This window comes from Molothrus ater, chromosome 15 (assembly GCF_012460135.2).
Source record: "Molothrus ater isolate BHLD 08-10-18 breed brown headed cowbird chromosome 15, BPBGC_Mater_1.1, whole genome shotgun sequence".
Taxonomy (NCBI): domain Eukaryota; kingdom Metazoa; phylum Chordata; class Aves; order Passeriformes; family Icteridae; genus Molothrus; species Molothrus ater.
In genome coordinates, this window is record NC_050492.2 from 10,994,661 (window position 1) to 11,066,339 (window position 71,679).

General features: G+C 41.0%; 3 protein-coding genes across 6 annotated transcripts; 1 reads left to right on the top strand and 2 right to left on the bottom strand.

Moving 5' to 3' along the window:
- Positions 1-9,161: 9,161 nt before the first annotated feature.
- MAPK9 (mitogen-activated protein kinase 9) lies at positions 9,162-35,126 on the bottom strand. 4 transcript variants are annotated; one of them, XM_036391424.1, is made up of 12 exons: positions 35,044-35,126; positions 31,166-31,340; positions 27,186-27,315; positions 26,011-26,069; positions 24,966-25,104; positions 24,582-24,747; positions 23,283-23,354; positions 19,296-19,478; positions 18,663-18,787; positions 18,072-18,135; positions 16,686-16,757; positions 9,162-15,968 (listed from the first exon to the last, which is right to left on the bottom strand). In XM_036391424.1, exons 2-12 carry the CDS (start codon positions 31,285-31,287, stop codon positions 15,826-15,828), a joined length of 1,275 nt encoding a protein of 424 aa, XP_036247317.1. In that variant the 5' UTR covers positions 31,288-31,340; positions 35,044-35,126; the 3' UTR covers positions 9,162-15,825. The 4 variants fall into 4 exon arrangements, with proteins under 4 accessions (XP_036247317.1, XP_036247315.1, XP_036247316.1 ...); XM_036391422.1 differs by lacking the exon at positions 23,283-23,354 and adding an exon at positions 23,573-23,644; XM_036391423.2 differs by lacking the exons at positions 23,283-23,354; positions 35,044-35,126 and adding exons at positions 23,573-23,644; positions 34,628-34,699.
- Positions 34,611-35,249, top strand: LOC118692206 (spidroin-2-like). The gene has a single exon (XM_036391876.1). The coding sequence runs from the start codon at positions 34,611-34,613 to the stop codon at positions 35,247-35,249; it is 639 nt and encodes a 212-aa protein (XP_036247769.1).
- A 1,374-nt stretch (positions 35,250-36,623) lies between these two features.
- GFPT2 (glutamine-fructose-6-phosphate transaminase 2) lies at positions 36,624-54,121 on the bottom strand. Its single transcript, XM_036391352.1, has 19 exons — positions 54,066-54,121; positions 49,462-49,569; positions 48,718-48,816; positions 47,930-48,055; positions 47,295-47,353; positions 46,655-46,789; positions 45,212-45,273; positions 43,917-43,996; positions 43,519-43,636; positions 42,646-42,809; positions 42,052-42,147; positions 41,856-41,953; positions 41,393-41,513; positions 41,066-41,223; positions 40,815-40,929; positions 40,090-40,217; positions 39,269-39,436; positions 38,675-38,836; positions 36,624-37,478 (listed from the first exon to the last, which is right to left on the bottom strand). Exons 1-19 carry the CDS (start codon positions 54,070-54,072, stop codon positions 37,434-37,436), a joined length of 2,049 nt encoding a protein of 682 aa, XP_036247245.1. The 5' UTR covers positions 54,073-54,121; the 3' UTR covers positions 36,624-37,433.
- Positions 54,122-71,679: the final 17,558 nt, after the last annotated feature.

Here is a 71,679-nt window from a genome sequence, read left to right on the forward strand (position 1 = left end):
GCCCAGGCAGGAGAGGAAGCAGGTGAGGGGTGGGACAGGGCACAGCAGGAGGACAGCAGGACAGCTCCCTGAGGAAAGCTCCCTCTGCCCAGCTGTCCCCAAGGCACGCAGAGCTGGGAATGCCTCACACACACCACATTGCTCTGATGGCTCTCTGAGATGTCTAGACTGCTGCTGGAGCTGATAGCAAGCTGGCATCCTCTGAGCTCTTTGAGCCTTTCTTGCTTTTTCTTTTTTTTTTTTTTAACTGGTAATAAGATTCTTTTCATATTATGCAGTGCTGGAAAGTCCCGTTTGCATGCAGACAGCTGCTGTGTTTACAGACACCATCCAAAATGCAGCTAAACACCAGAGCTCGCCTCAAGCCCAGCATTTGTTACACTGATCATTTCCAGAGGGATCCCAGGAGCTCTCATTTTCCCTAGTTTAAAGTCAAAGCCTCGTCCTTAATGCAAAGACAAAAGCCCCACATGGAAACATGCCTTGGGAAGAACCTGAAAGGGAAATAAAATCCTTAAAACTGAATGACAGCCTGAACACCAGCAGCTCTCATTAGTGTTTATCAGAAATATAAATGCTGATCCCTGTGAGGGTTTAGGGTCATTCTGAGAGCACAAGAAAGTCTTGAGCTTGTCTTTAGTGCTGAATAAACCCAATACTTGAAATTCTTCCTTGCAGATCTGTAGAGCTAAAATAAAACTAAAGTAGGGAATTGCATCAAAACTGCCTCCATTAAAGCCAAGTCCATGAGACAGGCTGTTCGGGAGGGTTTCTTCAAAGCAATTTTTCCCAATTATAACACAACAGGAGTAATTTTACAGAAGAAAACAAAGCATTAGAGTTAATCTGAGCGCACATTTCCAGTGAAACTCCATTTCCCCCAGATGGAAACCCTACATTGAAGCAAACAGGTAAATTATGGCTATGGTACTGTTGCTGAGGGAGAAAAGCATCTCAAATGAAGGGTATTTGCTTATATTTGGTGAGGATGCTTTTGCTGCAGAGTGATGCAGATGCTGCCTATGATGAAGCCTTATTTCCCACCTCTCCATGCTGGCTTTGCCTTCATCCCAGCCCACCCCTGTAACTCAGCATCAGGTGCAAAGCAGGTTTTAGCCCAAACCATGGTGTGGGAAGGAGGAGCAGGAGCAGCTCCCGAGCTCCGTCCACGGCACGGGGCTGTTCCCACCTCGGGGCAGTGCGCGCCTCCTCTGCCTTTCCCCCCCAAATTCCCTCATCCCAACCGCGCTCTGCCTCGGAATAGCCAAGTACACAGTGCCCTCTCCTGCCAGGAGCCTGTGTTTCTCAAATCTTCCCCCACACCTGTCTTTTTGCCCCTATTTAAGGAACGTAAATAATTTACGGCTTGTTTTTATAAGGTGTTGGCTAAAAACTGTCACAGAGCCTGAAAAAGGCGGAGGGGGGGATTTTTCCTCTCCGGGCGTTTTGGCTCCGGCAGCGCCAGCCCAGCCCCAGCCGTGGCATCTTGCGGGAGATGGGCTGAGCACAGCTGAGAGCAGAGAGGGGAGGGAAAAGCTCACTCCCCCTTCCCACACAGGCCCGTCCATCTCTCAGCTGTGCCCGGGGAAGGGCTCCGGAGCCCCCGGCAGCCCCGCACCCAGCCCGGGATGGGATGAGGAGGGTGCCACGTTCGGCTCCAGCCCGCAACAAGCCAGAGACGCCAAAACGCGCTCACGGCTCTTCGCTGGGGTCACTGCAAGGAGACTCCAGCTCTGCTTTTCAAGCAGCTGCCAGCTGCCCAAAGGCAACCACCTTCATTGTCGGTGATGCTGCCTGGCTGCAGCTCCAGACCTTTATTTATGCACAAAAGCATTATGTTATGCAGACAGGCAATATCCGCTATTCCTGACAAGCCCCAAAGCTTAAAAAGCTCAGGTCCTTATGGCATTGAGCCAGACACCCCTGTTCCTCCTCTACTGGAATGGGGCAGCACCTTTGTATAAGAGCATGCATCATAAAAAGGCAAATCAAAAGTGTAATCAGATTTCAAAAATCAAGTTTTGAACTTATGCTTTTTATTACTTTGTTTCCATTTCTTTTTGTAAAAAGATTGCTATCACACAATACAAGATTGCTGCCAGGAGTTTAACAGAGGTCAGACCCAGGACATGGGCAGGTGCCTGGTCCAGAGCCTGTCCCAGCCAGTCCATCCTGATTCTCTTTCTGAAGGTGCACAGAGAACATTTTCTTTGTTTCCCTTTATTCACCATATTTAGTACAATAAATAGTTCGTTCAGAATTAAAATCCAAGTGGGATTTGAAAAAAAAAAAACAACAACACAGGAAACCATTTTTAATTCAGCTGCAAGAGGAAAACAAGAGATGAAGCTACGACATTCATTATTCCAACATCGTGGAAGTCCAGGCTGAAAAGAAACCCAGCAAGAACAAAACTTTCAATTCATCAATGGCAAACCAAGAGAGCATCAAATTCCACACACAGCTCTGACTGCATCCTGCAGAAGAGGGCAGCAGTGTTTCCCCATTCCAGGACATGTTCTCCAGCCCAGCTGCACAAGGGGCTCATGGAGAACAGGGTGGTTTGGGAGCACAGTGGTGGCTCCAGGTCATTCCAAGCCATTCCAGTGCACACCTGGAAGTGCATTTTGAGAAGCTCTTGGCTACCTGCACAAACCACGTGGCTGCTTTACCAAACTGGAAGAGCTGAGTCTGGCACAAGGAGGTGCCCTGCCAGGCTGTGCAGCTCCCTCTGCTTTCTCCCTTGCTGGCAGCTGAGCTCAGCTCCAGCCCCAGGCTGAAGGTGAGAAAGAGCTGATTAACCCAGGTTACAACAACACTCCAGTGGTGTAGCTGAGAGGGACTTGGACAACAGCAGCTGGTGACCAGACAAGAGGGAATGGTTTCAAATTGGCAAAGGGTGGGTAGATTTTACATATTAGGGAGAAATTCTTCCCTGTGAGGCCTGGCAAAGGCTGGCCCATCCCTGGAAACATTTAAAGCCAGGTTGAACCAAGCTTGGACCAACCTGTGATAGTGGAAGGTGTCCCTGCCCATGGCAGCAGTTGAAACTGGAATATCTTTGAAGTATTTTCCAATCCCAACCATTCTATGACTCTGTCATCAGTTTTTCTGTGCAGGAAGTTGTGAGCTCTTATCTGGACAGTGACCCCAAACATGCACAGTCCCAGGGCTGATCAATGTCCCTTTTGGAACAGTCACATCTCATCTGTCTGCAGAGCAAATGACACCCCACAAAAGGCACAGTGAGGGGACTCTGGTCTCTGTTCTAGAGCTCAGAGGGAGTTCCAGGGGAACAGGCAGCTGACACAGGACCAGAGCTGAGGGAGGCTGAGTCCCACAGCTCGTCTGGAAGAACTATTTCAAGCATGTTAAATTTTAACCACACATGGCAGCATCTCTGCACTCCAGGGAGAGGTCACAGCAGAGAATCACAAGCTCCATCCCAAGTCAGTCCAAAATAAGAAACAATTTTTCAAAACATCCCAGCTCTCTGCAAGCTGAGAGTCTGGGACAGAGCTCTTCCTCTGCCTGAGGGCAAAAAAACCCAAAACCACAGCTCCTTTCATTGCTGACCTTTACCTTGTCAGGAAACTAATACAAGCAATCTTCTTGGAGAAGCCATAGGGAAGGTAAAAGAAAAACATGGCAGACAAATAAATGTAAATCCAGAGGGGTGTGGGGGAGGAAATCAATGTTATATGGTGCTATGCCTCACCAAGATCACAACTGGGAGAAGAAGGACAGAGCAGATGAGGTTCCAGCTGTGACACCCCATTGATGCTGCTCTGGAGTACTTTGAGCTCCCAACCTGGAGCTTGGCAGCCACTGTGTAAAAGAGGCACAGGACTAAGGGCTGCTTGTCCCCAAGTCCCAGCCCCATGTGCTGCAAACCTGCTGCCTCCAATGGCCCTGCCCACATGAATCAGTTCCAGCAATACACAGGCTTGGGGACCAAGAGCAGAGGTCAGCTCTCTGAATTTCCCACTGAACTCCCTGATTTCACCCACACTGTGTTAATGGTGTCACTGTAATGGGGATCACAAGGCTGGACTGCTCCCAGTGCCTCAGCTCTCAAATGGTGATCCCTTGGCTGCCCTGCTGCTCCACCCTGCCTCAGCAGAGACACCAGGCCAGCTCCCTCCCTGCCTCCCCACGGGATCCCCTCCTGGCCAGGCAGGCAGATGTGCCTGTGGAAATCAGGTCTGTGCAGGAGCAGCTGCTGCCCACACAGCTGTGCCTGTCCTTTGGGGCAGGGAGAAAACAGATTCATCAATGAAACCAAATCTGCTGCATCAGAAACTACAGCCATCTGTCAGCTTATTAATAGGCACAGAACTCCTGTAAAGCACTGCCATGAATACTCCAGGAAGATCTTTGTTTGGAGGAAAAGTTTAGCTTGCAGCTGTTGTCATCTTACTGTAAAAGTTCCATACCTTTTTGGTGATTTCTCATGGGCAGCTCCTTGCAGTACAAACTCCTTCACAGCACAGCCAACAAACTCCAACTCTCCCCTCACCCAGCTCACCCATTCTTTTGTAGCATTCATCCTTACTGGACACAGCTATGGCTTGTTAAGGGCAGGCCTGTTCCTAATCTTTGGTAATCAGTGCAGCTGCAACTCCTCAGGGGTGAGATTACCCTCTGCACTATCTTTATTTTCTTACATTCTATCCCTCCACATGCAGCAACTGCAGCATTGGGTGGGGAAGGGTGGTTGATGGTGGAATTTAAACCAGTTCATTATTTCACTTCTGAAAAATCAAATTAGTGGATTCCTCCCCATCTTCCTCCAGTACAGCATCTTCCCCCTCAGACAGCTAAAGCCTTACTTACTTGGCTTTTACTTATTACACCCCAGGCCTTCTTTAGATTCCCAAAACACTCACATGCCTGCTCATTTCTAAGGACTCTTCCTACTGAAGGGAGTGCAGGTTAAGGTGGGAAAGCATCTCAATAACCTCCCAAACCCAATTTCTGCCAGGAACACATCCCAGCTTTGTCAGGAGGGCAGAGGGAACCCTGAAGAGGTTTTTAGAGAGAGGCCTGTAAAACATTCACAAAAACACAGCAGCACTTCAAACAGCTCATTTTCATTTCTTATATCCTGAGACTGAAGATGTGGGGAGGAGGGAGAGGAAACATGTTTCCAGATTATTTTAAAACCATCTCCATTATTTCTGAGACACGCATTCAAACTGCAAGAGTTGCTCTTCCTTTAGTAATAACCGAGTTATTTTTGTGCTGTGCTTGATTCTCTTGTGAGAACAGGCAGCTAAAATAAACACTCTGTATCTATTCACATCAAAGTTTCTGCAAGAGGGATTGAAATATCGCTGATGTGGCCTATTTTTCCTTAACCTCCAGCTCCTTGTCCTTGAAGCAGCGTGGCCGGGGGAGCCGCCTCCCTCACTGCGCTGCTGCCGTTTGCTCGCAGTGGATGCTCCAGGGATGAGCAGCCTGAGCCATTTCACATCCCTGCAATTTTTCTCATGCCTCACCAGCTGCATACAGTGCAGCCAGAACACACCTTACAGGTCTCTCTCCTGAAGTGTGGAAGGGGGAATGCAAGGAGTTGTGTCCCTTATGCTGTAAAGGGGGCTCCCTGCTCCCCCTGTGCAGCCCAGGGACTGGGACAGGGTTCCCCTCCCAGCCAGGGCATTGAACCATTTAAAGTGCTCAGCTCTCAAATGAGCCACCTGCAGCTATCAGACAATCTACAGCCAACAGAGCTGGGGTAGGAAAGCAGCAATAGCTCCTGGAGATGATAATGGGATGGGGCAGCAGATGTACAGCAGCTGAAGACCTCAACCAAAAAGCAAAGCTGGAGGCTGAAATTAGATCCCAGCTTATTGTATTTGCTGGGAATGCCCTGACAAAGACAAGAATTGATGCATCAGACTACATGTTCTCAGAAGGCTAATTTATTATTTTATAATACTATATTCTATTAAAGAATACTATACTAAAGAATACAGAAAGGATACTTACTTAATGCTAAAAAGATAATAATGAAAAGTCATGACTCTTTCCAGAGTCTCAGCACAGCTTGGCCCTGATTGGCCAATGAGTCAAAACAACTCACACCCAAATCCAATGAAACAATCACCTGTGGGTAAACAATCTCCAAACACATTCCACATGAACAAAACAGAGGAGAAGCAAATCAGATAAGAATTGTTTTCCTTTTCTCTGAGGCTTCTCAGATTCCCAGGAGAAAATCCTGGGCGAAGGAATTTTTTCAGAGAATGTGAATGCCATACCAGCTCACCCCAGCAAAATGGGCCCTTTCCAAGTACTTGAAAAGCTCCAAACAGCTGTGAGGAGGAAGAAAACTCTCAGGACCTGTGGCAAGGGAGAGCAAGGCACACACACAAACAGGGTCCTCTCTTGAGCAGAAGAGGCACTGAGCTGGTGACAGCAGCTGGGCAGCTCACAGGCTCCTCCTGAGGAACCACAACTGAGGAAAACTCTGAAGATACCTGACACAACTTCCCTGGTCAGAAGATTCCCAAGAAACTAAGTTAGCTCTAAGTCATGTTTTGTGGGATCAGAAGAAGACAGGACAGGTCCCAGGGAATGGCAGTGACAGGTTTGCTTGCCCTGGGGACTTGCCAGCAAACCCTCCCAGCACCACCTGGCAGCTCTGAGGATGCTGATGGGCACACAAAAGGCTGAGAACAAATCTGTAATTACAAGGTAAAGGATTTTAAACACTCTGAGGCTTCAGGGAAGGCATCCCTTCCCACTGTGTGCAACCAGGAGCAGGGTCTGTGGATGCTGCTGCAGCCAATGCCTCCCTGTACCAGGATCCAGCATTACAGGATTAGGCAGGCAATTATTCAGTCATCCAAACTCATTTTCATGTAAGGTGCTTGAGGAACTCCAGAGCATCTAAAGATTTTTTGCAGGGCTGCACAGAGCTCTTGAAAAGCCTCTGGTCTATTGTGTATTCTCCCTTTTTGCCTTAATCCAATATCAAGCATTTCTCCAGGGAATAATGTGCAGGCTGCTCAGCAGCATTAGCAGTAAGTCATTATTCTTTACAAATTGCAAGTCATGAATTTTAACAACTCTGAGGAAAGTGTTCATTAGTATTTTCCCAATTTCTAAGATTAGAAATTGAATGGAGATTTACCCATAGCCTGTTATCAAAGCCAAAAGGCAGCAACATTTCCAGGCTTCACTTTCCAAAGAGTGCTGCTCTGCTATTGTGTAGTTAAAAGGAGTGAATGTTTTAAATATAACATTGTTAATTAGTTAAAAGTTACAAGTATGTCATGCAAATTGACAAACCAGAAAATACCTCAACGTGCTGCATTTCAACAGATGGCAAGTGGGTAATGTCAAATTACACTTTGCCTCATGTAAAGAAAAAGATCCATTTAATTTCTTGAAGTATTCCTCAATTTATTCTTAGTAAAGTAACTGTAGGATTTTAGTGTCTTTTTTTTTAAATATCTTTGCTGTAGTCTTCTTCTATTTTCCCCTGCAGTACAAGGGAACTGCAATTTATGCAGAATCACCAGTGTCTCCTAAAATACGTTGCATTGCCATTTGCTGTTACGCTACTGGAGTATTCTGCTACAAAAACAAAACCCTAAAAAAACCAATCAACCCACAAACTGACTCCTTTGGCCATATGGTTATTTATACTTATTATAAATTAGGGTAGCTAAAAATTGCAGCTTTTAATACATAACACTGAAGATTGGAAACGTATTGGGGGTGCCAATACTTGTATTTATGGGAACATATGTTTAAAAAGGCTAACTTTAAAAGACTAGAGCTTTTCTAAGAGGGAAATTAATCTTGTGCTCTACAGTATTTATGCTTCTACCAGCCTGGGGCAGAACAGTGTGCTGCAGTTGGGAGTTTCAGGGGATGCTTTGGAAACTGGGACAGCAGCCCAAGTGGTACAGGCTGGGGGAGATGGGGATGGGAAATGCAGAGAGCAAAGAAGATGCAGAGGGTTTTGCATCTTCCCCTTCCATGCACTCATGTGTGTGCATCACTGAACAAGAGCCTGTTTCATTGACACCTTCACACCAAGCAGTCACAAATGAGCAGGTTTTTCATTTGAATTCCAGTATTTGCATTCTTTTTTTAGACCTTATTACTATGAGAAAAATCAGCTTCTGAAGTCCCACTTTCCTCAAAAAATATTTGAGTCTTGTTTAATCACATCACTCCTTCCTTACTTTTTAAAAACTGTCCTGCCAGCATCAAGAACTTGCAGGAAATGTAAAATAAGGTAATGCATAAGTGAGGAATGTTCTTGGGTAATGCTTTGCAAAGCACTTCCCTGCTCACACATCAGCATCCTGCTTGATTTTTTTTGTTGCTGTTGGTGTGTATTTAATGGATTAGATCCTCCTTGTAGCTCAAACAGCAACCTGACAAACATCCCATAATCTAATCCAGGGGTGTTTTGGGATGTACTGGGCATCCCTGCTTTATCCAGATGCTCTGTTGCAAAGCCTTGTAGAGAAGAGGTAAAACTTCCGTGTTCTCCATACAAGAAAGAAACATTAAACTGTAAAAGTAATTTCAGACTGTCCCAGGTGAAGCTTTCACAACACCAAAAGCTGGCTGAGAACCCTTGCCCTGGATCTGGGAAGGCAGCTGTTAATCCTCCCTTTAATATCAGAAACCCTTCATTAAATCCAGTAGATCAAAGCAGCAGTTCAGTTTTAGTCCCATTCCCTGGAGTCAGAGCAGACAGCTCTGCAAGGTGGAAACCTCATCACTGTCTTTGCAAAAATACTCACATCGTCCTCAAAAGAAGCACAGTGGAACTATTTTTTTCAAGCTTCTGCTATTTAAACAACAACAACAAAACCCCCCAAATATGTTTCAAAACACACTTGGTAGTAAAACCAAGTGCTGTTTATGTGTCCAAACGTTCCAGTTGTTCAGGAAAATCCATTCCACTCCAATCAATTTCAAGTTTTTTTCATTCATTTTTCATGCCAACACCTACATTTCCATTAACTGGAAGCCATGGTGGTAACTGAAACTTTATGTTTTGAAAGAAGTAATCTATACATCAAATATACATCATTGGTTACAGAAAACATTCTGCTTCAACCTAGGAAGAACCAAGTAAGTAAGTAAAACATAAGTAAGAAAAATACAGTAAATAAGACAGACTGCTCAAATCTTTTATGTATACATATTTATTTGTAATTTTACAGTGGCTTTAGTACTGTTTTACAATAACGTTTTTGGAAAGGAAAAAAAAACAAACCAAAAAGCTTCAGAACAAGGTTTTAACTAGAACTACAGAACTAGTTATTGACAGTTTTCCTTATGAAATTCTAGTTTCCTAAAGAGTAACAGTCCAAAAAACCAATGAAGCATGACTGCTGTCCATAAAAACAAAACCAAAACAAACAAACCCAAAAAAACTTTCTAGTCATCCTGAAACCAAAGTCCAGCATCAGACAAAATAGCCACTGCATTGAGAGGAATATGTTCCTATTGCACAAGCACTGAGAATGAGATATGACAATCAAAGCCTAATTCCATAGGCAGAAGAGGCCACATGTATCTATAGTTAGACTTCAAAGCACATCTTTCTTCTGAAATGATATACCAGACTAGAACTAATGTTAAGGCCATAAAACCAGAACACTGTAACAATGATAGGGCTTGATGCTACTTTTGGTGACATTTGGTAAACAGAAGGTGGGGAAGAGGACACCAAACCAACAGCTGATTCTGAGGGGAGGTAAAACTTGAAGGCATTCAAAAGAAATTCTCAAAGAACTACATTTTGTTTTGAGTCATTGGATAAAACTGGATTTCATAACTAATCACTTAATGAGCCTATTACACTCTTTAATAGCTTGTGTTCTGTAATACATTAAATAATATATTTTCTGGAATTTACATTTAATTTGTATGAAAACAGTTAATTATTTCTTCTTGTTATTCCCTCTTTAAAATAGATGAAGATTTGTATAATCTCTATAAATTATCTTAACAACCAGGTAAGGCTTCAATGTACTGAGTTAACTGCACACAGGTATCTCTAATTTGCTCTTAATTAGACATCTTAAACTGCTAAAACCACCTGGGGAACCACGTTGTGATTTAAGAAAGGGATAGTCAGGTATTGCTGTCTGTTCTAATTGTGTTCATTTGATTAGTGTATAAAACACCTGAAAGCAATGGCTCCAAAGAAGCAGTAGCTACCATGGAAGTTTAAACATTTTACTTTAGGAAAATCTGGGAATCTGATGGAGCTGAAAATGCACATTAGTCATTTTATAAAGTTTGGCTTGCTACCAGTTAAGAAAATATAGGTATCAAAAACAGACAAATACAGTGCTAACCATCTGTTACATTTTCTTTTAAAAAATTAGCACCAATTTAAGCATCTGAATTCATAGAAAATGTGACACACTTGGGTTTTCAAAAAAAGGTTTTCCCCATTAGAAGACAAGACAACAGCACACGCTCAGGGGTACAAGGAGCTCTCTGATCAGCCACAAACACAATCTCTGCTTCAGGCAGCCAGCACCAAATGCTCTTTGCACCTGACTCCTTCCTCCCCTGCTTCTGTTATTTCCTAAGGAGTCTGAGGGGTGCTGAGCCACTGCCCAGCAGGGGAAGAAACACAGGACAGGCTCAAGCACACCCCATACATCCCAGGGCTTTGGTGTCTGAGCACTGCAGAGCAGGGACAGAGATCTGCTGGCCTGGCCTCAGCACAGCACATACAACTTCATGATGCATAGCCAAGAGTTAAGAAAAGGGTTTTTTTTTTGTTTAAAAAAAGAATCCCAGTGCTCACAGCGAGCTGCCCTTGCTGCAGGAACAGACATTGCTGTGTCTTTATTTAATAGATGGCCAGGTAGTCACATTGCCAATCAAGTCACCCACTCAGAAGGTATTTCTCAAATGATCTCTTACCATGTGTTGAATTTCAGCCCCCAAAAGGTTTCTGATTTCTAATCTCTGAAAACAGGTTTAAAGAAACATGCTGATCAAATCTGTCAGAATAGCAAAGGCTACAACCAAAATTTGAACACATTAAGCATGTTATGTCATTCCTTTTCACACCATATATGGTTGTATTTAGAAGAATCCTAAAGTGCTTCAAACCCAGCAATTAATAAAATTGATTTCTTTTGTGCAAAACTGCAAGCACCTTTTAAAAAAATAAGCAGCATCATCACTGAATAAACTTAACTATTTAAATGTATTTTCTCTATTTTGCTTTGAATTCTTGGACCAAAATGATTTGCCATGTTTTCAACAACAAATTGTAGAAGAGTGCATTTTATTAGTTTAATTTTATACTGGACATCTTATACACATGTGAAATAGAGGACCCAGGAAATTTATATCCACAAAGCAACACTGTGGGATTGAAATCCAACAACTGAAATTTTAGCTGCAAAAATAATCATTTTATAAAACACAAACAAAAGAAGAATGGTTATCTCTCCAATTTCCTCCAAAGCTAAGATGAGAAAAGATGGTTTACTTAAAACATTATTTTAGCCCCAGACATTATTTTAGCATGCAGAGTGGGCAAAAACCACACTGATTTGACAACTTGTGTAAGAAGCTTTTAGAACACCACTCATGTAAAAGACCATAAAATATGTAAAATAATGAACCAGAATACACTTTTTTATCATATTTCAACATGTTAAAAAAAATAATTCAAGAAACTCTGAAAAAGCAAAGAAATTACTATATTCATTATAGAACTCAAGTCCAAATTCTGCATCTGGATGCAGGTGTCCCTGGATCAAAACCAGTTTTGAGCAGGAATGACACAACACACATCCCAGGAAAGAATCTGCTTCCCAGAATATGGTCTCACTAAGGTTTAGCATCAAGCCCTGCTAGAATCCATGTGACACATGTAGAACATGCAGACAAATGCAGTTCAGCACTTAGCCCAAACACTCTGTGCTGCTGCAAGGCTGAACCCATGCTCCTCAAGGACCACAAAGGTCTGTCTGTCTGTCTGCACCTGGAGCTGTGACCTCCCAGCTGGAGGGTGGCCCTTGTGACAACACAAGGCTCACCCACCCTGTCCTTGGAGACTCCATGTCAGCTGTGTTTGGAATAGCTAAATCCTACTTCATTCATAAAATTATAATTTTAAGCAAAGTGATTTAGCATTTAAGGTCCTTCCTTTAAGAAAGAAAAATTAAACATATGGAATAATTTTTTTTCTTTTAATTAATTTGGAATAAACACATATGCTCTGTTAGGATGTAAAAAAGACAAAACCTCTTTCAAGAGCCCTCTGGTTCCTAACAGCTTTTGAAACTCTCCAACCAACTAGTTAATTTCTAGTCAAGGTTGAGTTTTTCATTATTTTGACAAGAAAATGCAAGCCCTTGCTGGAAACATTACAAAACTTCAAAGGCTGTTTGCAAACTGTAGTTTCCAGTCCTAAGACTAGTTTAGTTTGTATGATCCATGCAGACAAAGCCTTACTTTTGACATTCATTTCTTGTCTTTTTCCATAAAGACCTAGACTTGTCATATCACAGGATTTCCTCAAAGTACAGGCTGCTTACCCAGATTGCAAAATGCCAAGCTTCTCTTTCTAAAGGCTTTTTTTGAGGAAAAATGATATGAGCACAGATGAAATGAACTGTTTAAAACATACTCCATTTCTGCAATGCCATTCAGCTACTCAGTGTTCAGATGTTTAACAAGTTTCTGGTAAAGTATCTATTGACAGCCAAAGATCCCTTTCTTTTTCAGGTGAGCAGTTAAGATTACAGATTGTATCTATGCTGACCAACATTTATTTTAGTCATAGTTCATAAATTGTCTATGTATGCTGCAGTAGTGTTAACACTATACAAAGTCTCTCAAAGGAAAGTAACATTCATGTTTACAAAACTGAGCTGTTTTCTTAATATATATGTATACACACACATATTCTTAATTTTTAAATACATATAAATATTTATAAATGCCAAAGTGCAAAAACACGGTCAATTGCATCACTTTACATACATAATTTTAGTACTAGGAGTAAAAGTGATTATATTGCACACCAAACTCTCCTATTTTTTAAACCCCTGTCAAGTTACACCGGATTTTGTTTTCCATCAGTGAGGAGGTTCTCGTGGCATTGACCACCATGTCACCAACCTGGCACTAATGTCCCCTGCAGTGAGGAGCAGTGACAGGGGAGGAGCTGCATGCAGTGCACATGAGCACACTGGGACAGCCTGGGAACTGCAGCATGCACCTGCCTGGCTTTGCTGGGGATTGTCTGCATTGGTGTCCTCTGGAGATCCATGTGCATTTGCACTATGGTTTCGGATTAAACTGGAGTCAAAATCCACAATATTCACAGATAGTTCATGCATGCTCTGAAGGAATTCTGTAATTAAGCTTCAATGTATGCCATAGCAAGAAGACATAAAAAAAAATTAGGTATGAGACAGCTTTTCCTACAAGATTTACAAATAAACTCATTTAATCTCAAGGTTGGGCTTTCTTTTCTTGTTCCAAGAGTATATTATCAAGCTCACAGTATGTACTAGGAGAAGGACAGATACCCGTTCAAGTCATGAAGACAGAACAGTATTGTTAAAAACATTTAAAGACAATTTGAATCACAGAATAATTTAGGTTGGAATAGACCTGGAAGTCATCTGGTCCAACCCTCTGTTGTGCTGAGCAGCCCAAGTCCAACAGGAAAAATTCAACTCTGTGAGTATTTAAATCACATGTGGAAAAAGCAACATATCTTTAAGTCTTCTAAAGTAGAAACTGTTAAAATGAACATAGTACAGTGCAATTTCAGCTAAAAAATTTAAGTCTTGAAAAATGAAATTCAGCAGATGAATCACTAATTGTTCATTGTTAATAGGTGTCTTCAGCTATTTTAACTTACACAAATAACATGGACTAAAAAAAGCAAAAGAACAGCCAAGTGTACTGCTCTGCTATATGGTAAATAGGTATTTTAAAATGTTTTTCCAGTGACAAGAATGCACTAAAAATATTTCACATATACTGTCAGTATCCAAAGATATAATTATCCATAGGCTGAAAACCAAACAAGCAACAAATATCTCGCAATTCAATTTAAGAGAACTTTAAAAATCAGATGTGCCAGAATACAATTCTGAAGCTAACATTAACTACCTTGTTAATTTTTTTTATCTTCTGGGATACTAAAATCTTGGTATTTTTACTACAGCAAATTAAGCTATTAAAAAGGGGCAAAATTTTAATAAAAAATCAACATTTGCATAAGGAGAAAGTGCTGCTTTTCGAGTCATAAGGCTTGGAACAGTGGACAATTGTGTTTTACATGAGAAGTATGTCAGTAATGCAGTGCCTCTCTGGGCCAGTGTATTTTACAGGTTCTATTTATATATTCAAGGCAAGAGTATCTGATCAACAGCTAAATATAGTGCCTCTATGAAAGTGGTGTTTTACCTCAACTTGTCCACGTCTATTACAGTTCTATAGCTCAGTCACACACATGCACACAGAGATCCTTTAGCAAATTTCACACCTGTGCACCCCAACGTGACCGTGCACAAGTCACAAGTGTGTGTTACAAAGCAATTTAAGCCCTACCCTACTGCAAATGCATTTTTGAATTCAACAGATTGTGCAATGTAACAGGCAATTTTGTATTATCTGATCCTGAAAACTGTATTGACAAATCTGTATGGAAACAGCAAATAACCTCCTCATCTTGTCTGACACTGCATTTAGAAAATTTGTATTAAATATGTCTTTCTTCTCACTACAAATAGACTTTCCTAAGGTGAGAATGGAGCTAAGCTCTGTTACCTAAATGCTTAATTTACAAGTGACTCAGAACTACTGTACTTTTATTTCTTTAATTACTCACTAGATAGAATGGACCCATTAAAAAAATGGAAAACATTTATGCAGCTTTTTGAGGCTGCAAGTATCTCCAAGTCATCTCTCCTTTTATCAGAACTTGCAGTGAATGAAGAGCATCACAGATAAAACTTCTTTTCTGTTTATCTTTGTTAAAGGATGAATATCACAAGCTACAAAATACAGAACATTTTAGCACACTCTCCTCTTCTAAACAGGCACTGCTGCACAGAAAAGTCATTCATCCTTCCTCAAGATTTATTTAAGCCACTGTATCTTCTGTCCACATTTAAAAGACTGAAAAAGACACTCAGGTGAAATACAAAGTAATGGCTTTATGCTTTAAATTTCATGTTTATCTCTTCTACAAGAAGAGAGAATTACTGAAAAGTGAAGATAGAAAGGGTTTGATTAAAAGAAAAAAAAAGTGCAATGTGGAAGAAAAACTGCCCTTTAAACATAGTACTGAGAGCATTCCACATGTGAGCTCACACTTACACACAACACTCTGGTCGTTAAATAAAGCAAACTGCCACAGTCACACAGTAAAAGAAACTTCATAGGGACTATACATTCAAAAACCCACTGATGAGCAATACTGCACTAAATGTAAACAACCATGTGTCACAGAAGCCTGCCAGCTGGGACTGGTGATTGATGAAGCCACTTAAGAGGAGTTATTGGCTAAAAGTCTATTATAACTGCTCACCTGAAATAGGCTGAAACAAAGAAAAGCCTGTAATAGTGTCTAAATTTAATTTTTTTTGTTCTTTAGACATTGATTTGCTTCCATTCTACAACATTAAGCAGGCAATTTCATAACAACTGAGTAAAAAAAACAACAGGCATTACTTTAGCAGAACATGCAGAACATGGAGTTTTTCTACTTGGTTCCATTAACTTACAAGCAATTCAGGCCCAATGGAAATTAGAGTTCTTTTCCAGAGTCAGGTCTGCAATCACAGCTGATCATCGACATCCTTCCAGGGGTCCTGTCAAGGCATCCAGGCTGCTGTCTGTGTCTGAGGCCAATGTTTGCTCTGTTGACATGGATGAAATGTCATTGATAGATGATGACTGGGAAGGACTGGTGTTGCTATTCACTGCTGCATCTGTGCTAAGAAAACCAAACATAATAAAATCTGAGGCAAGACAATATTACAGTCACAAATAACCATGCTTCTGGGCTGTGAGCAGCACTTTCCCCACAGAAATCCTTAGAAAATCAAGGAATTAATAAAAAAGGAGAAAAGCAAGCAGTAAGGGCCCTAGCACTCAAAAGCCAAGGTGACCTTTTAAGAGATTTTTATTTTTCTCCCTCTCTCTGGAGGGAAGGAAGAAAAGACTAACAATGCATAGTGTGAATAGTGACCTGAGTGTCAAGAAATCTAACAGATACAGTTAATAAGAGACAGTACAATATTCTGATTACTGAGCTGTGAGAACAGCAGCAAACACAAGGATTCAATCATGGGCACGAACCCAGCACTGTTAAGTATCCTGAGGGAGCCCTAAAGCTGTTTAACCCTGAGGAAAGGGGTTCATGCTGAGCCTGGGAGCAGCACTCAGCACAGTTACCTGAGCTCGAGGGGAGCTCACTGCTGCTGATCATTTCATTTGATGACTGAGCCCTCTGGGGACAAGGCAGCTCAGTGAAGTTTTTCTACAAGTTCAGACCAATTAAAAAGCAGAGTACAGGGATCTCCAAAGGCAGATCAGTCTCAAGAGCCCCCAACAACAAAAGCTTTGCCTACCTGGATTACTGAGCAGATTTCCTCATTCACAGGGCTATGTGTGACAGTTACAGAACTAATGAAACAATGACTAACCTGAGGGCTGATCTTTTACCACACCATTCTTGCTCCTTTCTTCCCAATCCATAACTTCTTTGTATATTAATTCTTGCAAGAGAACAGTGGACAAAAGCAAAAATAGACAGGAAAAAGCACTGTAAGATCACAGAGGATTTGTGAACAAGCCTCATTTGTATCAAGGTACAAGGAAATGGTTCAGGGTCAGTCTGAAAGTAGAACTACAGAGGTATTTATTTGCCATTTGGATTCAAAATCTGATTTTATGTAAACCTCTCTGGAAATTTGACTTTGATAACAAAAAATTATACACAAATACTTATTCTTGAAGAACCATCTCCAAGGGTGAACTGAGGAAAGTCTGGATATTTTGAAGAAGGTTAAACAGTTAAAATGTTGTATGAAGACCCCCATTTACTAGTCAAGGACAACTTAGGATGCAGTCACCTGAACAACACCCAGGAAAATCCAGAGCTATAACTTAAATCACAGAAGCTTGTGTGTGCACCCACAGTCTTAATGCAATTTAGATAACAATATCTAAGTAGGTTAAGGACTCTTCAATTCTGAGTAACAATGTTTACAAATGCATTCAATTACATTTAGTGGATTCATTTTACTTTTCCACCTTGCAGTAATCAAAGATGATTTGAAGCATACTTACCTGTGTAGGCATGCCCTAAGGATAACAAATGTATAGATCAGCCAGAATCAATATCTGAAATTTATAATGCTGTTTTACAAAAGCAAGCAGCTTTCAAAGTAGTCATAAAAGATGTCTATTACCCTTGGTCTTGTGATGGCAGATGTTAAAATTTTAACTGCCTCACCATTTAATGGTTTTGACTCAAACTGTAAGGTGAAATTGATCTTAATACTACAGTGCTGTTTATTCTTTTGTTTAAGTCAACAGTTTAATCTATTTGGTCAATAAATAAGCAATGAGATTGGAGAAAAAAACTACACCAAAGGACTCTCCTGCTATTTAGATTTCTAAAACAAATGAACTAGTAAATATTGTCAAGAGATATGGCTTAAACAATGCACACTGAGAAGAGGCATGTTTCTTTTTCAGAGAACTCTCTGTCAAGGAAAAAGCTCTATAGATTACAAGCACTTAAGAACAAAAAGGGAAGAAAAAAAAGACAACTGCAGCATTTTGTTGAACAGACTTCAGAATGTTCCATGTGTATATGAGCATTCACACACCTAGGTATGTATTCACTCCACACACAACCTGTTTCCATCACTGATTTCTTTTCCTGTTGCCACAGGCATTACTGCTTCTCTGGAATAGTGGGAATTATTTGGAATAGTCTGTTACACAATCCAGCACATGCTGCAGCCACTCACTAATAACACAAGATACTACAATAAATGTAATTTGTCAAGCTCACTCCTCACCTTTCCATTCTTCAATTGCATGTTCTCTTTCTTCCAATTGTGCATCATAGATTTGAGGTGGAGGCTACAAAGAAAAGAAAAGAAAAGTCTATAGTGCCTACTAAATCAGGTTAACACACCCAATCTTAATGAAAAAAATCTAAAAATGACGATTTTTTATCATTTTTTACCTTCACTTTTGGCAGGTTATTCCCTATACATCAAAGACATGTTCATTTTACAACTCCAGAATCTGCTTTTAAGTCCTGCCTCACACTGAAAGGCTGTTTGAAATTATCAACCAAAATTAAATGAATTGTAAAGCTTTACAGGGCCTTAGAGCAAGGCCCTGTTTCAAAAAGCCCAGGATTGCCACCAAATAGGCACCTCTTTCTGTAAGTAAAACGAAATATTAACAACCACTTTCAGAATTGTATCAGCTCCCCACCAGCAGCTGTCCTTCAGGTGATTCTGCCCCTCATGCTCATCTGAAGGCTTCCTGTGTGACTCCTGCTATCCAATGAGTTCAAGCATGCTCCTGACTAAAATTAAAGTTATTTTTAAAGTTATTGAATTGCGATCTTAGAAAATTTATTTTAATTGCAAACTTACAGCTTCTGCTTCAGCTGGATCATACCAGACAGTAATATAAGGATGACGTAAGGCTTCATCTACAGAAATTCTCTTGTCTGGATCTACTACAAGCATTTTTGACAATAAATCTCTAGCTTGGCTGGCTAGAAAGTAAAGGTGAAAAGAACACAAATGTAAAAGAGCTGTAGAATTTAATGTCTCACACAGGAAATAAATACTGGAAACACAGGACATGCACTGCAAAATTTCATTTCTGTTCTACAGAATATAGGAAGGTGGATTGTTGGTTTTGGTTTTTTTTAAATTTTCTCAGTAATTATCTAAAGATAAAATATAACCCACATGAGCTTTATGTACTTAGAACAAGATGATCAGTAATAAAAAGTATTACTTTTGGAGAACACTAAATTACAGACATTATTCAATGGATTAAAATTAAGAGAATTAAAGAGAATCCTGGGACAAAGAAAGAATATTTAGTAACTACTACTAAGATCTGAAAACTTGTCATAAATGAAAGAAACAGAAAGTATGCAGCTTTTAATGTTGACACCTACTGCAATAAGTATTTTAATTAGGCTTTAAATTAAGGGTGCTGCAGACATTTTAAATTAACTTCATAGGAAAACGGAGAGAAAAAACTCGCCTTACTTTTTAACTTGTCCCGATCAGATTCTGATGGAAATATCCAGTCTGGGAAGAGCTCTTCAAACTTAATACCAGGATATTTTGGCCTGTTTTCTACATAATTCCTCACTGTAGGCTGCAGTTTCTTCATGAAGTCTGCTGATGGTGTTCCTAATTGTTCAATAACTTTATTCCATTGATCAATATCTGCACCATATCTTTAGGAAAATCAGCTGAAGAATTTGAAGTCTGCACTCTAAAAAAATACCACTTAAAAATCTGAGAAGTTAACAGGAACTTGAACAGAGGACACAAAGAAGAACTTGACTGCAGCATCAGCAGTATTCTGAGCTGCCATGCAAAAAGCTACAAAATCTGAGCCTTATTTTTGTGTCAGTGTATTCTGAAGGACAGGCTGGAAGTGCTGCACAATGCATTATGCTTAAGTATCTTTTTCTAATTATAATATTTTTCTAGAATCCAAAAGAAGCTTTATTTGGCAGTTGTAGCCATAGCAAAACAACTCTAAGGTCAGAAAAGAAAGGCTGCCATGGAATCTTCTGAAGTGCAATGAAACATCAGGAACACTGAAAATTCTTGAAGCTAGAGAAAAACATAGAGAAAACCCTAAAGCACAAATGCATCCCACCCAAAGTAAGGAGTTTTGTACCTGTCTCCTAAGGAAATAAAACTTTGAGTTGGAGCATTTTGCAGGGCTGTAGTTGGATGGTTGGGGGCTTTTTTTGGTTGGTGTTTGGGTGGGGTTGATTTCTTTTTCTTTTTCAACTTCAGAAAAGGTCCAGAGGAGTTCTGAACAGGAAATCCATATTCCAGAATGTTCTATAGCAGGTTCTTTTGTTTATCAACCAACATACTCACAGATAACTCTGTTCTTATAATTCAAAATTTAAATATTTTGTAAGAATAGCATTTACAAGCCACAAATTGAAATTGGGCCTCATGTTTCTTCAGGACTGTTCCTTCTCCCCATCTCAAGTGAAGGCATTTTCCCCAGCCATGGTGACACTTGTTACAGAGATACCAGAGCCTGCTCTGAACCAGCCCAGCTGGACAAACAAAGCTCATTTATCACACTCAGGAGACACTGCATTAATATTCCTAACATTTAAGTCAACTCAGATCTATACTTGCCAGTTTTTCCTGATAAAAAGAATGTGCAATTCCAGCAGAGCCTGTCCATTGGCCTTGCAAAAAATTCATAGCTAAATTCACCATCTAGCACTTCAACCTATCCATTCTCATAGACAGACTATGCAACTAAACAATAAATATGCTGTACTTTGAATTAAGATGTATTTAAAAAACACTGAGGTGCTTCTATTTCAGTTAGTGTGTCGAGAACACAATATGAATATATGTATAGTCACTGCTCCATGCTAAGACTTTAGACTTCTGATACAAAGATTGAAAATTTTATTTGTTTATTGAATGCATTCCAATGGAAAAGCTATATTAAAATCAAAATTCAGAACTGATATTGTTAACTGTCATGCTAAAACAAAGCACAAAGAGAAAATTAACATACATTAGGAAATTTTGTTCCTAGCTGAGAAACTGATTTGTGTGAGAGCTCCACCAATCTAGATTCAAGAAGATGCTTTTCCTTTGAGTAACAGCAGCCTAGTTAAACAGATAATCAAATTAGAGTCCAGTTTATTGAGGCCTCAGAAGACTGCAGGGAAGGGCAGAAAACTTAGTGACCCATCCCACTTTAGAGGTAAAAACAAGCAAAAAACAATATTTCACTTTCAAAGTGCTTTACAGATGGTGAAAGTTGAAAAAATACTCCATGTAGGATGGACTTAAAATAAGCCTCTTAGCAGAAATGCAAGTGGGATTTCAGTATAAAGCAGGCAGAGTAAGCTCTGTGACTGACCTGGCAGCCTTCACACAAAGCCACTCTCCCCACTCCTGAGACTTCAGGGTCAGAAGGGACCAGGCATTTAATCCATGCCAAGTCTATTTGCCTTGAGGGACTCTGGAAGAAAAGCTGAAAACAGAGTCCTTCCTACAATCACAACAAAGCATGATTTTTCCCAAGAAAGCACAAATACCCCTCGTGCTTTTTGCATTGGTCAGGCCATCAGCTTCCTTCTCCATATGGGCAGAAAGAACACCAAAACCACATGGCTGCTGCCAGGCTTTTCCACCATGTCACCTTAGGTGCCTGCATTCCCTGGTTTCTCTCCATTTCTATTTCCAACAGCAGCTGGCAGTAACTCAGGCCTCCCCAGCAGAGCCTGGAGCAGGGTCTGTGCATCCATCACCCTGGCAACACAGAGCACTTCACTCCACCCAGAGCACTGCTGCAGCATCCCAGAAATTCCCATCCACCATCTGGGAAAGTACAAATTATTGAATCTAAGAGCAGATTTTCCTGAAGAGAGTCAAGGGCAAGCATTGGGCAATATGCTGAGCTTGGCTCCCTCCTCTAAATGCCCAAATACTAAGACATTTTAAAATTTAACTTAAAGAAAGCAACCAAAGAAAAGAAACCCCAAACACAATCAACAAAAGGAATGTTTCATGGCCATGCACAGCAGCACTGCCCAGAAATCATCCTGCCAAGACAATCCTGCAGCTGAAGGTGACAACCTGACCCACCCAGGAAAGGCCTCCACAACACAAACAGTTGCCAGTATCTCACATGAAAGAGAACTGAAACTCTTCCAAGAAGGAAAAATCCCTGTAAGCACAGCTATGCACTTCCCTATCAGGGAGGAGACTCCTTGAAACATAGACTGGTAGAGCTCCAGTGGCCCTGACAGAACCACAAATGATAACCTGAATATTCAACAAGCACGAACAAAATTTCCTTCATTTATTCATGAACAAATCAAAACAGCCCATGCTAACAACATGCAGGTGAAACACACATAACATCCATGAAGAATTGTGTTAGGTTGGTCTGAAGGCTTCAAAAGGTAAAATAATAAATATAGAAAGGAAGAAAGGTAGAAAATAAAGAGACTTATTTAATGTTTAATCATTTTACTACCAAATAATGTATGATCAACTGTTGAAGATTAGTGTCATGAAAGTTAGCATTAAAATTGGAAATCCTCCTCTATAAGATACACAAGTATCTGTGAACAGGCACCTGATGTTTTAGTGGTGGTTGCTCCTTGCTGATGAGCAAAAATATTATGTTGGCTTCAAAACCTTGGAGCACAATTCTGAAGACAGAGTGCCCCATCCCTGGAGGGGTTCAAGGCCAGGCTGGATGGGGTTTGAAGCAACCTGGGATAGTGAAAGGTGTAGGGGGGTTGGAATGAGATGGTTTTTAAGGCCCCTTCCAACCCAAATGGTTCTCAGATTAAGGTTCTATGAAATCTTGGTTAAAAATATTGGAAGGAGAAATGAAAGAACAACTGTCTTATAGAAGAAGTCAGTCCAAAATTAAATTTTCATAAAATGGGAAAAAAAAGAACTTCCAGAAAGTTTTTCTTTTTATGCTAAATAATAATAAAAAAAGATCTCATGCAGTGTGCTGGCCATTAGGTCACCTTTGCCCAGCAAGCCCTATAATAAACAAGAAAAAAATCTGATTAAAACTCAAAAAATTGTGCAAAAAAAAAAAAAAATTAGTCTACTGTTCAAACAAATAATCAGCAAAATCCATGCATAGTTAAGAAGTAACTTTGTAGGCTTTTGCTTAAAACACTTATCTACAAAGAACAAGAGTAAAAAATAAGTTATTTTCTATTTTCCAAACCTAGCAGTATCTGTCTTTTAAACTACAAAAGCTGGAGCTCATAACACATTGGATTCAACCACTATAAATTACATGAAATATACTCTACTACGAAAATAAAATGGAAAGCTCAACAACTTGGTTAATGACACTAATTTCAAAGAGTACAGTGGATCTAGTAAAACATAATTAAATGTTTTGCTAACATTATTAATTGTTTATGCTTTTATACAGTTCTAAAGAATTGTGTTTCTGTTGAAGTGGAATGGGACTCAAGGATGACTAGGGAAGGATACGATCAGTGCCTTGGAATATCACACAACCTTTCACCAATTCTCCCATGATGCACCCAACTGACCAGATATCAACTGAAAATAAAAGTGAAATGATCAAATTATGGAGTATCATGAACAAATGTGAGGAAAACAAACAAAACCATCTGCATCTACAGTAAAACACAACAATGTGGAAAACCAAACTGTTCACATGAATTTTCAATCATATCAACACCGAGTGTTCCTGAAGTTTATATTTTGTAAAACATAGTCAGTGTTTACACTCTGGAAACCACCATGAAGAAGGATACAATCTCTTCCTGGGAACAGGACTTTATGGAGGACCATTTCTGCCATAATGCACCCAACAGACCAGATATCCACTATCATATGTTAGGTGCAACAAGGACAAAAGATTAAAGAGATTTTTTTTTTTAATACCACAATTATTTATTTGAAAGCTCACACTGTATTCCTACAGTCCTGCAGATAATTTATTTTTGTCCCAACCAGAACAAGCTTTGCTGAAGTTCTGATTCACATCAGCACTTGCTGTACAACAAGCTGCCTTCTGCACTAAATAAAATGTTTTTATCATTATCAAGGGCCCAGCAAGGTCCCACAAGTCCCTTGTTTTACACACCCAAAATTACAGACACTCAAAACCATCCACAAGCCCTTGTGATGAAGAGCATACAAGTCCAGTGGTAGTAAAAATCAGCAGGTAAATCCCTCAATAATGGAAGGAAATTCCTTGGGAGCAATTTTGTTGGCTGAATGTTCAGTATATTACAGCTGTGCTAGTTTTCATAATGTAACACCCAGCCTCTCTGAGCATCAAGCAGACTTAAGAGAATATTAGACATGGTTTATGGTAGGGATCTGCAATGTATTTTAATAATCAGAGAGGCATAAGGGGACACATTGTTAAAAGAAGATGTTTCAGAATAAAATTACATTGATTAAAGGGTTTATTATTCATATATTGACTTTTGGGTTCAGATTTTTTTAATACCAGCCTCAATAGTTTTTCTTAGAGTAAAAAACATGGCAAAAAGATAATGGTGAATATATGACAAGATATAACTAGAGCAGGGGAGAGGGAGCAGTTAATGTTAAATGAGGAAAAGCATACAGAAAACTATCATACTTTCAATAAAAAAATTACACTGTAATAATTTTCATTTCCAGTACCATGATTAGAATACTTTAACAAACTTGAAAGGGGGAAAGCAGCCCTCCCTCCTCTTTTTACAGTAGTTATGTTCCAAGAGAGACATACTTTAGACAGGAGATTTAAACATTACTCCAGCAGCTTACCATTCTCTTTGTAGCCCATTCCCAGGATAACCTCTGGTGCTCTGTAATATCGAGTTACCACATATGGAGTCATCATGAAGTTAGTACATGCTGTTCTTGCCAGTCCAAAATCAAGGATTTTTAGTGTGCAATCTGATTTTACTACTATGTTGCTGGGTTTCAAATCCTAACAAGAAATTACTTCAGTTAAGGAAGGATTAACATACAGAATAATACCCACACACCTCCCCCTCCACAATCAGGATAAGCCAAAAAGTAACTTTAATAACAACTGCATTTCCCTGCCCTGGTGTATGTGCTTATTTATACAACCCCCTCCCTTCCTCCCTGTTTCATAAAAACTGTGTTCACAAAGAGTATTGTGAATGATCTACTACTACCTACTCTGTGGATGATACCAGCTGAGTGGAGATGCTTGATCCCACATAACATTTGGTAAAGAAGATAAGACATTCTTTCATGATCCAATTCCATATGAATAACCTGGCACAAATTCGCATCCATCAGCTCCATAACCAAATATCTAAAGCACAAAAAAGAAAGTATTAAAAGAACTCAAGTCTTATTTTTTATAGGTTTAAGTTTAGCATACGAGATATTTAAGAAAAATCAGCTCTGCTAACCTAAGTGTCAAAAAACCAATGATAAAAAAACCCATGCATGATCATAGTCACAAAGTAAAATTATCTATTCAAAAAGTCCTACCATTACAAATTAACTGTTCAATTAATTAATTGAATTATTCCATCACAAAAATTAAAATTCTACTAGTTTTATAAACAGTAATACAGAGAATAATTCTATATTTATGCATCATGAAAAACTAAGACTGAGTGAAGTTGATGTAGAGATTGCAGATAATGCAACATAAATGCTCTCTTTCACTGTATTTTACTCTAAAAAATAAGAAAATTAGGATAACCACAGAGAAAACTAAGAATGATAAAATAATTTGCAGTTGTCAATTACTTACCCTCTTCAGACACAAACACTCCCTCATTAGCCCAAGCAGCCTATCCACCAACCACAACAGCACATTCACTGGAACCTAGGATATCCCACCAAATGGCCATGAATCCTTTCTAGACCAATTGATAATGCTTGAATAAAAAAGAAATATTTTCAGTTCTGAATTGAGGCCAAAATACTGTTGTGCTGATGTGGCTGGTACAGTAAAAAATTGCTCTCATGTTATCCAGACCAAGTTACTATCCTGAGGTGATCCATGGAGCTGCTGAAGGACCAGAGCAATGGGCAAGCAAAGTGTGGTAGACTGATGATAAAAGGTAAATATCTCTTTTTCCCTGCCCACTTCAGCTTTTAGCTACTCTTGATTTTCAAAGCATGAAGTCTGTAGGATACTGGAAATCCAACTCTAAAGCTTAGACCAGTATTTGTCAGAGAAAATGAAAAAACATTTAGTACTTACACATCCTGAAATTCTTCTAGTGACTTCTGTGGTGTAAATACATTTAATAAACTAATAATCTACAAAACAAAAAACAAAACATTAGGAGAAACTTCTGCTTTAATTCACAAAACTCCACTACTGCAGAAGTTACTATGCAAAATAAAGTGCACACTGTCACTATATACACAATTTGAATGTTACTTGGCTGCACTTAATTCACATATGCTGAAAAACTGCCAGTTCAGAAATAGTTCCAAACTGCAGCATGTGTGCCAAGGGAACCAAGACAGAACAAAATCTTTTTTTTTAAAGTTATATGACACTCTCTAGCTCCCTCCCCAGTGTCTGAAATATATCCCACTTTCCCCCATAAATAATAATCTCTTATTTTAAATCACATGCTGTGCAAGGAATTTTAACCAAGGCTATCCAACACCACGTGCACAGAGGTGTCCCACACCATCCCATTAAACTTAGATTATGATGTACTATTTCCAGAACTGCTAAAATTGCTCTACTGCCATCTTTAATAACCACCTTGCTTTTATTCTGCTACATCTGGGCCTCACCAAAAGCTTACTTAAAAAGCAGCCCTGAAAGGCTAATTGACAGCAGGAAGTTTGAGATTTGACTGCACAACTTCAATGAGCAGCAATGTTTCAGTTCATGTTAGTACCAGCACACAGCAGTCACATAAACCTGATATTCTTGTATTTGAACAATGAAGTATTGACATCATGGCTCACTTTAGAGAGTTGGTATGTTCCATAGCATTTCAATTTTGTAGACAGTGCTGTACCCCTGAAAACTTGAGCACTTAAACACTGTATTTAATAAAAATCTTGCCTAAGCTCAGAAGACTTAAATACAGTGAAGTTACAATGGTCAAATCCACAAACAACCCCAGTGCCAACAAGCTGTGCTGCACATGGCTGAAAAAGGGCAAATGCAACAGAGCAAGGCCTGGTCCCTGACACTGATGGCAGCAGAAACCTCCTCCCCTTGGTACTTCAGACCCCAAGGAGCTCACCCAAAAACTGAGCCATACATTGTGGAGAACTGCAGTGCCCACAGCAAATCTTTCCAGCCCTTCACTATTTCCATTCCTATGGTTACTAACAGCAAGTGAGAGAGCAAATGCTGAGCTTTTGAGATAAGGCAGAGTAAGGAGAGCAACACAAAGGCCGACTCACATTTTTGTGATTGACGCACTTTAAAAGAACGAGCTCTCTGTAGGCCCTCTTGGCGTGGGTTTGGTTCTGAAAAGGACGACTCAGCTTCTTCACAGCAACATTGATTCCAAGCACTGTATCAAATGCAGCACTAGAAGTGTTCAAAGACAAACAAGTTGAAGTCTGTTTGAGGGAGAGGGGGGGCAAAGGGAGGCAGAAGTGAGGAAGGAAAAGAAATTAAGATTTAAGACAAAGTGTATCTGCTAGCCTGTTGGTACTACACCTAATTTTAATTCAGAAAAGAAACATCCTTTAAAAACTACACAACCTTTAATAAATACAAGTAAGTCAAACAGAAGCACTGACATTCATCAGAGGTCTTCCCGCTCTCCTTTTTGTCTTTACACTTGAAACTGCTGACTCAAGACTCACGCCCAAAATTGCAAGATCTAAAAATATTTTAGGCTTGTTTAAAATCAAGAAGCATTGCAGCTGCCTAATCTGTATATTTGGAATACTTTTTGGATACTTTTGCTGACTGACAATCATTTACTATTTGCAGCAGAAATTTCTCTCAGCTAAAGGAGAGACAAAACTTGTCTCCATGATCCCTTCTGCAGGGATCAATATTCTCCTGCACATGAATAGTTTGCAAAGATAAAAAATTGTAGTGCCTAGCAGAAAATTACATTCATAATTGCTTCTGGATGGAAAAAAATGCATTGAATTGAGAAATAAGGAAAACTCAGACTGAAGGGAGGAATACAAGAATTTAAAAGTGATCATCACCATTAAATTTACCCTGGTTTTCACTTGCCTTTCTTCCTTCCCTCTGCAGTTTGAGGTCAAATTTACACTTGCTTTAATAGCTGAAAGAATCTAAAGCTAAAGTATCTGTATAAATGAAACAAGACTAAAGTGGGAATAGTCTTCATTAGTAACACAGACTACTTGGCAAAATAGATGTGAATTCCCAGCACATGCTACTCAGGAGTTCCAGTCTTTAAACAGTTTCAATTTTAAAAAAGGATTCCCACATTACCCTATTTCTATTTGATGTTACTTTCATAGGGTAGGAAAGAATTCTCATTCACATTTTTTCCAAGCACATTTAAGCTCTTTGTGAGCTCCTTTTCTATCTCATCAAGTTCTATGTGACATCAGACTTAAAAGGGCCATCACACTACAGTACTCTAACAAAAAGTACAGCTTCCCTGTAAGTACAACAATACTCAAATTCTATCAAGTTTCCCAGCATAAAGTCACTGCTTTCCCTCCTGGAAAAAGGCCACAAAGCAGGGTTCACCCAGGAGATGTGTTTTCTTGGGACATGCTTCCTAATTTGAACCAATGTGCCACTTAACTAAAGACTTGCTAGCATTTGTTTCAGCTGACTTCTGTGAAGTGCACAAGTCATTGCTGAATGTTACAGTAAGTCTCTGATTTAAACCCTGTATGCCTGTGCAAAAGGAAACAGAGTGGGAGGAAAGCAACTGGCCAGGCAGTTGGAGAAATTATTTTCCTCCTAAACATAAACATGAAAGCACTGATATTTCAGTATTCACCCAAAAGATGTTACATATAAATTAATTTTTATATGTTAATGCCTTTAATGTTTAATGACTTCCATATGTTGATGATTATACCTGTGAATTAGTATCAAATCAGTAACCAAGAGGGTCTGCATGAATTAGCTGTAAATCACAGGGCAGCAGCAGACAGAGGAATAATTTTAGGGGAAGTGTCCCTGTGTGATGTGAGAAATCAGATGTATGACAAGCCTTAGTTTAAGCACATATGAAGAACTCCACCTGAACCTCTTATTTTGGAGATTGACTAGAAAATTTAGGAAATCAAGGACAAGAAAGGAAAAAAAAAGATGCCAGGAAGTTAAAGACAAAAGTTATTTTGATTCAGTCCAAAATAGATTACCAGACTTCAGATGCATTAATACTGAGGAACAAAGAAGTGCAGTAAGTTAAATATGTTTACTTTGTACATAAATTACAAATTATATATCCAGTTTCTCTCCTGGCCTTGTGAGATAGAAATATCCTGTACATAAAAACTGACTTACTTTTTCATCTTCCTCGAGCTCTCATTTACTATTTTTCCTAAGTATATATTTTTAAAACTACTTATTATCCTATATTTTAATATCAAAGTTAATACTACATGGAGCAATACCAATGGAGTTTCCCATTAACATAATGAGAAAAAAAGCACAAATTTAGACCTCTCCTAGCTAAAGTGACACAGGTGGTATTAAAAATTCCTCATAGAATAAATTAAATCCAGACAGAAAACTCCAGAAAAACTTCTCCTATTTTTTATATTAAACACAGGATGATAAAAAAGCCATTATATCTGTGTGTCACCCTAATGTCCTGACAATTTTTTCAGCCAAACATAGCGGGATAGCACTCATCTTACACTGAGTTTTCTACAAAAAACTAGGAAGTAAAATGTATCTTTCCCTTGCATAAAGATTTTAGGAGAAACTAAGATGTTGCACCTTGTTCAACTTGAGGTATTTCACAGTGAAATGAAAATTCATGCAATGTTTCACTCTGTTGTTCCATAAATCAAGTAGTTTCAAAACAAGTGAATAAATGGAATAATTTCCTCTTCCTCCCAACACGATGACCTTAACACTATCTGCATTTCATTCTGAAGCAGAGATCCAAAGTAATTTGGCTTAAAAATGCTCTGTTTCTAATGAAAGGAGAAACACTTCCAAGCACCCCCAATTCCTGCATGCCATCTCAACCAAGCATAACACTGAGAACACAGACACCTGGAAAATGTCAGTACTATGCTAAATCATTCCCAAATCCTAATGACCAAGACCTAGGACCCCCCTCATCACTCAACCCACCAAAGAAGAATGAAATATGGTGTTTTCATTTTGTTTGTCACCTATCAGCAAGGCAAGGGGGTAGCTAAAAATTTTAAAATTAGGGCCTGGTCTCACAGAAATGCACTGTTTTTCTACTTATATAACTTATTATGGTTATGGAAAGGCCAAGAAGACATGGGCAGGTGCTGTTAAGGAGTTATTCACAGTACATGAGTCATCAATCACACTTATTCTGCAGATTTTATAGATGAAGATAAGCTGCAGGCTGGATTCAGAGCACAAACAGCCCACCATGTGTTGTGATGAAGTCAATATCACTGAGTTCCTGGGTACATCTGTTTGATCCCCTGTTTATGGAATGAAAACCCACATCAATAAACATTTCTGCTGTTACCAAGTAAGTTTTGCCCAACAAAATATGGGCTGGCACTAAATTGTGCAGAATGGATTGCTGCAGTCTAAAAAACATTTGAAAGTGTTTACCTTTAGCTGGCCCAGAGGTGTGGTGCCATACAAGAGACTAAGGTTCAGGATCAGCCTAAAGACTCCCACGTCCTGGGCCAGTGCAGGCTGGACACAAAGCTGGGGTGACACACCAAGGGACAGCCGGCCAGCCCAGCCCCTCACACAGCATCCCTTTCTGGTTAATCCATGGAGTGACAATGACACTGATCTGCCTCATCCTGCCAGTTAATGGCAAGGCACTGCATTGATGGCTCCTAGAAATGGACAGGAGTGATTGGGAATAAAAGAGGGGGAAGAAAGGGGGCCATGATGAAGAAACGAGTAAAACCCAGAATCTCTCACCATTGTCATACCTTACACTGCAATATCACAACTACAAGGGCAATGGGAGAACTAGAAACAGAAATCAAGTGATTAATGAGAAAGGAAGAAATTTGTTGACCATTCTAATTTATGCAGTTAACCAAATATTAATTTTCCCTAAAAACAGAACAAAAAAGTACAATTGTACATGAACTATAGCAAGCAGTTGGTTTAGAATTTATTTAGTCCATAACCCTGTAACAAAGGAATGTATTATCAGTGTTTTATGTTCTGGTACTTCTATCAGAAACACATGCAAACTTTGCTTTATATTTATAGCTTTTAATATTTAAATAAAGTATTTATTACTCACCAAACAATGCCCTGTGCCCCTGATCCTATGGGCTTCAATTGCTGGTAACGTTTTAGCACAGTGAATGTTGAATCTGCAACTTGAACACTGTAAAATTGACTATCACATTTACTGTCAGTCATGGTGTAGTGTCATGTAGTTTTCTCTCTCAGGGACCTGGCAAGATTTTCAAGATCTTAAAAAAAAAAAAAAAAGAAAAAAATGTTCAATATCTCACTAATTTCCAGCAGACAAGATGGGAAATATTATACATATTTTAATACATATGAATTTTTCAACAGCACACCATTAAACATTCATTCATAAACAAACATTCTTTCAGTTTTGTGCATTACCACTGCTAATGAAATATACTTGCAGACAGACAGCAATTACAGCTTTTACAGCTTCAAGGGAATGCACGTTCCTACTCCAATCCCTCAAACAAAAAGCATCTAAGTAAACATCTCTAAAAACAAAACCACCCAAGTACAACCCTCAACTCCTTGAAGACTACTCCATAACTCAGAACTACTGCTATGTGCTAGGGCTGTACTAATCTCTGTATTACAGAAAAAAAATCAAAAAGTATGTTATTCAAACACTGGGAACAAAGATAAAAGTTACAACATACATTCATGGAGTCCACGGACAGAAGGAAACAGGGTTTTAATAAAAGACTTAATTAAAACAGCAAAACAAGTTTAAAACAAAACTAACCCCCAAATCCCTGTGGCTACTGCAATTTCTCCAACAATCCCTTCAGCCTTGTTCAGTAGGAAATTTCAAGGAGGGCTCTGCCAGGCAACCCTTCCCTAATCCAGACCTATAACAACACATTCTCCTTCCCATTTTATACACACCACAACACCCTGCACTACCAGCCAGTGTCCTTGTAGTACTACAGAATGAGACTTTTGTGCTACAGTTTAGAAGAGACTTTCCTGACACAATAGAGAGTAAGTTAAATTCATCTGTCAAGAATGAATAAGAGGAAAGTAATTACATCAGAGAGCAGAGTAATGGACTCAACCTCTTTAGCTCTGAGTGCTATAGTAACAAGAGCACAGACCAACAGTTTTCCTGGGTGTCCATCCCTCTTCCAAACCTTACAAGTAAATTACCTCAGTAATTACTGAAGAGCTCTCTAACAAAATTTCCCCTTCATAATTTCACATTCACTATGACAGATAGTGCCATTAGAGCCCCGAGTGATTTGCACAGGCAAATCTCTTCAAACTTGTTCCTTAAAACAGGAAATGCAAGCAGCCCCTTCCCCGGAGCAGCTGTGCTCTGGGCTGCCTGCTTTGGTTTCTAAAGGCACAGTTTGTCTCTCTCTTCAATGGCCCCACCGAGTGTCTGTGAGCCAATGCAAAACAAAAAAGCTTCAAGGGCAACCCAGACACCCACCCTAGAAGGGCACAAAGCCACACAAATAACTTTTGGTTGCTTTAAGAATTAGAATTTGGATTTCTGTCTTCCTCAGTGCATGTAGGAGGGAGCAGCATCTTTTCCATGTTTTAAGTCAGCTGACAAACTCAAGGAATCTGCAATAAAATAAATGGAATACCTCCAAATCCTAGCAAAGACTGAGTTTAAACCAAACTGTAATAGTCTTAAGAGATTCTCAAGAAATGTCTAGAGTCCCTTTTACCTTCTAGTTTCTCAAAATCTACGCAGCATTTTAAGAGGCAGACATTCAACTGGGTCATCTCCAGCAGCAATTTAGGCAGTCAGTTTATTTGACATTTCCTCTTAGAAGCTTTAGAAAAAAAGCAGGGGAAAAAGGATCAGCAAAGGGAAAATGTGTGCTACCAACTTTCTGCTCTGTCACAGGGAGAAAAAGGAAGAAAATGGTATCTCCTACACAATAATATTGAAGGCAGTCAGATGCAGCTGCACAGCCAGCCAGCACTAACATGGGACCACAGGATGCCTCAAGGGCAGCTCCAGACTTTCCCAGTACATCCCACTCTTCTTTCCAGCCCTGTTCATTACTCTAAAGCTATGCACTCTGAGGTACCACGTGTTCTGGTGAACAGCTCCTGAGCACCTATGGTATTTTCACTGAATCTTCAAAATTTTAGGAAAAGTACAGCTGGAAGGTCAAGATCCTCCCTCTGCAAGGACTTAGAGACAAAACCAAAAAAAGTACAGATTTTGCATAAACTAGGTATCAAGCTACAGGATATCAACTTGTTAGCTACACAAGAACAATGCTGTACCTCTTCAGGAGTTAATGAAACACTTTTCTGTAAAAGGGATAAAGAAAAATGCGAAAACAAAATTATTCTGATCCTGAAAAACCTCTCCCTTTAAGAATCATTGTCTGCACAAAGCCACCTTTCAAAAATCACTTGGAAATGAACATAAGCTCCTTAGAAAAGCCCCAAAAAGAGAAATGGGTTATCAGAACACACAAGTTTTATATATTTCAACACATTTGCAATTCTCTGTGCAAAGCAGCTCTCCATGAGTCTTGACTTTCAGTAGGGCTTCAAGAGCCCCCAAATAAAAATAGATTTCCTGTTGTGCAAGTAAGAAATATATCTGTGAAATAAGTTTCTTAGTATTTACCTGTTATTCTCCTACTAGAAAAACAACCAACACACCAAGCCTGCCAGTAGTAGGCTTATACACAATTTCAGTGAGAAATCTTTAGAAGCTGAAAGCAACTGCACTATAGAATACATCCTGCATTAAACAGTCACTTCCCTAAAATACATTTATGAAAATGGCAACTTATTATTAACCAGATTTGTCTGGATATCTTCAAGTCAAAAGCTTATGAAACAGATTGGGAACACATTCCCAGGGTTGTTTTGGTTACAGAAATGTTATTACTGAAAACGAAACACAAGAACAGCACGAAGCTTGGCTTGTTTTTAAGTCTTAAGCTAAAATTCTACTGCTGACAATATTAGCAGTGAATACACACACACACACACACGTATTTATGAAAACATATGGCAATTCCATGCAGCGAATCTCCCCCTATTCTCTTATGCACCTCTGCAAAACCATTTGTAATTCAGGGTGTGCCCTTTTAAGGGCTATCATCCAATAGTATCAAGGGTTTTTTTTAATCTTTACAGCAGTATATATCAAAAGGAAAGAGTCCAACTACAAAATCACAGTGAGTTACACCTCGCTCCTCTACTGCCAACCTTTAGAACGAAAGTGTAGCCAAGCACTAGCTGAGTAACGCCGAAGGATTACAGCAGTTTAAAGGTAGTTTACAACTGGAAACTCTTGGAAAGCAGATTTTTTTCTTTGAGCAACCCACACTACTACTGACCAAACAAAGATTTCACCACTACCTGTTACAGTCTCATTCAGCTATTACACACAAACGCAAACACTGAAAGGATCTCAGCACTCTGCCAGGGCAAGCTGGTGTAAAGAGAGAAAAAGTTTAAACATGCATGTGCTGTAAGCAATTTCGCTGCTCATGTAAGAAGCGAGCATGAAGAGTCTTCTTACATCTTTCCAAAAACTTCTGCTAAGCAATCGCTTCGGCTCCGGAGAGCCCGAGCTGGCCGCGGCCGCAGCCGCAGCGCTCGGTCCCGCTGCCCTCCCGGGACGGGGCTCTGGGGCCGCCGAGCGCGGGCCGGCCGCGCACGGGCACCGGCGGGGCCGGCACGGAGCGACAGGGGAGCGGGACGGGCAGAGGCGGCTCCGCAGGGCCGGCACTGCGGCACGGGCAGGGCGGGGGGCTCGGCCGGAGCAGGAAGGGCCCGGCCCCGCCGCTCCCCCGCGTCCCTCCGGCGCGGCCGGGCCCGGGCAGCGGCCCGCGGGGCGCCCCGGCTCTGCCCGCGCCGCGGGACGAGCCGAGCACTCCGTCCCGCCCCGGCTCCAGCCCCGCCGCCCCAGCACGCCCCTCGCGGCCGCCCCCTCACCTGGGTCGGACGCCGCGGGACCGGCCCCGGCCGCCGCCTCCCGCTGCCCCAGCCACAATGGCCTCCCGGTGCTCCGCACGGCGCCGCCCCTGTCTGACAGCCGCCGCGGCCAATCGCAGCCCCCACCGGAGGAGCTCAGCCAATCGAATATGGGGGCGGGACTTGCTGGCCGCTATATAAGGGAGGGCGCTGAAGGCCCGCAGTGACGGGGCAGTTCGGCCCCCGCCCCCAGCGTGGCGGAGTTGTGTGACGTCATCGTGCGATGTCGTGACGTCATGAGAGTTGTTATGTCATTGCCTGACGTCAGCCTGTCACGATAGTCGTGATGTCACCTCACAGCAGTACCATGTCACGACGGGCTGTGGCGCCAGTCCTGCTGCCGGCTCCTCACAGCTCCGGCAGGTGGGAGAAGCCCTCAGGTGAGGCAAAAGGCCCCACAGGGGCACGGTGACATCACACAGGGGCAGCCTGGCACCGTGGCACAGCACAGCAGGGCACAACACCACACAGCACAGCACAGCAGGGCACAGCGCAGCACCACACAGCACAGCACCACACAGGCACAGCACAGCACCACACACCACAGCACAGCAGGCCCTGGCCCACCGGTTCTGCACAGCCCCTCCGCCTGGCTTCCCTCAGCTCTTCCAGAGCCATGGCTCAGGAGGGAAGGAATTTATTCTCTCCCCAAGCTATTTTCAAGCCCACGCAAAAATCATAAGCCTTCTCTCCATTACACACCCCCCGCCCTGACACGAGGACTGCTTGTTTTTAAAACAGGTGCTGCCTAAAAATAAACTCAATTTGCCACCTCTCCTAGGACTGATGAGAGCTTTCATTTCTGTGATTTCTGTTCTCACAGATTAATTTAGAAAAATGCACCTGTAATTTTTTAATAAATCACTTTAATGTCACATATAGACTAGATTACCTTAATATGCTTTGATAGTTCCACTTTTTAATATGAAGGGAATATTAATTTTAGATCAAGAGTAAAAGAGGCCTTTTCATCACTTTCCAAAACATGTTAGATACAGAGTTACACGTTCTTGGCATTTAGGTCAGATTAGTACTATATTTTATGTTACAATTTTGGTTTTATTATGTGGTAATAAAAAGTACTGGGGCGGTTTCCAGTAAGTAGCTGCTATTATAACAAGCTGGTGTAACACTTTCAAGCTCTCAACCTAAATAAACATTCAAACACCTTCATTTAGAACCAAGCCTGCAGAGGAATATCAGAAACTTCACTAGTGAAATAGTTAGTTAATAAAATGCAGAAAAAAGAAATCCTATGCTTTCTGGCCATTTGGAAATAAAAACCAAACAAATGAGCACAGAACTTCTTGTGTGTGTCCAGCTTATTTTTTTGCAGGTTTATAGGTTCTCCCCTACTGCAAGTTGGTTCACAGCTATCAAAGTGTGTGCTTTTGCAAATATATATGGTACTAAAATAGGACTTTCTTCAGATCTGACATAGAAGTCATCAGGTTAAAAAAAAAATCAAAACAACAAAAATGAAACAAATAAAAACCCAAACACACATACACACACAAAAAACCAAACCACAAAATAAGAAGAATTATATAATCTTTTAATTGCATTGTCATTTCATTGTACCCTCTTCAAACAAAAATATCACTTGAAAGACATCCAGTTCCCTTATTCTGTTGCACTATACATGTTATGCAAATAAGAGCTGGGGTGGCATACAAAACAAATACCATTCTGGCTTTTCAAAATAGTTAAAAGAAGCAGAAATTGAAAACATAGCTGGGAATTTACAGCCAGGGCCAAACTTTGCAAATGACTGGTTAAATATGAAACACAGATGCAACGGGGGAAGGGAAGCTGGGAAAGAAGAGAGGACAACAAATTTCCAGTTTGAGGCTGAAGAAGGAAATCCCTAATGACTGTACAGAAGTATCAACACGCTCAGTATTTACATTCTGAGCATTACCAATGTTACAGATAAGCAATGTACTAAAAAAATAACTTAAAAAAAGCTATACAAATTGTACTTATAAATACTATATCTTTGAAACTAGTTATGTAGTGTAGGCTAAAAAAATGTTCACAGTTACTCTGGAGAGAGCTGTATATATATATATATATTGCACAGTAAAAAAGTTCATTCAGTATACCACGTGTAAACAATTTTTATCTTCTTTGGTAATTTCAGGACTTAGAGGAGTATTTGCTGTGAGCAAAAGCACTTGGGTACAAGGCACATCAAAAGCTTTTAAAGCTGCAAGATAAATCCTTCTGACACCTTCCAGTTAGCACTATCATTCTTTTAAGAAAAAACATTTACCTATCAATTCAGAACAACACATTCTACAAGTATAACTCAGAGGTCTGGTGGCAAAGACATCAGCTGTTCATGGCTGTTACTCTACAGTAACAGATTTGGCCAAATTTCTTGGGAAGTCCACCTAGAATGAAGAGACAGGCTTTCAGTATGGCAGAGTAATACTAACAATTCTACATTTGACAGTTCATTTAGTGTGCTTTTTCTGACTTCCTAATGAGTTCTGCTTGATTCTAGACACATTAACACACACAACAGGCTGTAGATCTGCAGATAATGACTTGCAGCTTGCTGCAGTGTGATGTAATACCCTGTTTCAGCTATCCCAGTTCCTCCCTCAGGTGTGCCAACAACCTCCCCCTTCCCCTCCCCTTTGCCCCCTTGCTAAGTGCTGTCCATCAATCTTAACATTCCAGCAAGGGCATAGTGTGATTGACAAAGTTCAAAAGATGCCTCTCAGCCCTGGCAACATTGGCCTATCCAGGTGTCACTTGGCCCCTGAGACTTCCCCCCTCCTGCCTGGTTGGTGGCACTCAGACCCCTTCTCTCCCCCTATCCCCGGGCTTAAAAGACACAGGGACCAGGTGGTTCTTGGTTCTGCTGGAGCTGTTGCAACATTCAGAAGCCTGTGTGCTAGGAATAAAGCTCTGGATCAAACCCTCCAGCAGGACCCGTTTCCTTGTCCTTCACCATCGCCTAAAGCCTTTCCACCAGAGGCAAACCCGAGTTCCTGCTTGCCTGGACTTGTCCCAAGCGCCAGCTGCAACACCCAGCCAGCCAGGGGTGTCTCTGGGCTGAGACCACCACGGCTGCCGCCTTTGGTCCAGCAGCAAGGCCAGACGAGCCAGGCACGTTCCACCCGGCAATATTGGGTCTTAACTCCAATAGCAGCTGAATTCATCTGTGCTTCCAAAACCCTCCTAACAAATACATGTTTGTTTTGCACAGGATACCTCTCCAAAGCAGTCATCATTGTCAAAGTGATACATCAACAAACCAAGGTGTACAAAGCACTGACCTATTTTAAGTACAATACCATATTTTGAGATTAGGTTCTCTGAAAAAGTCCCAATTTGCACTCTTAACTAACCAGCTAAAGAGCTTTATAATTTTTTTAGAAGGATACTAATTAAAAAATACAAAACTGAAGAATTGGCACTGAAATGTCACCTCTATAACCCCACTCACTATGAGATTCACTAGCTATTTTCATAGCTAGTGAATCTTAGATATGCCATATAACTGGGTCTCTCACTTTACACTGGTAGGAGGAAGTTCAAAACTGCATTAAAAGGAGTGTTAAATATAGAAAATACTTACATCATATCCTCTGAGAACAGCCAGGTGAAATGAAAGTAACTGAAGAGGAATGACACTCAACACCCCTTGAAGACAGTCAACTGTATGAGGCAGCTCAATGGTTTTGTAGGCAAATTTTGAGCTTTCAGTGTCTTCTTTAGAACACAGAATGATTGGACGACCCTGAAAATAAATTTTTGCATTGTTATGTGAAGACATAGCCTCGACCTGCTTTGAAATATTGTTTACAGCGTGTCTGTATGTGTTTGAACACACTCAAGTAGCTAACAAAGGCAATGCCAGTCTTGCATAATGGCTCTTGACTTTCACTATATTGTAAGATTTGAATGTTTTCACCCTGTAGAGTTTAAACATTATTCCATTTGCTTCAAAACAGAAAGACCCCAAAACAAACAAGCCATATGAAAGCAGGTTTCACTACTGATATTAACCTGTAATAACAACCTGCAATGCAGATGTAGCATCTTATTTATAACTTAATAATTAACAATAATCAGCAGTACATCCCTTTCCAGGTGCACAGCCAGCAGCAGTGCAGTGTGCACCATCTCTTTTCCTATGGCACAGGAGAAGTGAATCAGTTGAACACTGTACCTGCCGAGCAGTGACCTGTTGCAGGGCATTCTGGCACTTGGTGAAACAAGGATCCTTCATGATCACCATGATAACAGGCATTTGTTTATCTATTAGGGCCAAGGGCCCATGTTTCAGCTCACCAGCCAGGATACCTTCTGAGTGCATATAGGTGATTTCTTTTATTTTCTAAAAAAAAAGAAATGCCTCAAGTTATTACTAAATCAGCTGAGAAGCAACAGCCACAAGAATCAAAACACCAAGGCTGTGCCTCTGCCACTTAAATACATCTACCCAGTATCAAGTATTAGTGAAAACACACAGGTGGCTGCTGGGATTTCTAGCAGGCTGTGGCAGCAGCAGAGCTCACCCACACATGGAGTAACCAGAGGAATTTTAGGAACCAAACACCCAGCACAGCCTTGGCTGCAGTCTGCCTTTAACACACCCAACTCCTCTGAGCAATGGGCACGTGTCCATTTTAGCAGGATGTTCATAACATAATTAATGACTTTCATGCATGAGCATCTATTCTCAACATTAGCACATTGCATTTTTTTGATGTTGTTTTCCAAATGGGTCAGCAACTTAAATTGTTAATTTCTTGGTTTTAAATAGACTAATTAAACACTATGTTTATGATGTGAAAGAAACAAGAAAGTGGTATCAGATCCAGGTTCACCTTATGTATGTGTTTAAATGCTTCTGGTTATAAATAGTTTTTTTGCAGTAGAATTAAATTGTAATTATGAAATTATAACATGAAATATTAGAAAAACCATGTTGCAGAAGGCATAAAATCTCATTTTAAATGATATCAAAGAATATTGAGAAGTTCCTACCAAAGCTCCTTCCAGACACGTGGCGTAATTATATCCACGGCCCATAACCAGCAACGATCTCTGTTTGTACAGTTCAAGAGCCAAATCATGTATCTTCTCATCCAAGGACAAGACTTCTTTAATCATTTCTGTTGAGGCACAGGAAAAAAAAATCTTTTTTTTAACTGGAAAAAATAGTTCATTTGTACTAGAATGTTCTAATTATCTAATAGAACAAATACACTTAATGTAATTCAGCCATTAACTTAGCAAATTTGACTGCAGTTTAAGGATATTTTCTCCAGCCTTACTTACAGTAATAAATGTAAAACAACTATTGGTATAAGCAGTGCTCATACATCCCATTTGAATTTCTAAAGGAAGTTGTGAAATATCCATGTAAAAATCACCTTGAATTAGTTTCATTTTATCCTGATTGAAAGTGGGAGTTTTTAAAAATTTCAAACGATGAATTTAGGAGATCAAGTAATATTTCTCATACAAAACTACTTTATTGTAATTAGAAAACCCAACCCTTGAAAATTCCGATCTTCCTGCCAAGTTTCTTGGAAGAGCACTTGTGAAATTGGCAAACAGCGCAGAAGTGAACAGTCCATTTTTCTCATGTTGTTTGCCTTTCAGGATGAGGGGGAGAGTGAAACTTTAATGAGAAAGAAATATCCCTGAGTAGTATTTTACACTGCCAACATCCCCTACGCCTCCTCAAACCCAAAATATCAATATACCTGGCAATGATTTTAGTCCACTTATGATTTCCTGTCTCCTTTTCTGCAAGGAAATTCTGTCTTCAGACATCATTAGGCCAAACATTACAAGAGACACGAATTGGCTGGTATAGGCCTGCAGACAAAACAAAACATTTAGCAGCTAATTCTGCAGAGAGTGAATATGGTCTCAGTTTGAAGTGCTGCAATTGAAATTTGAGTTGTGTTCCACAGGGCTGAAGGGTGAAAGTCAAACACTGAAGAGGAATTACCTTTGTGCTTGCCACACCAATCTCAGGCCCTGCATTGATGTGCACACCACAGTCAGTCTCCCTGGATATTGAACTTCCAACTGTGTTTGTGATGCCAACTGTCAGAGCACGGCGTTCTTTACAATACCTCAAGGCCATCAGTGTATCTGCAGTTTCACCTGGAAAACATTCACACCTTCACTTCAGGTTGGCAGAGATGATAATGATTCCTGAAAAGCATCAAATTCTACCCAAGTGTGTTCTAAATAACTGTACCCACACATATATGATGCAAAGTGCAATGGAAAGCAATCTTAGAGCACTCACTCAACAGCAAATGCAGCTCACCTGACTGGCTTATAAAAAAGCACACATCATCCCTGAATACAGGTGTGTTTCTATCCAGGAAGTCACTGGCAAGTTCCACCATCACTGGTAATTCAGTTAATTCTTCCAGGACTTGTCGAGTCTGTATTCAAGCAGAACACAGTATTTGTTAATATTGCCACTCACTAACATTTGGACACTGCACAAATCAGAGAAAATCTAAATGAATTCTTATTAGAAAAGCTGGTAATTACAACTCACTAGAGCTTTAAAAGCCAAGGTGGAAAAAGTTAACTTCAAGAAAGGTGTTTAATGGCCTTGGAGCATTAATAAAGAATGTGGCACTAAGGAAAGCTAAATAAAAGGGTGAGACCCCTCAATGAAAGACAAAGTCTGAGATAGAAGAAAAAGCAGATGAAAAGCTATTGTCTGAAACTCCAGCAAGTAAGTTATAAATGCATTTCAGCCAAGGCTGGGAACATACAGCCACTGCAGCGTGGTAACTGGTCCCACAGCCAATAATGATCAGTCTTCGGCATCTTCTGATTTCTTTCAAATGATCCTTCAGCCCCCCCAGCAGAACTGCAAACAAATAAACACACAATGGTGGTTTTCATTTTCTAGATAGCACATTTACAAATTTCAAACTTAGTGCAGTTTGAAGGACTGTTCTCCATTACCTGTGCTGCTCTCAAAGTTCACCCTGCCTCTCATTGTGTTGACAACTGATTCTGGTTGTTCAAAAATTTCCTTTTGCATGAAGGCACTGAAGTTACCTGTTTATAAAAACATGAGATGGCAATGCTTAGGTTTGTTATTTTAAGTCTATTCCAGTTACAAAGAGAACTTTTAAGACTAACTTGACTGTGTTAGCCTAAATAAAACCTTAGAATAGGCAAGAAGAAAGGAAGGATGGATAGGTCACTTTATTTGGTTGGTTCCAATTCCCCATATTGACAAGGTAAGTAAATTCCTTCATAAGGAAATGCTCCCCTTCAATTTTTAATTAATAGTCAAACTTTGCTAATAACTACAACATGTTAACACTAGTTACATTTTCACTAGATACTGGAATGAATAGAAGGCTAAAATGGATAGGGTCCCAGACTGCCCATTCTCTCTTGGTCTCAAAACTTGAAATTGTCAGCTCTCAGTACAAACAGCCTGAATAAAAGGCAATTGTCACATCAAATTAGAAGTCTGCTGCCTCGTCTACTACACAAACAGTAACTATCCATTTTTGATGATACTCATTTACAGATGTTTCAACCCACCCTTCATGATTTGCTGCAATTCCATCTGCAAGGTCTGGATGGCCCGGGAAGGATCATCACTAGCTGAACGCTCCAGGCGGTGAATCGAGAGCTTCCCGTCAGTTACAGCTGCAATGTCATCATCTTCTAAGAAAATCACTCTGTTGGTGTGCTCAATGATAGCACTACAGAGAGAAAAACAGAAGCAAGACAAACCTGACATGTCAGAATTGGCAATAGCAAAGCAATTAAATGTGCCACAAGAGCTCTTCCAGCCTTGCTTCACTCTTCCTTTAGGACAGAACTGCAAACAGAGCCATCCTAAGGGCAATGGCTCCATCTGCTGCTCCTCCTGCACTCTCACAGCAACCCACAGCAGGAGGCTCAGCAACCACTGCATCCATTCCTGCTGGTCTGAAGATGCCTCCCAGTGTCCTTGATGGATCCTGCTACAGTCCCACTCTTGGTCTCTCTCTTCCAAGATAAATGTGTGCCTGATGTCCAGGTTCCTGCCCAGTTTGGAACCACACCACTATTTTCCTCCTCCAATATCTGAATTGAAAACATCACAACCCCAACTAACCCGTGTTCTTCCCAAATGCTCAGCTGATGAGTGTCCATTTGTACCCAAATTACTTTCCTACACTGGATGTATTTCACATAGAGGTCAGCCAATGGCAGATATTGCACTTATTTGCAGTTCAAATGCTGCTGACAAACCTTCACATTTTTCAAGCACCTGAGCCTGGGGGCTTTCTGATGTTACCTGGATTAAAAAGCTCTTCTTTCAGAAATCCATTGTACAAGAGCAAGGCAGCTTAAATTTCCAGAACTATCTCACTTTTAAACAAAAAAAACCCAGTATTTTCAGCAAAGTTGAAGTACTTTTACTACCTTGCATCTGAAGCAAAGAAGAATTCCACTGCCTTATCCCCAACAGCATGAAGGCAGGTTGAGCTGTCCAGTCTTTTCATTTGGGAGTTGCAGATGTTCTTCACATTCTCAATGTTGCCTATTAAAGAAATGAGACATTCTAAATGCAAACTCAGTTCTGTTCAGTTAAGATTACAGATTATACAGGTTAAGGGTATCACAGTTACAGAAATAGGTTGAGGCATGGGACTTTCACATGGACTACACATTCAGTAGTATAAACATATCCCCAGCCAAAAAGCTATTTGGGGCATCAGCTGGTAGTTTTATGGTACAAAAACGAATTAATCTAATTTCTAATCATAAAGTAACGGTAATTTTAGTTTTTAAAAATAATGTATTTTGATTCATCCACTTACATGTTCTATACAAAACTGGAATCTGTTCAGTTGAGAGCTTGTACTTGCTCCTAACCCCAATGAGCAAAGGACTCCCTCTCCTAGAGAAAGGAAAGCACAAAGTTTATAAAGAGAAATGTGCATACAAAGAAGTTACCAGACATCGGTGAAGCTGAAAAGACAATATCCCATCCAGCTTCCTAAACAGGAAGAGCCTCCTTTAACCATGATCCTAAGGCCATTACATGGCAGCAATTCTATAAACTTGGTTCTTCTGTAAGATGCACGAAACATTATTATATAAGTAATTTCCATGTGCCTTAGTGATTCTATACCTGTAAACTACATCCAGGTAGAGGAAAATGTGAATATATGTGAATAAATGTGAATATGAACCTGCTGTTTTCTTTGCAGTAATCAGAAAACATCTTAGTACAGGGACCAATTTGAACCAAAGCTTACTTTGCCTCTCAAGTGAGACAACAGTAAGCTCCTGTGCTCTTTAGAATTGAAGTACTGTTACACTCTTTAGCCTTTCGAACTCAGAAACATCAACCATCCCTACTGTACCTCTGAAACTGTAGAATATTAAGATATTTTTTTAATTATATGGGTTACATGTCACTGAAGACCTTATTAAAAAAATATCACAGGAATAAAAGAACAAGTCACACTCAGATTACAAGATTAGCTTCTCTTAAATCCCTCAGCCCTAAAAACCCAAACCTGAACCACATATAGAATAGTTCATTTCAGAAGATGTTCTTCAGTTGGAGTGATGGTACAGCTGGCTTTTTCAAAATTTTAATGTAGTCTTATTTTAGACCACTGAAGCAATGGGCTTTTGGGTTGTAATATAAAACAGTCTTTATTCCCATCACTTGCTATTTTAATCACTTGCTATGTCACTTGCTATTTTAATATCTTTACATTTCCTGAAAGTTGTTTTTCAAGTCATAAATAAAAGTAGAACTTAACACAGAAAGACGCCATAAATGCTGTGACAGCTATGGAACTCTATTTGTGTAACCTGTTACTATGATGGTCTTTCAGCCCACATGAATATACTTATCTCAGTCTTTACTCAATGAGAACTAAAAGTGAACAATATCCCTCTCCCCTTTTTGATAGAGGAAAAATGTTAGCATGCTCTTAATACAAATTTAGAAACACTAGATACACTGAGATTCTTTATTGACTCACTGATTTTGGTTAATTAAGCACTTTAAACATCAATATTTTAGTATCTTTAAGAGGCTGGCCTTTTTTAACCTAATAAAAAGCATGCATTATGTATAAAATGGACTTTTACTAACCTGGTAGCAACAGCTTCACCTGGGTAATGGATGCTCTTGAAAACCAATGCAAAAGCACCTTCCTGGAAACCATGAATACAAAGGAGAAAAAAAAAAGATCCTAAAGAACTTATCTCAAATAGTTGCATCTCATTAAAGTGAGGCCCCTCTCTGAAGAGGCACTGAAGGAGCTGCTATCAGGAGTCTCTTCCTGGAGGGCAGGCTGCACCTTTAAAGGAATTGGCCATGGAGCAGAGCAAGCTGACATGCACATTAATGGTGCATCAGGAAGTGAGCACTTAGCCTCTCTTTATAAATAAAACAAATAAACTTGAATGCAAAGGTTATGAAACTGTCAGAGATGCTACTCATAATCAGCATGAAGATTGTTAGACATTTACTTTCAGTAAGACCTTCAATTGGAATTTTACTTGTAGTGCATTACCATGCAGTTTAACTAAAAACCTGGAGTTACTATTTCTAGTTCAAGCAGCAAATTCTCATTAATGTATTTCAAAAACAAAACACAAAAAAATCCACAACAACAGAAAAAAAAACCCCAAAAAACAGAAACAACTCTACAGCACTAACACAGCTGGCAAACTCCTGGAGGAAGATTCCCAAAGCAGGAGCGGAGCCCCCCCACCCTGCCAGCAGGACAGAGATGGTGACATCCCCTCCTCCCCCAGGGCTGCACTCAGAGCACTCTGCCCCTGTTCTGGGGGCAGGGGAATCTTCCCTTCCCCTCAGCTCTGGGGCTGCTCCCTCTTGACCCACACAGGCCCTGCCTTGGTGTGGATTCCAGCCCTGCTGCAAGGAATCCTACAGAGCTGCTTTAAAGAGGAGACTCAGAAACTGCAGGAAGGGGAGGGAAAACATCTGCCCAGAGACTGGGGGAGGAAACAAAGCCAGCTTTCTCCAAGTTTGCAATGCATCTATCAAAGTTTTTAAGCATTCACATACTGAGTAACAGTAGATTCCCACTTCACAGTTTGGAAACCAGTCCAGCTTGTTAGATCTATTTCCAAACAGGAGAGCCAAGGCATTGGCCAAACTTGAATCACAGCAGTGTTTCAACACGATCAGAATAACCTTTAGGAACACACTGCCATTTATGAGAGATTTTAACCCCAGAGGCTCCTATTACTTTTTTTTAAATTAAACCGCTTCATTAAAAAGCTGTGTTAACTTCTTGCTAAAAACAAAACAAGAGAAAAAACTGAACAAACAAAACCCACTGCTACTGCTATTTAAAGATTTAACAGTGAAAAGCCTTTGAAGTCTCCAAAATTTTAATCTCATTTCTTGGTCTATTAAGCATTATTTAGAAGCCTAAAAGTGTTATTTGCAGCATCATTCTAAGAACTCCTGCACAGGACCTCAATGCATAAGGTAAAATGCTAAAGAACCCCACAAGTAGCTTATACTGTTGTACAGGGGGAAAAAAAGTTATTTCCCACTTACCAACTGTTGAATAACTCTCTCTACCAAGGCTGAAAAACTGGTGTCTTCACTCTCTCTGTTGTCATACATGTACTTGATCAATTTGGGGATTGTTTCTGTATCTGTTTCAGATTCAAATTCATATCCTTTGCTCTCCTGAAATATCATATAGAAGAGTAAGAATTGTGTCCATCTTCAGGCAGCAAACACTGAAGAGTTTCTCAGCTGCCTCCCACCAGAAACTGCAGCCAGAGCTTGAAGCATTACATTGGACCAGTGCATATAAATCACTATAGATAAAATACAAGGACTTATGTTATAGATACTCTTTGGGAAATTCTGGAATAGGACCCATAGTAAGACTTGTTTGGCATCTGTGAAGCAGCAAGAGACAGGAAGGAGCCCACTCCACAAACCCTCTCAGAGAATCTCAGCACAAACTGCTACTCTGCTCATAAATACTTTGCATTTAGGATTACAGGAACATATTGTGCTTCACCAGCTCCTGAGTATCGTTATTAGGCAGACCCTTTCACACAGCTTTGTTATAGATGATATCAAGCAACTTGAATTCATGTTCCACTGAAGTCATGAACAACCTGATGGTAGTTCGGGGGAGTATTAATTTTCTAGTTTTAGAATTGAGTTGCCACAGACTCACCAGAAATTTTCTCAGGTCCTTATAGTTTGTGATGATTCCATTATGGATGACAACAAATTCTAAGAGAAAAAAAAAAAAAAAAAATATATATATTCATGAGCAACAAAAAATTAAGATATTTAATTCAGAACGCAAAATTACAAGGGGAAAAAAAGCTTAGAATGACACTTGAAACCACCTGCTATAGCTTTCAGACCTACAGTTTATCACAACATGGACAACTGCAAGCAGAAGCTTACAAATTCTGAAAGTATACAAAGGCAGTTCCAAATTATTGAGAGAGTTCTAAACTACACCTAGTAGAGCACCACACGAAGTGAAGAATGCTATGAAATCTCCCTTTTCTGGACCAGGCAATATTGACACATTTACATTTTCAGTCTTATCTTTCAAAACAAGAATGTTGTACTTCAATTAACTTGCAATTTTCAGAAAACAGATCTCATTAATTTTTAGTGTTGCTTTAGTGCCTGAGAAGAGTCTGTTTCATTTTAAACGTGTCTGAGCTAAATAGAATGGCAACAGCTTAGCCCTACTATCAAAAATAGATACCATAACAATAATAAGAACATTTGTGCTCTGTGGATTGAATCATTTCAGATTTGTGTGGTTCGAGTGCTGCAGAGATTACGTACCATTCCTTTTATCTGATCTCTGAGGGTGACTGTTTATTGCACTTGGTGCTCCGTGGGTCGCCCAGCGAGTATGAGCAATTCCAAAATGTGTTTCAAAATCTGTTTTTGAATCCAGGTCATCTTGTTCTATACAGGAGAAATTCAGTTTACTGAATAATTAATATTGCCTCTCTCCCTCTCTCTCACACACACACGATTAGTAAAACACAAAGACAATTCCTACAGGCAAAAATCTAAAAGTTATCTTCTGTTTTTTTGGGGTTTTTTTAAACCATTTGTTTTCTTGACATTATACTTCAGAAAGTTCAAGCTACTGTGATTAAAACCTTGTTTGCCAAGACATGAGCATTTTTAGCCACAGACAGGCTAACAGACCCCATTACTACAAATTATAATGTAAACGTATTAAAACACAACTTCAGGCTTTCACAGATGGAAGCACTGCATAAAGCAGATTGTGATGACAGCCAGCTGCTTAAATGGCCATAAATTCTGTCAGAGTGCATGTTTCAGCATTTCAGCCATGCAGCACAGAAATCACATGAGCAAAGAGCCAAAGGAGCCCAGGTTCTGAACAAAGGAGCAACCAAAAGAAGGGAACATAGACTGACAATTTCACAGTGCTAGATCTGAAAATCAGCTTGCTTTTTAAGTGCAGATTTGAGGGACACAAAAAAATTAGGATTTCCCAATGCAGTTATTGCTGATGCAAAATCATAACTGCAATTTTATGGTCAGATAGTGTCTGACTGGGAAGCCAAAGTAAAGGAGTCATTTTTAACACTTACTGTACAACTCTTCTTCCAGGGCCTTTACTTTTCCTCTTTTCTTAACCAGTTTGATGAATCTTTCTTTATCTTCATTATTATTTCCATCAATTGCCACTCCTACAGCAGAGGACACAGTCATAAGTGTTACTTAAAGCATGAAATACACTAGAATGAGGAAAAGGCTGAGAAAATACACACAGGCACACACCACTGAAATTAGTATTTTTAAATTATCCTTTAAAGGGATATAGTTAAAATCTGTTGCTAGACCTGTGCATGTTCAAATGAAACCACATCAAGTCTATAACCACTGCACAGATTAAAACATACATGAGCCATCTCAAATTGTATTTGACAACAAACTGAAATATTTTGCCTGATGAAATGAGCTAACTCAAATTTAAGACAAGTTTAATCTTCCCCATCCTTCACATACACAAAAAAGGCTGAGGCACAAACTACACGGCCCTCTATAGAGATCTTTTTCCACACCCTGTTTGTTTTGCTTCCATGTGCTAACCTCAACCATCAGCTTACACGTACAACCTCAGCCATCTTATTACAGAGCTAAACACCCAATTCTATGTCCTTTTCTAAGGAAAGCTGGAGCACTCCAAGAATCAAGCTAATTAGTTCTGTTCTGTTAATCTGTAGAATAAAGAAAGAAAAATCCAAGAGGCCAGACACTGAAAGTACCCAAAAAACCCAAAATGGAATGAGCTATTGGTTGCTAAGATTGATTTGTTGAGTTGGTTAACATACCTGCAGAGTCATAGCCTCTGTATTCCAGTCTCTGTAATCCTTTTATCAGAGTTTCATATATTTCCTTCCTAGTGCGGGGCACTCTGTAGTTTAGATAAGCAAAAATTCCTGTTTAAAGAGAAAGGGGGAAGGAGGGGGGAAAGAAGCAGAGAGATTATTTTAAAAATTTGCATCACTTCAGAGTCACTCTTTCAAACTAGTGTCAGGGAGAAGTCCTAGGGGCACCCAGCCTCCCATTTAGTACAATTCCTTCTAATGCATTTTGAAATGAAAGAATTCAAGTACAATAAAGGACTCAGAAGCCTAATTTCAACACATAAACTTCACTGGCGAGTTTCACTCTCCTCATGTTACCCCCCAAGAGTTAAACAGTTAGGAGAGGTAAAAAAAACTTCTACTTTTCACGAAAACCACAGCTGAAAATGGGAACATTGTGATCTATTTCATATCCAGGCATTCAGAGAGGGAATATATTCACCAGTACTAACACAAGGAGACTTTTGTAATCCAAGTCATGGCCTTAAATACCCATGGGTAGGTACGAGGCACAACATCTATTTCTGAAAGGCTCCAGCTTAATCCTGTATGCAACAGCCACTTCAGCAGAAAGAGAATGGAGAGGCAAACACGAGGAAAGGGCAGAAGTCAATGGGGTAGGACAACAAAGGAACAAAACAGAAGGTACAAAGCAGGGTCACCCACAACACGAGCACTCCCCCTGCGCTGCCTCAGCACAATCCCAAAGCCAGGCGGGCACAGGAGCCCCGGGCGTGCCCCTGTCAGCTCCTCGAGTGCCCTGAACTCACTCCCTGGTCCCTCTCCTCTTGAATAGACCAGGCAGAGACCAAGAAGCAGCTTTTTTTTTTTTTTTTTTTAGTTTGGGGCTTGGTTCCCCACCCTAATTTTAATTAATTTATTTATTTATTTAAAGTACACAGGCATTTTTTTATTAGAAGGGTGTTTGGGATGTCGTTTTGTCTTTAGAAAAAGATGTAATGAAAGAATCACCTGCAAAATAAAACACAGCCATTCCTTTTCTCTGCCTACTGCTCTTCGTGCCACTCTGGTGTTTATATGGATACATTAGGCCCTTTTATTAACTCTTGCAAATCTGTACCCCAATAAAGCAAAAACAACTCATTTCGCTGTTTCAGCAGTTTGTCCGAGCAACAAATCAGGACTGGAGCCTACAGTAAGAAAAAACCCCAGCCTTTAAGAGCTCTACAGATAAGCAGTTCAGACAAGTGTTTTAGATAGAGAAGGCCTTTGTTTGAAATTTAACACCCTCTTCCCCCTCAATTAAGGCTTTTGAACTGTAAATGGCCATGGTGAAGAAGCTGTTATAATGATATGCCAATAAATCTCCCTTACAAATATTACTGTGAATTTGGTTACTACACTGGTTTATAAGACATTAATACTGTTGATTTGACAGTGACACAAAGAGAGTATTACATGTGCCTCTGAATTTATTTTGGAAAGATTAAAGGGTGGATAATACTTTTCTGCTTCAGAAGTGAGATTTATGAGAAGCTCAGCCTAATTATTTCTAGTGCATCCAACATTAACGGAGACATTAAGACAATAGTTGCATTTAAGGAGGTATTTGGGAATTTGAACTGCTTGATACTGTTCTTCATGGATGCTTTGAGAAATAATGCCTCTGGTTATAAGCAGTCACTTCAGACTGAGAGCCTGTTGATCATTTTTCCAGACAGATATTTACCGTTCTCTGGCACTAACCACGGACCTCAAAAGCAGCATTCAATTTCTTCAATACGAATTTCTCAACATCATTCCAAAACATTGCCACACCTCATTTCAGATCCAGCTCTACTTTCTAGGCCAGATTTCACAATGAATTGGAGCCTCAACATCCTTGTATGTTCCATGTGGCATCTTTCACTACACAGAGCTCCAGGAAGAACCTTCCTCTGGGACAATCCCTACAATGCTACCAGTGTGCTGCAGTTGTTAAAAAGATCCTTGTTTCCAGGGAATTGGAGCTGCACTTCCACACAACGTGCATTAGAAGATGCAGAAGTCACCAGAGGCCATTTAAAATGAAAACAAAAGCTGCAGTCTGACTTCAAAGAACATGTTATAAACTCTTCCAGTTAAGGGAAATAAATCTTACTCTAAGCACTGAGAGTAACACTTTCTCTAGTACGTTTCTGTTTAATGATTTATCCACTCACGTATTTTTTCCCTCCTCAGTCATCATTTTGGCCAGATTTAAAGCACATTACTCAACTCATGTAGAAACAACTTGTGATAAAGATTCCTTGTATCTTCATTCTTTCTGGAAGCACACCAGTATGACTGAATCTCAGTTGAATCATCTTATGATAAGAGTTTTGTGATGCAACCAAGTTCCTTTATGATGGCCTCCCCAAGGTATTAGATGCCATTACCAGATCATGCTTCCTTAAGAAGACTCAAAAACATAAAATCTAGGAAAAGCACCCAAGTGTTTTACTAGGGCATTGTCCTCTTGATCTGAATGCTAAATCTAGTTTATAACTTTCCATAATCACAGTTTGCTTAGAAGGATGAACTAGGTCAATAGTGTATGGCTTACCTATAGAAGCAGATGCTAAAAACAGAAAGAGAAGGTTGCTAAAACATAATTAAAACCAGCTTCAATCACATGCAGACACTGAAAGCAAGGCTCTCCCTTTACATGCGTATCAAGATTTTAGAGCTTCCCTTTTCAGGATTACAAGCAGAGCATCAGAAGAAGGAAAAGTAAATTGAGTATTTTTCTGTGGGAAAATTCCACAAGAACTCTTGCAATTGCAAGACTTCACCAAAATCGACAAGGGGGCAGCCTATACTTGAAGTTTGAACAAATTTATTTACTTTTTGAAAAATAAAAGGATACCCCTAAGCACATAGTTGATGCCAGAAACTTAGCTTTGAAAAGGTTTCAGCTTCATATCCTGATGAAACTAACTTTGATTTAAAAGAGGTCATCAGTTTAAGTGCATCTTGACTTTTTTTTTTAACCCTGAATACTTTTGCTTGAATACTTTGGCTATACTGTTTTACATGTGAGAACGATAACATCTTGACTTTGCTTCCTTACGAGCATGTTTATAGCAGAATTTATGACCCGTGTATTTTCAAAACATAAACCAAGGGCTATAAATCTTCACGTGCTACCTGAAGCCAAAGAAAACACAATAGGGTCCATTATCAGCACTTAAACCTGGAAAGATATGAAAAAATAAAAACAACAACAAAAAGGTAATTTCAAAACTGCTGGTTGCAGCCTCTAGAACTCCTACAGAGATCAGCATAGTGGGCTGGGGAACATTGCTCATGGAAACAAATGTAATATAAAAGGTTTCTAAATGCTGATGGGAAAAACCCTTGCTCTACTCTCACTTACCCTTGATGAACTGCTGCTCTTTGCCATTTCATACTGAGTCACTTGCTCCACCCCAAGCTGGATGTTCTACCGAACCCCTTGAACACTGTTAACACCCTCACGTCCCAGTCAATGCACAGCCCAGACATGCAAAGCTTTTTATATTACCATGATATGTCTCAGGGCTTGCCGTGGATACCCCAGGGTGGCTCAGGCACTGGGCCAGGTCTCTCACCTGGAGGGGTTTTGTTTAGAAGACACCGAGTTTGTCTCATTGATAGTGATCTGTCACGTAGGAGCTCACACAATAGCAGCTGAAACAGTATCACCTCTGCTTTCCATTCGAGTGAAAGAGGATTCCAGAGCTCCTTGCTCCTTTTGAGGTTACCATTGAAAAGGATGAGCAGGCAAGGAAAAGATACCTAATTCAGAAAGTACAATTTTGGGAGCAGTAACCCAGCTCACTATCAGCCTGCATCCCACAAAAGAGGTTTTGTTGATGGCGACTAAGAAGTACAAGTGCGAAATTTTCTACTTTCATCAGACCTGAGAGGAGATGTCAGGGAAAGATTTGCAAAGTTTCACCAAACTTTCCTCCATAACCAAATAAAATCGCGTTAGCAGCTTCCAAACCCACACTTTGATTTCCATCTGATCTGAAGCGTATCGAAGCAATTGTGTACACGCTATAGGAATTATCTTTCCATGTCATCTTTATTAGAAAAAATGAGGTGAATAAACTCACAACAGCTAGGAATTAAGCTCCTTCACTGCCTTTGTTTGAAAGCCACAAACTCTCCCTTATCGCTGCAGCTCGGAAGTGAGTCACGATTAATCAATCCCTAGTCCCGGATTAGGAAAGACAGAGCCCAGCGCATCCCGTGCATCAGAGGCAGCGGGACCAGGAGCAGAGGTTAACCGGGCACCCCGGGCACCCCCGGGCAGCGGGAACGGGACCGTTTCCATCCCAAGACCCGGGGACCATCCCAAAACCCGAGGACACGCCGCCAGGCACGGGGGGCTCGGGGAGAGAGGAACGGAACGGGGATCGCCTCTCCTCGGGAGAAGGGCCGGGCCGAGGGGCTTCACCTTCACCTGCCGGGCGCTCCCTGTCCTTCCCACCCCCCCAAAAGGATGCAGCGGGGCCAGTCCCGAGCGACGCTGCTGGGCTCGGGGACAAAGCCGCCCTTGTCTCTTGCTGGCCGGGCTCAGCCCGCGCTCCGTCACTCACCGCACATGGTGGCAGCGCACGGTCCCTCCCGCTCCCGGCGAGCGCGGCTGACGCCGGGCCGGCCCCGCCGCCTGCGGCTCTTATGCTCCGGTTACGGGGCCGGGCCGGCCCTGCCTGCGCCCGCCCCTGCCCGGGGCCCCGCGGGGGCAGAGCCCGGGGTAGGGACAGAGCCCGGGGAGGGGACAGAGCCCGGGGGGGACAGAGCCCAGGGAAGGGACAGAGCCCGGGAAAGGGACAGAGCCCGGGGAGGGGACAGAGCCCAGGGAAGGGACAGAGCCCGGGAAAGGGACAGAACCCAGGGAAGGGACAGAACCCAGGGAAGGGACAGAGCCCGGGGTAGGGACAGAGCCCAGGGAAGGGACAGAGCCCGGGAAAGGGACAGAGCCCAGGGAAGGGACAGAGCCCGGGAAAGGGACAGAGCCCGGCGGGACCGTGGCGGATCCCGCTCTGGCGGCCCTGCCGAGCTCCGCGCACGGGGAATCAGTCACGGAGCCATTAGGCTCGGGAAGGACCTCCGAGATCACCAAGTCCAGCCTTTGACCGATCACACCTGGTCAAACAGAGCACTAAACGACATGTCCAATCATTTCTTCAGCTCCTCCAGGGATGGGGACTCCACCACCTCCCAGGCAGCCTGTTCCAATGCTTGGCAATCCTTTCCTTGGAGAAATTCTACCTGGAGTCCAACTCCAGCCTTCTCTGGCACAGGTCCAGGCTACATCGTCTAGTCATGTCAAGACAGGATGAATCCCATGTCCACCTCAGGCCTACTCAGGGATTTTCAGGGTGACAGGAACCCCAGAGAGACCTGGCTGTGTGGCCATGGGCAGCACAAGGAGCAGTTTTTGTGCACTGATTCCGTTTTTCCACCTCGCAGTGCCATGAAGGAACAGGACAGGTCCATCCTGCCAGGGCAGCCTCTCATGGAGCTGGGCAGGGGAAGGTGTCCCCTGTGCTCCAGCTACAAGAACGGACAGACACACAGCTGCACCTGCACAGGCAGGACAGGGAGCACCTGCTCCATGCTGAACGTGGCCACCAGCCTCACCTGAGGGACAGCTTCAACTCCTGCTCAGCCCCTGTGGTCTCTTCCATGTACTTGGCAAGAGAGAAACTGCTCAGGAGCCTTGTCCAGCTCTGCCTCCTGGTCCAGGCTCTCTCCTGGGGGCAGGCACTGCAAGGAGCAGGAAGGCCACAGGCCCTGGCGTGGGCTCAGGTCTGCAAACATGGCCCATGCAGAGCCTCGAGCTTTATCTTCTTCTAAAGGAACTCATCTCATCTCAGAGAGCTCCTCCAAACAAAAGGAATGAATGGTGGCTTTCAAAGACAGTGCCTTGCAGCACACTTGGATTGACACAGAACAGAGCAGCTGAAGCCATTATTCAAAGAAACATGACCTAAAAATACACAAAGTTTTATTAAATAGTTTCTTCTTCCTTATTAAAAAGTACCAAAATATTTTATAGACATGATCCCAGTTATCTCATAGAGTTCTTGAAATTCAAGTGTGAGATGCCTTATTTGAGCTAGAATTTAATGGCTCTTTTCTGCTTGCATTTATTTTGCAGGTCATTTTCTACCTAAAGCAGTGATTCCCTCAAACTGTCACTTTTTGTTTGATGGAGAAGTTGAATGAATAAAGATTGGAACATTAACATTTCAGTTACAAAAAAAAAACCTTTTTGTGCCACTTTAAGAAAGAGAAACTTTGTTTCAATTTTAAAGTAAAAAAACTAGGTTTAAAATATTTTCAGGTCATAAAGTTAAAAGCCTTTAAATTCTCTTTAAAATTAGTTTGTAAAAATGGATAAATTAAGTGTATTTTTCACTTAATGTGTGGACAGCTATGCACACTGTGCTCCTTAAAAACCAATATTATTTTCTTTCCCCCAGTCTCCCAGAATAAGACCAAACAGGCCCGTGATTTGTCACCACTGCAGTCCCAGCTCTGTCACTGACCTGCCACATGACATCAGGCAAGTCATTTTGACACTCCATTCCAGTTTTTCTTCTCTGTTTAGGTAACTGCTCCTCCTCTAAAGTAGCCTCTGATCTTGTTTCCCCAGCCCAGCCTGAGTGAATAGGGACATTCCTAATCACAGCTCTGTCTGTTAAGTAGCATTGCTATTTATATTAAATTATAGACAATAAAGGAAAACTTCTTATTTGCTCCTTGTGGGGCATTTTAACTAATGAGTGATACAGACAGTAGGAAAGATAGAATTTTTTTTGGACATCACTGCAATACTAATTGCCAAAGATCACGAGTTAGAGCCCAAAATTCCGCTCATGCAAGACATTTCATGTTTCCATGTGACATTCCCAGGGAGAAAACTAAACAAAATGAGATTCAACTGCTAGGAAGAACTGCATTAATTAGTGGTTAATGCATCACCTTGATAACTTATCAGTCAACACTTCTCAGACACATCTCTCTGATGCCATTTGTCTTTCTCATGACTTTTTGGAAGTGCATTAGAGAGTACACTAATTCTTTTTACTAGTGGGTTTGTTTGTCTTGAAGGACACATTTTATGGCACTCAGATGAGATGATCAAACTGTTCTCATCTCACAACTTCTTAAACTCTAAAAGCCAAAATATTTTGAAGCATCACCTACTGTATTCAGCACAATAAGGATCCAGAAATTCTGCCATACTCTGGAAAAATGCTCTTCTCATGAGACCATTAAAAAAACCCAAAACCAAAGAGAGCAGTTTTGACAGAGAGTTTGCAAATTGAAGGTTGCAATTTTCCTGTCATGAGAGACAGGCAACTGATGAGCAATAAGGAGGTCAAGGGGTGCAACCTCCCACTAAGGTCTGAACACAAACCTGCAGGGGCACCCAAAGGATCAGGAATTTTTGCCCAGCTACATCTTTCTCCTTTTTTTCTGTCTTTACACAAGTGATCAAAAATAGAAGTAGGAAACAGTGGGGTACAGGATGGAGATCTCTGTATCACTGGTTTAGTGTCAGGTAAGGAGGAATTTGCCTGGAGCACCAATGGGCAAAGGCGAGGGGCAATGAAAATTATGTGGCTGGAAAGAGGAGGGATTTATGTTTAGGCTCCCTCTGAGCCTAATGCAGATACTAGTTCTCACAGCATTTATGATCTGCCCTGAAAAGCAGCCATCAGCACTTTAAGGACACCTATTTCAAACTGCATTTCCATACTCAAGAGGCCCAGATACATCTCTGAATACCTTGTTCTGGCCCTTGACAGCCATGGGGACCAAATTTCCTAGTGAGGAGTTCCAGTAGGTTCCCTTGTCTCAGGGAGTGAAAAGACCAAATCCCTCTCATTAGTAATCAGGGGCAGGAAAAATGTAGTGGATGTGAAGTGCCAGAGGGAAGAATTGTGATAAATATACAAAAAAAAAAAAAAATTAGGAGGAGCAATCATGCAATGAACAGGCCCCAGAGGGTGGCTTATGGCCCTTTCCCTGGTGACACCACTGGAACAGACCCTGTCCTGTGGGTCACCACTGAGTGACCTGTGTGTGGTGTGAAGGACAAGGGGTAACCAAATGGCAGTCCCTTCCAACTCCAGCACTTCCATGATTATGACTGGGTTATAAAACTCCTTTTAAATTGCCTTTTTGAACTGCTACAACATTTTCTGAGAACTAATAGCCTGTCTCTAGATTCATATTAGAATGCACAGCACAAGTTCTTATATTAACAATGAAATCCATTATTTTAGTTTATATTATATATTATTTTAGTTTATCTTATATATTTATATATATAATGTATTTAACATACATATATTCAACATATATGTATATATGTAATATATATATATCAGATATATTTATATATTACATATTATGTATTTATATATTACATATAATTATCTATTATTTATTTAGAGATTTCTTGCTTCAAAATGTGGAATTTGAGAGCCTAAAAGCAGTGATTGTACATTACAGATCATCATCCCCCACAAGTAGGCTTCTGCATTTCTGCCATTTTTATGTATTACTCCAAATAAAAAATATTTAAAACATGGACAAATTCTGAACATTCTCATCACCATCACTTTCATTTTAACAAAGTGGGACAGTGTTATTCCCTACCATGGCTCTCAGGAATATTTGGGCTGACAGCTTGGTCTGGATCTCTCTGATTTCTTCCCAGTCTGATAACAGTGACTGCTGTTAACCAGGAGTCACTCCAGTGGCACTGAATTTCACCCACAGAAAATATAAAAAGGAAATGCTGACCTTGCTGGCACATGAAGAAGGTCAGGCTGAGCTTCAGGACACCTTCTGCATCCATCTCAGCTCCACAGTGAGTTTGGAAAACAATCAGCAATGGTTTTGAAGTGAAAACAGCAACACCCTTCTTCTGCTGAGAGGTTCAAAAGAGAAGAAAAAACTGTTTGCAATTTTGATGGTTCTCTGAGTGGAGGTGTCAACTAGCTGCTCACCTAGGATCTGTGTAGGGCTAAGGCATTGGTATTTTCAGTTTAAAAGTATGAAATAGTAATCAAGAGCTTTTAATTTGGGACCGGGGAGAGTTAATTGTCATTTGTCACTGTCAAACAGTTGACTTTGAAATTATAAAAATTATGTGTGGTAGGAGGAGTTACACACAATCAATGATTCACATTGATAAATATGAATCAACATCCTACCTATGACTGAGGATTAAGTAACCATGATTTCATTCAGTGGTGGCTTTTCAGCTGAATGTCACGAGGAGCATGTGTAATGTAAAACCAACCCAGCTATTTAACTGGATCTTAAATACTTTAAAAAACATGAAGGCACATTTAGTAATAATTCATCTAAAGCATTGTGTTTTAAAAAGCAAAAGTGGTTTTCTGAGGTTTTGATGTAAATTCCTTATAACAAGAGCTGCAAATAAATCGATGGTGTCAGAGAGAAAAATAAATTCTTGGAAAAGTCTGTAGATTTTTCAAGCAAGCCAGCTTTCAGTGCTGGCTTCAGTGTTTTCTTAGCATATTGTGTGGTCCTTCAGGTCAAAAGTGAGAAATGCTGACAGACTAAAACAGATATCTGCATACCTGCCCTCCCCTGCCCCATTTGTGGGGATCAGGTCCATCTACTCATTATTTTTCATAAATTTGGGATTCTCTCAGCTAACGTGGAGTTGGAGGGAGCAAAGCCAGCTACTTACAATAGTTGCAGAAAGCATGCCCATGTGAGAAGTCAAGAAGCTTAAAATCCAAAGATGAAAAAAGCATTGCAAGAAGAGAATTCTCTCCAGTGATGTCCAACATGGCTTGGCTGAAAGTGTTTGAGCAAGGAACTGGTCAGAGAAACAAAAAGCTGCTGCAGCTCCTCCATCCTACCCTGCACAGGCCACAGCATCACCTCTTTGTCCCCCACTGAAGGAAAGCCTCACTCTCCTTCCCCAGTCCCTGCAGACCCCTCCTGGCAGCAGCCACCCCCTGTGGGCAATAATTCTGCTCTCCCCAGCTGCTCTGGCTCACCCAGCACCAGGGAGCAGAGCAGGGTGAGGTGTAACTCCTGCACTGCTCTGGGGAATTTTATTTCTAAGCATATGAACCTGGCTTGCTATTTTGATAAGAACAATTTCATTCCATTATTCTCTCAATTTGTTTTCACAGCTTTAATGCTTCAAGGATTTATGCTGGCCCTTGAGAACAACACCTCTGAAGCTAGAAAATGATTTTGCTGCTGGCTGCCCTCTGGGTTGCCCTTTAAAGAGTTCTCTGGCGAGAAGCTTCTGATTTTGTGAACAAAACCCTGTTGTTTTGCAGAACACATATCTACACTCTTCCCAAAGCCAAGCTGAGTAACAGTCCAATTTTCTCCCCTGTCTCACCCCTGACATTGTTTCTGTCACCAGGGCCCAGCAAAAGCTGCCACAGCAGCAGCTGGAATGAGCTGGAGGGAGGCAAGGTGCTGGCAATGGGAGGCACCTCCAAAGAGCTCCAGTTATCAGCAGCTCCAGGCTGAAAGAAAACAAATCCAAGTTTCTAAAAGCAGCCCATATAACAAGATGCATCTGGCTTTACCTCACACATTCAAATCTATTTGTTTTATCTATCCTTATCCCCAAATCCTAATCTGTCCCTATCCCCAAATCCTAATCTGTCCCTATCCCCAAATCCTAATCTGTCCCTATCACTTCCTTCTAGTTGAGATAGGCATCAAAGGATTACATCCTGGGAACTAAAACACCACCTCTTCCCCCTTTTCTCCCATTTGTGATTGAAATACATAAATGAGGGGAGCCAGATTAAACTACAACAGTAATATTTTTAGGACTGGTGTATTAACACAGCTTCAGTGCTACTATTTATTTTAGAGGAGGATGAAAGTAAAGTACCTTAAGTCCAAACACAGGTAACCAGGCATTCCCCAGCTTTAATAAATAAAAACCAATTATGATAGATATGTGGTGCTGTTGTTTAGCAACTGATACAATATTGAACACAACTCTTCTCACAGGTGGGTTATTTTCTGTGCCAGAGTCACAGCTATTCTGATGATGTCTGCTCTTGCCTACAGATTCTATATTTCTCTTTCTGAGCTTGACACAAATCACAGCTACAGCTTCTTCAAGTTGTTTTTCTAACAGCTTGTGATCTTGTTCTTTTGGCAGCTTATTCAAAGAAAAATGGCATTTACTGCTTAAATAGAAGCAGTCATTTTCTTCCACTGACAATTAATGACTCATCTACATCTCTGTTTCCAGGGGTTTGGGGTTATTAGACCTGCCATAATCTACCTGTTGTCAAAATCAGCTTTGGGCACATCAGCATTGGTAGGAATATAGGTATTGCACCCAGGGGATTCCAAACTTTCCTATCACCAGCCATATGCAAAACCAGTTCAGTTTTTGTGCAGTTTCTCTGTACTAGAGATTAGGAAGCACCTTAAAAAACTGCAGAGCATCTGTTTGTTTACTACACACGCAGCATTGCTGCAGAACAGGGTGACAGAGACCACTGAGTAGAAGCCACAAGTTGATAATTAACAGAAACAGCGCTCTACAACCTGTGAAAGTGAGCAGGATGTTCTCCTTGAGTGAGCCTGGAATGGAGGAAAAGCTGCGCAGTGAAATGGCAGCTGCCCCACGGTGTCACCTCCTGTGCTGCCACTGCCCCTTGGGCTGCAGAGTAAATCTGTCCCTGGCAGCTCCTGCAGCCACACAGTGAAACACTCTCATAACCAAGCTATGAATTGCACTGTTTTACTGCCAGTAAAAATTCCATGTATTTTCTCCTTTTTTGGTTTTCTTTTTTTCTCTCCTTTTAGGTTTTAAATATAGTTTTCCTCTATTAAGCACAGGACTTCTGTGTTACAGTAAAATTAGAAATCCTCTTTGGGTTTCTCTTCCTCAGATGGACTCTATCTAGTCCTAACAGCTCCAGTTACTAAATGGATTTAGAACTTTGTGTTTAGAGTATCCCATGAGATGCATGAAAGGATGGCATCCCTGTGGGGGTGTTTCTGCTCTTGCACTGCAAAGTTGCCTTTGGCAAATGAAGTTCCTGTGGTATTGTCATGGGGCTCTGGCTACTCTGGTCTGAACATACCAGATGGGGTAAGTTGAGGACAATGTTTTGCTTCAAAACTGAGTTTTCTGCTTTTAGTAAACCTACAGTTTGCACATCATTTTATCTGGACAAGTGGGAGACAGGATGATGGTTTTGATTCTCCACTTTTAACTGTGCTTCTGTGAGTTGTGTGCTGAAACTGAGCCTGTACTTCTTAAAAGTTTCCTATTGTTTCTGCAATTTAAAGAGAAAAAATACTAACTCATTAGTTAGTATTTTAGTACTGTATTTTATTGTATTTAGTATTGTATATTAGTAACTTGGACAAAATTTAAGGAAGAGTTGGGGGAGTAAGTAAGAGAAATTTGCTGTTTTCTGTATTTGAGTTACATCTTAAAATGAAAAGATTTACTCCTAAAAGATGTTTTACCCTAGTCAAAATGTCTCGTTTCAATTCAAGTCTGAAACTTTTTTTTTTTTTTTTGGTGCTGTACATTTTGACAGCAAAGACAGTCAGTTTTCCTCTCAGTTGACCAAAACTGGCTGGCAAACTTGAAACCCAAGCAGCTAAATCCCTTATTTGTACAGCTGCAGGCCCTGGGCTCTCCTCCACCCCCTCAGATGATCGAGTTGCAGGACATCAACTCTGCAGCCTCGGGTCCTGCAGCAGGACCTGGAATGGTCACAAACCCCCCCCGTCCTTACAGCCTGCAGCAGTTCTGCCCAGGCTTTGGAGGGAAGCATTGCTAAAGCCTTCTAACCATAGCAGTGTTTAAACTGGTGCTGGTACAGCTCCAGACACAGCCTTGCTGCAGCCCAAGGGAGATCTGAATGCAATCCAGTCCATCCAGGCTCAAAGCTTGGATCTGTTGTTACAATACAGCTTGAGTACATTTTAAATTAACTAAACACAGATAGGTGTTGAATTAAATGGCCAACATTTAACATTAGCCTGCACATTTATGAATCCACCTATCATGAAAAATTGAAATTACTTCTAAGCAACCTAAATGAAGGCAGTTTTAACTCTAATGTGCTAAAAATATCGTAAGTTCACAAAAAAAATCAAATAAGGAAACATTTTATTTAATATCACATATCTTCTGAGTTCATTTCCCAAAAGCAACAGTAAAAGAAGGCTGAAGAAACAGCTTCACAGTCTGTCATGCATCTGCCACTGGAATTGCAACAAGAATTCCCAAGTTGGAAAGCAGCAGGAAGCATGTCACTTCCCAAGAAGCACCATCCTTGGCACCAAGGACCGGAAATTCGCCACTTTAGGTTTGCAGGGAATTCTGTGGAAGGTCATTTGCTTCCTGAACCGTGTCATGCTAGGAAAATCCCAAATAGGAACCTTTTCCTTTTCCAAGAAATGGGAGATTATCATCTGCCTAATTACACATTACAGTTTACAGAAAAAAATTTTCAATTTCATTGTGTCTCAGTCACATTGTTTACTGGCTGAGTGCAAGGAGCACAGATGTTAAACAACCAGCTGCAGCACCTTCTCTATGTATTAGATGTGAGAGAAGGGCTGCCAGGGGCTTAGCTAGTCCTTAGTCCAACCAGGGAGAGTCATCATCCTGTCTGGACTGGGGCAAAACTTTCTTGTGACATCACTTGTGCTTCGAGGCTGCTGTGACACACCAAATCTGCTTCCCTGTCTGCATGGGAGGGTAACACCTAAATCAGCTTGGAAATCCAACGGGCTCAAAAATGAGAAGCAGAAACAGGATTTTTAATTTTTTTTTTTTGAACAACCAATTCCTCCAGATGCAGAGAAGTTTACCTAACACTTCTGAAGTCCCAGGCAACGCACTTTTGTTAACCTGTGTTTACCTAAGGCTTAAAGGCTTTCCCAGACCAAGGTGTGTGCAAACCACCTCGTGATTCACCAGCAGCACAGCTTCCAGAGGCTGGTGTTGAAACATCCTTTGCAGCAGATCCCCAGAGTGTGCTGAAATATTGGAGCAGGAGAGGTTCCCCTGCCTGTTTGCTCTCTCCACCTCCCTTTCCTTATGGAAAGACTCTCCAAAGCCCCATTATTTGTTACCCTGTTGCTTGTGCTTGTCAGAAAGCTGCTGGCCCTGGACCAGAGCCCAGGCTCTCCCAGGGCTCAGCATCAGAAGAGTGTAACAAGATAGAAAATATTTGCTGTCTGAAGGATAATGGGAAGTAGAATAGCAGGGAAGGGTGGATGCTGGAGCAGCCTTGGAGCACAGGATCTCTTGGAAAACACTCCAGAAAGAAGCTGCCAGAAACTGAGACAGTGCCATAGTCCCCCTGAAGAGGAGGAGTCTAGAGCAACAGGGTGGTGGGAATGGAGGAAAAACCTACAAAGTGGAAGAAACAGGTTTGAGACTCTGAGAGGGGAGAGCTCAAGGCAGAACCAAGAGCACTGCTAGACCAGCAGCCAGGCTGGTGCTGCCTCAGCAGGGCTCAACACTCCTGTGCTTTTACTCAGGCAAAGAGTTTTTCACTCCTGCCAAACAAATTCCACCTCCATCTTCTTCCAGGCAGTTGCAGTATTGAAATGCTGCAGTCTGCTCTCACTGAGTGCCTGGAAAACAAACTCAAACCAGTCCCCTCCTGTCTCGAGTCAGGGTGCCACAGGTTAACATTTGCCGTGCAGTTTCTGTTCCTGAGCAGGAGAAAAAGTTCCTTGGAGGGGAAAAACTGCACACTTTGAATTCTTCAGTGAATAAATTAACATCACTTCTCTGTCTCCTCCCCTTTTCCTTTCTGAGGTTAGTATAAAATGCAGGCATTAGTTGACGTTCTACAAATAAACCTGAATTCCAGAGCAGCTTCTCTGCACTGGAACTGGAAGAGGAGCTTCCTCTTCTCAGGAAAGGGTTTGCTGTCACAAATAAAGCAAACCAGGAAAAAGTCATTTTCAAGTGATTTTCCTGCCCAGTCACTTCTTTGGTGAAAGAGAGCAAAGAAACTCTTTAACACCCCTCATGATGAATTTTCAGCTCTGTTTGTTTTGACTTTTTGTAGCTCAGCCAAAAAATAATTTAAAAAACCCAGAAAAATAACCCACGTCTGAAAATTTCCACTAATGAATTCCAGACTTCTGGACTGCAAAACCATCTGCTTTCTCCCACGTCACGTTGTCAACAACTAAGCACAGCTGTATGAAGGGTAAGAAAATATTGCAGTTACTTGTGTTTCTACACTCCCAGCCTGGCAGGGTTATTGAAGAACAGCAGAGAAACCCACCAGGTCCAATGCAAGGCTTTACCCTTAACTTAGCAAAAATCAGCAGCATTACCCTGATCACATTAAACAGACAGGTTACATAGGTGAAACATTTTCACTGTTTTAGAAAATTCTTACAGCAAAGAGCCAGTGAAGAGCAAAGCACACAAGCAGGGCTTTCACCACCCAGCCTGGAGGCAGGAGTTGGGATGCTGCACATTGCTGGTGTTCAATAGCTCAGCTTCTGCTGTTGTCCAGGCAGCCCAGCAGCTCCAAGGAGACAGAAACTGTGTGAGCTAGAAGGTCCATTGAGCTGATGGTGTCTCTCAAACCAAATAATTGCATTAACACTGCAAACAAGACAAATGGTTTTGTCCGGCTCTGCTGCCATCAGGGACACCCAAGGCTGCTGCTGGCTGTGTGCAGAGTAGGGGCAATAGCTTGGAGAGCTCCCTGAAGGTGCTGCTGGCACCTGGAGCATCCCTGCAAAAGCAGCAGCCATCAGCCTCAGCCCCATTGCAGCATTTGGTGGGAAGAACCTGGTTCAGCATTAGCACTGAGCCCTGTTCTCTTTGGGGAGGCACTGTGGGACCTTCAGAGACTCTGAGAGGTTCAGTCCCACCTTCTGTGCCCTCCTGCAGACACCAGAACCTTCAGCTCCACAAGCATAGGGTTCCTGCTCACACACTGGGCATCATCAGTGACATTTGACAGCAAAGGCACCGAGCTGAGCCAGCCCCTTCCTGCAGGAGAACTTCCCACCACAAACCACAGCAGGCACTGGTGCTCCTCTTGATAGGCCAGGGGTTTATTTTTGCCTTTGGGAAGTGGTCTCTAACAAAATTCTCTCTAGACAGACACAGCTGAAGCAATTGCTAGTTAGTTTAAACACATTTAACAGCCCATTAAACACATCCTCATCAGCTGCAGAGGCAAATATTGGGACGTAAATAAAGTTTTAGCCAAGTCTGATTCTGATATCTTTGAGAGCTCCATTCTCAATGCCAACTTCTTCCTTTAAAAGTCCTAGAAGCATTTATCATTTTTAAAGAAACACAAACTACTTGATCAATAGAATTAATACAGCAAAATCAATACATTAATTAGAGGTCAAGGAGGATCAATACACTGGAAGGCTTCCTACCTGCTGCTAGAATGTTTTTAACTTTCAAGTTTCCTCACTTCCTTTCTTACAGCCTTTTTTTAAATAAGGCACAGGGGAAAGAGAGCCTTTGAGATAGACATTTAGAAACTGAAACCAGATATTTAACATAGAGCCTGTCAAATATTTCAAGTCAGAAGTACCCATCAATGCATAAATAGCTTGTGCTTCAATTGTTACAGCCTACATGAAGATATTTTTTCCAGATAGGCTGGGGAAAAGCACAACTCTGAAAGCACATCTTTCCTCTTAGGGACACAGCTCCTATACATTTCCAAGAACAGAAATAAATATTATTTTGGTTATTTTTCTGACTAGCAAAATACTAAATCTACTCTGTTAATGGTGCAAACCACAGCTTATTCACTGCCCTGAACCTGGTGTCTGCTAATACTTAACCAAGTTAAGTTTCTTTCTTATCCTTTAAATGGATGGATTTAAAATATAAAAAAAACCAAAAAACAACAAAAAAAAAAACAAGCAACAAAAGAAATATTTGTCCTTCATAGGCATAATTAGTCAGGTAAAATTAGTGATGACTGCATAAATAAATAAAAGATAGCTAAGGCCCATCCATGAATAAGAGAAGTTCAGCCACACAACAGAGTGATTGACCTGATCTACAGCAGCTGAGTTCATTCACAGGTGGAGACTGCCAGCCTTTCACTGAGAGATCCCAAACACACAGCTGCTTTGGGAGCCTTTGTTCTATTCTCCACAGAGATGGTTTGAGGAGTTAGGATGAGATCTGAGCTTTTGGAAGCATTTGTGAACTGCATTTGTGAGTGTTGACCCATCAGGCCCTTCTGCAGACAGGCTCAGAAAGGAGCAGCGCTCCTGGCACATGGGTTGTGCCTGCTGTGCCTGGGTGTGGCTCTGCAGGTCCTGAGCCTGGCCCCAGGGGTACCCTCTGGAGCATCCCTTGAGTTAAAATAAGTGAGGATAAATAGATAAAACCTATTTCTTCCTTTCTTATTCAGACTGGTGCATTCTTGGGTTTAACTGCTTCTTATCAGCTCTGGGCCAGGCTATAGCCAAGCCTGACTGTTGGCTTCAGGGAATCTTTTCCCACTGATAAATTGCAACCAGTACCTGTGTGTCTGCTTATGCTCATATCTGTCACTTTTCCTTAGATAAGCAACCAGCTGCTAGGAGAATTCCTAAGAAAGCAAGTCTGTATTGCTAGAAGTTCCCAAGAAGGGATAATGCTGGGGGCAGTAAATGCACTTTGGGGTTGGGGCAAGGGCTGACTCTCACAGCTGCAATCTCAGATCTGTGCCTGTGGCTTTTGATGAGCAGAGTAAAACAGATTATTCACAGCACCTACAAGTCAACATTTGCATTTGGTTTTAAAAGGGCAAAACACCTACTGAGGAGATAAATAGATATTTTTATTCCGTCTCATGGGATAAAGGACTCATCCAAGGTCCCAAAGAAAGCCAGGAGCAGTGTGTGATGCTGAGGATGGAGCATCTGTAGTGTCTCTGTCCCAGTCACCAGAGTCCTTCTCCCACCTCACAGATCACATTTGAAAACCAAAGATAATGAAATATTTAATTTTTCCATACAAGAATTCTGTCAGATGATCTAGTGAGGTAGGACTTGCCCTTTACAAATTTTCCTTTTGAAGACTCTTCTTACCTTGCAATTCTTGCTGGTGTGTTATTCTACACTTGAGAAAACACTTCCAAGAGGAGGCTGAATGCTTTTTTTTGCAGCCAACAAAAGTAAAGGAGCAATTCCAGTACCCATTTCTTCTTTACCTGTTCCTATGAACTGTAATGTGCATTGCTGCTGTGCCAAATGCAGTGCCAAACATGCAGTAAGAGCTTTGGCCTCTTGGCAACAGGAAGAACTAAGAAGTATCCCGGGTAAGCTACATCCAGTTCTTGTTCCATTTTTATTAAAGGACCACCTTTCAAACAGCATTTACTGACAGCTTAGAGGAGGTTTCAGTAATGGCTGACACAGTCCATCTCTTAATGGATCTGAGCACTGTTTACTGGGTGGAAAATTAAAAGGCATGGCTGCAAAATTAGCAAGAAATGTGTCCTTTTCTGGTATGCAAAAATAAATTTTTTTTCTATTAAATTTGGCTTAGATTTAACAAAACATATTACACAGATGGAAATTTCTTTCAAAAGCAAATTAACCATTCTAAACTAACCAGGATTTAATGGTTCTGGTAGAACAGTCAGATACAAAATAAATTATCAACCAATATTAGTTACATTTTCTCTTTTAGATTGATAGATTGTTTGCCAGTAGATTGTGTTTTATTTGGGCATAATTGTTAGAATAGTAACACTATAAGGCAAAGTTCAGACTGATTTTATGAAAATGTTTATTTCCAGTAGTTGTGGTTCCTCTGCTTTCCATGTTTTGATTCAGGAAAAGAAAGAAGCTGGGTTTTAATCCTGCTCTAAATGAAACTAAACCAACAGACATTTTGCCAGGTTTTTTTTGTGGTAAAGCAGTATCCTCACTGTTTGCAACCAGCCTTTCTGCTTCCTTCCACAAAGTGAAGCATCAGAAGAGCACTGTTGGGAGAGAAGGCATCAAAAGGGAGGTATCTTCAGGGGAAATAATTTCCTTCTCCAGACTGAATGTAGATATCTAAAAAGCTTCCAAGAAAATGGCTTAGCACATGCATTCTATGCCCCAGCATCCCACTGCTAGCAGCTGCATGCAGAGTTTCAGCAGTCAGCTTGTAGAAATACATCAGCAATTTTCACTGAGACAAGAACTATCAATGGATGCAGAGCAGGAACCCAGTTTTACAAGAGACCCCCCACTCCTCACTACTTTCCTTTGAAGCACAATCCCCCTAGCCCAGATGTTGGAGTTGCCAGTCTGCAAACTGTTCAGAACAGGCTCTGAGCAGCTGATTTCCTGACCTTCACAAGGAGCTGTGAAAGCACAATGTACCCCTTGAGGGACATGAAATACCCATTGAGTCTGCTTTCTGCTTTCTCCAAGGTGAACCCTAGAAATAAGCTTGTGGTATTTTCCTTTAGCTCTAAACACCAGTTAGACCAGGGGAAGATGGCTCAAGGGTTAAATGGGCTTTAGCAGATCCTATTTAAATCTCATTCTCCATCATTGATTTTTTAAATAAATATAGCAAAGTCACTAAAGTCCAGATCACTAACAATACTTGAGTACGACTTTCCTTGGTTTTAGAATGCCTTTTGTTTAGGCAACCTGAGAATTTAAGTCCTGAGCCTTTAAAAGCACCTCAGCAGCACTTTCAGCCCTTGGTAGCCATGTTTGAAATGACACATGGGAAGAGCACAGTTAAGAAGGAAAAGATGTCCTCTGGGAAATAAACCCCCCTGAAACATCAAATCTACCCATGAATGACCTGATGTGGGAGATGGTCAGATGATAAAGCAGATGCCCAATATATCTCTCTGACCTGATATGTGTATCTGAGACAAGGAAGAGTTCCCTCTCCCAGATGTGTGTACATGACATTTCCATCCCCTACAGCCAAACCCATCCCATGCCCTCCTCAAGGGCCCAGTTGCTCTCCAGTTCTTCCTTTTGTGGGTGCTCTGTCTCTTTCCTTCTTGATGTAGGAGAACAGATTCTTTTTTCTGGTCCCCACCAGTGACCATTTCCTGACACCTTCTGCAGGAGCCACATGAGTTCAGATGATGAGGATCCATCTGCACAAAATGGGCTTTATTCTACTCTTGCTAGGAGTTTCTTCAGCTCAAATGCAAGGCTGAATTAATCTGTTTCTTGCAAAACCATCTAAATATTAAAGTTATTTCCTTAAACTGCTTTGAAGTCTTTTGGTGAAATCTAGTCTGGAAAACACTCCACATGACTATGCCAGTAATGTCTCTAAACGTTCTCTCCAGTGAAGGGAGTGACATAAAAATTTTAATTCCTTCCTTACTACTCACTCTGCTGTCTGCCCGAGTGTAGAAACAGTTGAGTGGGGGGATCATGTGTGTCTCAGTGACACATGGCCTGAGCTGATGTGCCACATCCCCTGAGCTGATGCAGGAAGGAGCTGGCCCAGGGCAGAAATGACGCGTCCACACTGCGGCGTCAGACCCGCACTCTTGGGAGCCACATTTCAGAATTTCCTGCAAGAAACAGAAGCTCAAGAGTGGCGTCAGCTGAGCAAGAGGCAGGGAAAATACAACCCAGAGAAAGTCCAAATCATCTTCTAGCTAACCAATTCAAATTAAAATTGACGGATTTGGGCTGATGAGTAGAATTATAGAATGAGTAGCAAGACAAGATACAAGCATGTTGCTATGAAAGAATTGTAAAAGATCCACAGAGATATTCAGTCTCTTGTGTGTGTTTGCTGAAAAATGACCTGTAGTTGTGTTGCTGAACTGCCTGTAGAACCTCAGGGCAGAATCCAGCTGGTTACACAGAAAGGATGAACTGACTGGTGGCATCTTCCTGAATTCTACTGGCCATGACTTGGTTGCCTTTGTGCTATCTACAGCCATAATTCAGAGAACCTGGCTCACCTTTTACTGGGTTATAGACCTGTCTAAACAAACAAACTTGAAAGGTAGCTGGGCTAAAATAACAGCAGAGGTTAAAGACAGGGCCTCCAAGGAAAATAACTGAATAGCACAATTTGGCAATGACCTAAAGCTGAACATTGTGTTTTGTTCCCAGTGCTCCTAATGAAGACCTAAAGTAGAAAACATAGAATTGTTTCCTCAGTAGGAAACTGGCTAGTTTTAGGACTCTGCAGCAGAAATGAACCCTAGAAGACAGCTAGAGAGGTGATTTCAAGTATCACCATTTTTAAATGCTCACTTGGAATCACTCTGATGAAAACACCTCTGTAGCACCTGGTGCTTCATTGTGACTCCAGCTCTCTGAGAACATCATTGCCTTTGCAGAAAAAGGTGTTTAAGATAACAACGAGGACAATGCTTTAAACAAGATAGCAGACAATAGCACTGGGTTTGAAAAGCTCCTCATAGACACTGGTTTACATCAGGGTGAGCCATACCTGACACTAATTGTAGCAGATCGTGACTCCTTCAGTGACATTACACACAGAGCTAGATGTTGGGGGTGGGAGAGCTTGGATTAGGGCAGCTCAGTAGCTTTCATTTGCACTGCAAAGTCTATCAGATTTGGGGTTTTAATTTGACACTGCAGATTACAAGCAGTTTTGACCCTCATAAAAAGAAATTTTTCCTTGATCTTTACATTCAACTGAGCAGTCTTACACTTCCCCAGCAGGGCAGACTGATGAAAACAGGCTGCTATTGGAGGTTCTGCTTTCTGTACAAATCCAGACTTGCACATTAGCTAAACCAAATTTGCTGCAGGGGAAGAAATGTTGATTTTTTTTTTCTTTCCCATCCCATTTTTTTCTTTTCTCTGGGGCATCCATCCTAACATCTCATCCTCTGAACAACATCAGGGCATGCATGACACCACCAGCGAGACAGGGAACATCAGCAGCAGCCAGAACTTTACCTCTGAGCAAAGTTACTCAGTGGCCAACTGAACATTTACACTGGACGTTTTCTTTTTCAGCTTCCACTAAAGGGCATTTGTTTTTATCCACTCCTTTTATTTCCTCAGTAGCAGGAGAGATGTTTTGAATAAGGCAAGGGGAATACTTCTGATTGTTTGGATTCTGTTCAACATAGACAGATTTATGTGTTTACCCTGGAAATGACTTATTGGATCATACTTTGAGCAGAGCCAGGGAGCCCCCTTGCCTCCACCTCCCCCAGCCAGTCTCCAGGG

Excerpts from the sequence above, each read along its gene's own strand:
- MAPK9 (XM_036391424.1), bottom strand. The coding sequence starts at position 31,287 with ATGACTGACAGTAAATGTGATAGTCAATTTTACAGTGTTCAAGTTGCA. Across the intron at positions 25,105-26,010 it reads CTAGAAGAATTTCAGGATGT|ATATTTGGTTATGGAGCTGA; the intron begins GTAAGTACTAAA and ends TTTGTGCTTTAG. Across the intron at positions 24,748-24,965 it reads CAGCTGGTATCATCCACAGA|GATTTGAAACCCAGCAACAT; the intron begins GTAGGTAGTAGT and ends ATTTCTTGTTAG.
- LOC118692206 (XM_036391876.1), top strand. The coding sequence starts at position 34,611 with ATGAAGAGTCTTCTTACATCTTTCCAAAAACTTCTGCTAAGCAATCGC.
- GFPT2 (XM_036391352.1), bottom strand. Across the intron at positions 41,954-42,051 it reads GAACTTTGAGAGCAGCACAG|TTCTGCTGGGGGGGCTGAAG; the intron begins GTAATGGAGAAC and ends ATTTGTTTGCAG. Across the intron at positions 41,224-41,392 it reads CTTTTTTATAAGCCAGTCAG|GTGAAACTGCAGATACACTG; the intron begins GTGAGCTGCATT and ends AATGTTTTCCAG.